This window comes from Oncorhynchus tshawytscha, linkage group LG07 (assembly GCF_018296145.1).
Source record: "Oncorhynchus tshawytscha isolate Ot180627B linkage group LG07, Otsh_v2.0, whole genome shotgun sequence".
NCBI classification, from domain to species: Eukaryota; Metazoa; Chordata; class Actinopteri; order Salmoniformes; family Salmonidae; genus Oncorhynchus; species Oncorhynchus tshawytscha.
In genome coordinates this window covers 16,110,724-16,182,812 of record NC_056435.1, presented here as the reverse complement: position 1 = coordinate 16,182,812, position 72,089 = coordinate 16,110,724, and the positions used below count along the sequence as shown (strand labels likewise).

General features: G+C 41.7%; 3 protein-coding genes across 8 annotated transcripts in view; all 3 read left to right on the top strand.

Moving 5' to 3' along the window:
- lnpk (lunapark, ER junction formation factor) overlaps window positions 1-9,092 on the top strand; it is a 19,865-nt gene extending 10,773 nt beyond the window's left edge. Inside the window, exons 10-14 of one of the 4 annotated variants that reach the window (XM_024381867.2) lie at window positions 4,047-4,137; window positions 4,392-4,462; window positions 6,129-6,296; window positions 7,363-7,482; window positions 8,228-9,092. In XM_024381867.2, coding sequence (XP_024237635.1) covers window positions 4,047-4,137; window positions 4,392-4,462; window positions 6,129-6,296; window positions 7,363-7,482; window positions 8,228-8,409 — 632 coding nt within the window. In that variant the 3' untranslated portion in view covers window positions 8,410-9,092. Of the gene's footprint in view, window positions 1-4,031; window positions 4,138-4,391; window positions 4,463-6,128; window positions 6,297-7,362; window positions 7,483-8,227 lie in introns of all 4 variants that reach the window. The other 3 variants (XM_024381865.2, XM_024381869.2, XM_024381868.2) reach the window with 3 other exon arrangements.
- A 22,640-nt stretch (window positions 9,093-31,732) lies between these two features.
- Window positions 31,733-34,505, top strand: atp5mc3b (ATP synthase membrane subunit c locus 3b). Of its 2 annotated transcripts, none has more exons than XM_024381872.2 (5): window positions 31,733-31,846; window positions 32,065-32,155; window positions 33,022-33,099; window positions 33,391-33,581; window positions 33,964-34,505. In XM_024381872.2, exons 2-5 carry the CDS (start codon window positions 32,117-32,119, stop codon window positions 34,076-34,078), a joined length of 423 nt encoding a protein of 140 aa, XP_024237640.1. In that variant the 5' UTR covers window positions 31,733-31,846; window positions 32,065-32,116; the 3' UTR covers window positions 34,079-34,505. The 2 variants fall into 2 exon arrangements, with proteins under 2 accessions (XP_024237640.1, XP_024237641.1); XM_024381873.2 differs by having other exon boundaries at window positions 31,769-31,846; window positions 32,073-32,155.
- Window positions 34,506-36,083: 1,578 nt separating this feature from the next.
- On the top strand, window positions 36,084-67,025 carry LOC112220182 (N-chimaerin-like). Of its 2 annotated transcripts, none has more exons than XM_024381871.2 (14): window positions 36,084-36,268; window positions 36,477-36,548; window positions 37,895-37,933; window positions 38,016-38,071; window positions 43,046-43,077; window positions 43,187-43,300; window positions 48,546-48,834; window positions 58,234-58,311; window positions 59,299-59,383; window positions 61,484-61,657; window positions 61,871-61,948; window positions 62,285-62,422; window positions 62,539-62,644; window positions 66,144-67,025. In XM_024381871.2, exons 2-14 carry the CDS (start codon window positions 36,530-36,532, stop codon window positions 66,313-66,315), a joined length of 1,380 nt encoding a protein of 459 aa, XP_024237639.1. In that variant the 5' UTR covers window positions 36,084-36,268; window positions 36,477-36,529; the 3' UTR covers window positions 66,316-67,025. The 2 variants fall into 2 exon arrangements, with proteins under 2 accessions (XP_024237639.1, XP_024237638.1); XM_024381870.2 differs by having other exon boundaries at window positions 36,084-36,319.
- The last annotated feature ends 5,064 nt before the right edge of the window (window positions 67,026-72,089 follow it).

Here is a 72,089-nt window from a genome sequence, read left to right as displayed (position 1 = left end):
AGGTCTGACTTTGCTGATGAGGAAAATGTACTTGATATGTGGTATATGGTCATCCCAACCACGGCTATGGCGGTCATTATATTTTGTCAGCCAGTGATTGTCTAGCAAATATCTGCCGGTCTCACGATAATTGACTGTTAATTAACATAAATACATTTAGCATCTTCTGGCTTCAACGCATAGCCTACAAGCATCTGATGCAGACCTTTTGGAACATCTACATTTTAAGAAGTGTAATATACCTTCACAAATCCATTATTTATTTTAGACCGGTCTAAAGAAACATTTATGAAGAAAATGTAATCTATTTCATAAGGACAACTGTCCTTCTGTTAGGCCCTGATCTGGCTGTCGGCTACAGTAGTTAATTTAGCAGACAAGATTTGCTTAGAATTCTGTGGCATTATTTTATAGTGTGAAGAAGACAATTGAACATGCATGCATTAGGAAAGTTTTCAAACCGCTTCACTTTGTCCACATTTTGTTACGTTACAGCCTTATTCTAACATGGATTTAAAATTTTAAAAATCATCAATCTACACACAATACCACATAATGACAAAGCAGAAACAGGATATTAGACATTTTAGCAAATTTATTACAAATAAACTAAATCACATTTACGTAAGTATTCAGACCTTTTACTCAGTACTTTGTTGAAGCACCTTTGGAAACGATTCCAGCCTCGAGTCTTCTTGAGTATGACGCTATAAGCTTGGAACACCTGTATTTGGGAAGTTTCTCCCATTATTCTCTGCAGATCCACTCAAGCTCTGTCAGGTTGGATGTGGAGCGTCTCTGCGCAGCTATCTTCACGTCTCTCCAGAGATTTTCGGTCGGGGTCAAGTCCAGGCTCTGGCTTATTTACATAAGAATTCAGACCCTTTGCTATGAGACTTGAAATTGAGCTCATGTGCATCCTGTTTCCATTGACCATCCTTGAGATGTTTCTTCAACTTGATTGGAGTCCACCTGTAGTAGATTTAATTGATTGGACATGATTTGGAAAGGCACACACCTTTCTATATAAGGTCCCACGGTTAACAATGGATGTCAGAGCAAAAACCAAGCCATGGGGTCGAAGGTATTGTCCGTAGAGCTCCGAGACAGGATTGTGTCGAGGCACAGATCTGGGGAAGAGTACCAAAACATTTCAGCTGCATTGAAGCTCCCCAAGAACACAAAGCATTCCATCATTCTTAAATTGAAGAAGTTTGGAACCACCAATACTCTTCCTAGAGCTGGCTGCCCGGCCAAACCAAGCAATTTGGGGCAAAGGGCCTTGGTCAGAGATTTGGAAAAAGTCAAGGGGTCTGAATACTTTCCGAATCTCCAAGCGATTTGAGGGAGTGCGCACATGCAGCTATAGAAACAGGTACTCCTAAATGCTTAATTTAGAATTATTTATGTAACTTTAGTTGTGATACAAACGTATATTTGTTTATTTTAATACCAACTACGGTTGCATGATGTGACTACTGATGATTTGAAAAAAATTGCATGGAAGGCATGAGCTCTGCTTTGTTTTTTGCTCAGGCTGCAAACACTTCATCACTCTTAACCACTTGATAATGGCCGTTATGCCCCTTGGCTGAATATACTAGATATAATTCCCTTCCCCCGGCTGCGTGCTCTGAAGCACCTCTCACATAGACCCAATCACGTGACGGAAAGCTTTCTCACCGGCTAGGAGTGAAGGTAGATACACAGGGGACGCAAGTGTGTGCGTCCTTATCCAATTCCAACGCGGTAGGCAATACTGCTGTTGTAAAGAGAAGCAATGTGCTTAAGACGTGGAAAGTTGAGGAATAAATATAGTAGGCCTAGCCTACAGGAAGCTGATGGGAACCTCTTTTTAATAGAGGCCATCACTCTGTTTTCTCAAGCAATTGCATAGCCTATAGAAATGTTTTGCAACATTTGCATTGATGTCAGAGTGATTTAGAGGGACAATAGAGTGCTGAGTACCAGGCAGTTAGCAAGTTTGGTAGGCTACTAATGATTATCAGCAGCATCAGAGCTTAAATAAGCCTATTTACCGTGGCTAAACAGTCACGTGGAATTTGACTGCCGTCGTGACTCATGACCGCCAGGGTGGCGGTAATACGGTCACCGTAACAGCTCTAGTCCCACTTAGCTATCTTAAGATTAATGCACTAACTGTAAGTCGCTCTGGATAAGAGCGTCGGCTAAATGACTGCAAATTTAGGAGATTCATTTAAATGAAACCATAATTTCACCTTTATTTAACCAGGTAGGCTAGTTGAGAACAAGTTCTCATTTGCAACTGCGACCTGGCCAAGATAAAGTGTAGCAATTCGACACATACAACAACACATGGAATAAACAAAACATACAGTCAATAATACAGTAGAACAAAAGAAAACAAAAAGTATATATACAGTGAGTGCAACTGAGGTAAGTTAAGGAAATAAATAGGCCATGGTGGCGAAGTAATTACAATATAGCAATTAAACACTGGAATGGTAGATTGGCAGAAGATGAATGTGCAGGTAGAGATACTGGGGTGCAAAGGAGCAAAATAAATAAATACCAGTATGGGGATGAGGTAGGTAGATGGGCTGTTTACAGATGGGCTATGTACAGGTGCAGTGATCTGTAAGCTGCACTGACAGCTGGTGCTTAAAGCTAGGGAGGGAGATGTGAGTCTCCAGCTTCAGAGATTTTTGCAATTCGTTCCAGTCATGGGCAGCAGAGAACTGCAAGGAAAGACGACCAAAGGAGGAATTGGCTTTGGGGGTGACCAGTGAGAGAGATCTGCTGGAGCGCGTGCTAGATATATCATAAAGAAGTCTTGATTGTGAAGGTCTTTAAACCCCTTGCTGTGGCACATCTAAATATGTTCAGAATGTAATATGTTCATACAAAATCAAAAATGTTGGGGGATGAGGTCCATTTGTTTGCAAAAGTAGTGGTTCTCATGATTTAAGAACAACTTAACCACTAGGTGGCCTAACGGTTAAGAGCTTTGGGCCACTAACTGAAAAGGTTGGTGGTTTGAATCCCAAGCCGATTGAGCAAGGTACTTAACCCTAATTGCTCCTGTAAGTCGCTCTGAATAAGAGCGTCTGCTAAATTACATTTTTAAAAATTTTAAAATTCCCCTGTCTCTGCAAGGTCACTTCAATTTGATAATGAGTGTCAAACAATTATTCAACCTCAGAGCTGCTTTTAAAGCATGTCTGGGATACATTTTCAGACCGGTATAGATCAGGGGAGGTTAAAATAATAATTGCGACAACGCTGTTACTGCAAGACTGTTTGCCATGTTGTCTTGCAGTATTACACAAATTAACTTTTTGGCCTATATTAACATCTTCAGGTTTGGGTCAAATCCAGTACAACACATCACTGAGCGAAACCCTTTGTATTTTCCAGTATTGTGGTGGAAGAATCATGTTTAAAATTATTATTATTTTTTACATTTAACCTTTAACTAGGCAAGTCAGTTATGAACAATTTTTATTTGCAATGAAGGCCTACACCGGCCAAACCAAGACGATGCTGGGCCAATTGTGTGGTCCAGTCTCAGTCTTGTCTTAAATCTGCTTGATAATCAGAGACAAGGTTTGAATATCACTGTACATCAATGGTTACCCTAAGAGTTGTACAAACTTGGTAGAATCTTGTTCAAAATTATTTACAGCTGACAAATGTCATCCTTTTTTTTTTTTTATATTTGAAGACAGCAAAATGTGAAAACTGCAAGACATGTAGACTTTCACTTAGCACTGTATGTAGCCCTCTAAGCTGCTTATGGGTTGTTAATGGATTCCAGTGTAGATTATTAAAATACTTGAGCTTATTTTCCATGGCCTATACTTTTATGTATCCCAAATCTAAATGCCATATTATGCACTAAACAATGGTGATTTACATTCTTACCTTTCAAGAGGAACCTGTTAAAAACTAGCCTGTGTAGTTTTTTTTAAGGCTGTAGTATTAAAATGTGTAGAAACTAAACTAAGCACTAATTGTCACTGTGTTCCTATGATGTGCTATAATGTTAGGTATGCACCCCCCAGGCCCACCCCTGGCTAGACCCGTCTTACCTCGAGACCGAGGTGCTGTGGACAGAGTCATCGAATACCTTGTGGGAGATGGCCCTCAGAACAGGTCTGTACTTCCGTCCAAAGCATTTCCAATGACCTCATTACTGATGTGCTTCGTAGAGTACTATGCCTACAGTGAGCAGAGGATCGTATTCTCTGTTTGGCATCACTATTTTGTGCTCATCAGTTGTGACGATCACTGTAACATATAGCTTTAAATGGTAGACCTTTACTGGAGTTCTTCTTTTAACAGTTTTGCATCTAGGCAACTTCAAGGTTGATCTCTTCTCGCTGTTATGTATGCTCTTTTATCCCCAGATATGCCCTTATATGCCAGCAGTGCTTCTCCCATAATGGTATGGCATTAAAAGAGGAATTTGAATATATTGGTAAGATTTTGAGAAATACTGCTTCCTGTCACTACCCTTCAAACAATGCATTAACTTTGTCCTTTGGTGCTTGGCTGCCAGCTTTGTATTTTGTATTTATTATGGATCTCCATTAGCTGCAGACAAGGCAGCAGGTCCGGCAAAATTGAGGCAGTTATACAATTAAAAAAACATTACAATATATTCACAACACACTTTGTGCCCTCAGGCCCCTACTCCACTACCACATATCTACAACACAAAATCCATGTGTACGTGTGTGTATAGTGCGTATGTTATCATGTGTGTGTATGCATGTGTCTACGCCTATGTTTGTGTTGCTTCACAGTCCCCGCTGTTCCATAAGGTGTAATTTTATCATTTAAAACAAATCTGATTCTACTGCTTGCATCAGTTACCTGATGTGGCATAAAGTTCCATGTAGTCATGGCTCTATGTAGTACTGTGTGCCTCCCATAGTCTGTTCTGGACTTGGACTGTGAAGAGACCTCTTGTGGCATGTCTTGTGGGGTATGCATGGGTGTCTGAGCTGTTTGCTAGTTTAAACAGACAGCTCGGTGCTTTCAACATATCAATACCTCTCACAAAAACAAGTCCATATCTCCTCCATTTTAAGCCAGGAGAATTTGAAATGCATATTATTAATTTTAGCTCTCTGTACATCCGTGCTGCCCTGTTCTGAGCCAATTGCAAAGTCCCTCTTTATGGCCCCTGACCACACGAGTGAACAGTAGTCAAGGTGCGATTAACGAGAGCCTGTAGGACCTGCCTTGTTGTTAGTGCTGTTAACAAGCCTAGTGCTTTTTTTATGGACAGACTTCTTCCCATCCTAGCTACTGTTGTATCAACATGTTTTGACCATGGCAGTGTACAATCCACAGTTACTGGATTGCAGCTTCGTCATCTCAACTTGCTCAATTTCCACATGACTTATTACAAGATTTAGTTGAGGTTTAGTGAATGATTTGTCCCAAATGTAATGCTTTTAGTTTTTGAATTATTTAGGACAAACTTATTCCTTGCCACCCATGTTAAGTGTTGCAGTCATTTCAGTCGCTGTAGATGCTGGTGATTTATGATTTGATTTGATTTGTAGTAGCTGACATGTATAGTGTTGAGTCATCCGCATACATAGACACAATGGCTTTACTCAAAACCAGTGGCATGTCGTTAGTAAAGATTGAAAAAAGGGGTCTAGACAGCTGCCTTGTGGAATTCCTGAATCTACCTCGATTATGTTGGAGAGGCTTCCATTAAAGAACACCTTCTGTGTTCTGTTAGACAGGTAACTCTTTAGCCACAATATAGCAGGGATGTAAAGCCATAACACATATGTTTTTCCAACAGTAGACTATGATCAATCATGTCAAAAGTTGCACTGAAGTCTAATAAAATAGCCTCCACAATCTTTTTATAATTTCTCTCAGCCAATCATCAGTAATTTGTGAAAGTGCTGTGCTTGTTGAATGTCCTTGGGTTATGTTTTTTTCTAATATGCTGGTGCAACCAACCTTTTGTAACCAAAGTAGCTCAAGCTATGACATCGAAATAAGGTTAATCCATTGAGCAGATGCAGTTATGCATCTTCAACATGTCTTTAAAAAATTGTGGGGCAATTGTTGAAGCTTGCCTTTGAAATAATGTTACTTACATTATGACCGTTTAGCTTTCAGGTGTGCTTACTGTTACGTCCTGAACCATGCAAGGAAGACCCGACCTCAAGCTCCAAGACTCCCAGAATTTAGCTTTGAGCGGAGAATGCGCTCGGAATCACCCACCCCAGAAAAATCTGCAGCATCAGAGGCCACTGATGAGAGCACACACCCCTCTGGAGGTATAGTAACTAGAGTTACCTTTGGAAATGAACTAAGTATATATGTAGCACTTGGCCAAATCCAAGGGTCAAAAGATCAGAGGAGTTAAGTGGACCCAAATGTGTTGACATTAAGGTTAAAAAAAAGTTGTTTATTTTATTCGGGGCTCTAAATGAACAGGTTGTAAATTAACAGCACTGGTGCTCCCAACTTTTAAAATGATGTTTACATTTAAGAGGAACCAGAAAATATGATTTTTTTTAATCGATTGAGATATATCCAATATGAATTCTAGCTACTTCTGAAGCACATGTTGTGCCCCAGAAAGTCATGTAACCCTGTTGATATAAATACCTGTCATTGTAATTAGTCATTTGTGTCTCTGTAAAACATTTGTAATTTATCAGATGCTCATCCAGAGCCTAAATTAGTAAAAATGTGCTTAATAAACATAATACATTGCATGGACTCACTCTGTATGCAATAATAGTGTTTAACATGATTTTTGAATGACTACCTCATCTCTGTACCCCACACACACAATTATATAAGGTCCCTCTGTCAAGCAGTGAATGTCAAACACAGATTCAACCACAAAGACCAGGGAGCAAAGACCATGTCTCGCAAAGAAGGGCACCTATTGGTAGATGGGTATAAAAAATAAAAAAGCAAGCATTGAATATCCCTTTGAGCATGGTGAAGTTGTTAATTGCATTTTAGATGCTTTATCAATACACCCAGTTACTACAAAGATATAGGCATCCTTCCTAAACTCATTTGCCAGGGAGGAAGGAAACTGCTCAGGGATTTCACCATGAGTCCAGTGGTGATTTTAAAACGGTTACAGAGTTGAATGGCTGTGATGGGAGAAAACAACTGAGGATGGGTCAACAACGTTCTAAATGACAGTGACCAACTTGGTTAGTCATGAATTCATAATCTTCAGGTCATTAAAACCACATGGTAAATGTAGCATAGTGTTTGTTGCTATAACAAACTCAATGATCAATTTAGCATTGTCGTCGTTTTGTGCATGTTTGTTTAATCCTAATATTTACCATTGCTTTATACTTTGTCTTTGAATAGCTGATCAAAGTGAAGACAGTGGTCCCAGTCATGTGGCTACCAGGGCGCCCACTGTATCTTTAGCAACTGCTTCATGGAGTTCAGTGCACAGTTTCACCATTGTCCACCATCACCACAAAGGTCCCATCTTACCACAGCCTGGTGCTTTGCAGCCCCTTACAAATAATGATTTTAGTCCCACCAATCACTTACCCTGATTAAAGGCTATTTAAATGGACTTCTTGTGGCATCTGGCCCCATAATCATATCACATTCTTAATATGATCAAGCAACTAACAATCAGATTTGGGGTCAATTTATTTTTGATTCAGGAATTGAACTGAAATTTCTGTTTTACCCATCTGTCTATCACAGCTACACAAGCTATTGCATGGCATCACACAATGATGTTGATGCATTATTTCACGTTGGACCATCAAATGTCCATTGTACTGATCCCACTCTTTTGACCCTGAAAGTTGTTGATAATTAACTTATTTCTGGAGTAATGTAAAGCTTCAGTGTTCACAGATCAAGTCATTGTATATAATATTAGCAGGCTGGGCATGCTGCAAATTATTATTGTAGTGTAATTACACAAAGTTAGTGATTTAATGGTTTGACTGTTAAAATGATTTAACCCTGTCACTCTCTCACTCACTCACCCCCCTTCTTTCTCTGATATTTTTGTGAATGTTTGATAATAGGCTGCTCTGACAGTTTGACAGTAATACTTTACAGTAAATATATTATAGTGGCTTATGAATGTGTGATTTGTACAAAGTGGCTCAGAGGCAGAGGGAACGAGTCCTGTTATCAGAAACAAACAAGTGGTAGATATGTATGGTTAATGTAAGCTTTATAAATGTCTGTCTTCTGGTTGTAGAAGAGAATGAGCTGGAGGCCCCTTCTGATGAAGTGGAGCCTGAAGTTGAAAAGGCCCAGTCTACAGAGGAGACCTCAGACGCCAACGTAGAAAACCCAGAGGCTGCAGAGACGGTACACACAGAAGAGGAGCCTGAGAGACCAGGAGAAAAGCAAGAAGTCCCCCAATTGGAAACAGAGTAGAAAACATTGAATTCCTACCCTCCCCTCTGTATATCAGCTGACATGGTGCAGTGTTTGTTTAAAAATCATGTGGTACCCAGCTCCTGGATTTACATAAGATGCTTGTAATGCACAATATTCTTTGGAAGTGAAGTAATAATCTAGAATTTACCACTTTTTTTTCTCTCACTTAAACCATAACTTGGCAGGTGTGAAAGAGCATTTCTTACATTGACTTTGATTACATACTTGCCAAATCCACCTTTTCTTTTGAAAAGATACATTTGCCAAATGCACTGGTCCGGTCTGTCTTTCATGATTTGCTCTGATTGTGTTATTCATTAGGCTACACAATAAATAGTTAAGACATGTTTTACATTTATTTACAGCAGTTCTGGAAATATTGAAACTTATTCAATCGTAAGCCTAGTCTGGCAAAACTTTTGTTTACAGAGTGAAAGTAGAATGAATATTATTTATATTATTTATTCTGGCCAAGAAGCAGTTCCACATCTTCTTTCAAGCCTGTGTTATGTTCAGCCATGAAGTAAATAAAAATATATATATTTTGTGTTGGAGCTTAATTTGTATGTCAGGTTTTTGGCACACCAAATCTTTGCAAATGCCTGTTTTTATTAATATGTAGATGGCATGCCAAATAATGGTTGTTTTTTTAATAAAATAAAAGACATGTTCTCAATCAATTCATGGTAGACTATTGTAACAAGACAAAGGGTGCTTCTACTTCATATTACTCCAGGTTAGACTGCAGTGCTTTGCAGGCAGCGCCATAGTGGGCAATTCCATACAAAATAAGCCCAAAGATTTATTATGTTTTGGTTCTTACTGACATGAAATTCGTGGGAAGGATGTTTGGCATACCTTTGATTTATGCAAAATGTTTATTGAGAACTAATGAGTTGGGGAATTTGTGACATTTAGGCCTTACCCAGGCTTAAGACACTACAAAGATGAGTAAAATTGTGCTTAAGTCATAAGTTGCATGGACTCTGCAATAGACTGTATCTGCTGTAAAGACTGTTCTCATTGTGTAGAAACCAGGGTCTGGACCCCAAAACAAAGTTCCTCTCATCATTATCCATACCGGAGCCATCTCCATCCTGGTACCTCCCAGCACACAAACACCAACTCACGCTATGGAATGCAGTCTTGTTAGGTTTATCACTGAAGAATTTGTAAATCTTCTGTCAGCATTAAGCCTCCAGAGGCCCAATCTAAGTTCACAAAGACAATATAATTCTAAGAACCCCCTATTCTATTGCATAAAACAACCATTTGATGCAATAACAGCATTTATAACATAATCTTGTAATTTTGCTCTCATAAACAAGATTTTTGAATGACTATCTCAACTCTGTAGACCACACATACAATTTAATTGCAAGGTCCCTCAGTCGAGCAGTGAATTTCAACCACAAAGACCAGGAAGGTTTTACAATTCCTCGCAAAGAAAGGCACCCATTGGTAGATGGGTAAAAATTAAAAAGCTGACTTTGAATATCCCTGTGAGCATGGTGAAGCTATTAATTACACTTTGGATGGTGTGTAAATACACCCAGTCACTAAAATAATACAGGCATCCATCCTAACTCAGTTGCTGGAGAGGCGAATGGTGACTTTAAAACATTTAGAGTTTAATGGCTGTGTTAGGAGAAAAGTGAGGATAGATCAACATTGCAGTTACCTCAAAACACGAACCTGGCGGATTGAAAAGGAGGAAGGCTGTACAGAATAAAATATTCCAAAACATGCATCCTGTTTGCAAAAAGGCACTAAAGTAAAACTGACAGAAATGTGGCAAATACATTTACTTTATGGCCTGAATACAAAGCATTATGTTTGGGCAAATCCAACGCATCACTGAGTACCACTCTTCATATTATCTATCATGGTGGTGGCTGAATCATGTTATGGGCATACTTGTCATCTGCAAGGACTAGGGAGTATTTTTTAGGATAAAAAGAAATGGAATAGAGCAAAGCACAGGCAAAATCCTAGAGGAAAACCTGGTTCAGTCTGCTTTCCAACAGAAACTGACGAGGGTACCTCACATCTCAAAATAGGGCTACTTAATGTTAGATCTCTTACTTCAAAGGCAATAATAGTCAATGAACTGATCATAATCTTGATGTGATTGGCGTGACTGAAACATGGCTTAAGCCTGATGAATTTACTGTGTTAAATGAGGCCTCACCTCCTGGCTACACTAGTGACCATATCCCCCATGCATCCCGCAAATGCGGAGGTGTTGCTAACATTTACGATAGCAAATTTCAATTTTGAGCTTCTAGTCATGAAATCTATGCAGCCTACTCAATCACTTTTTATAGGTACTGTTTACAGGCCTCCTGGGCCATATACAGCGTTCCTCATTGAGTTCCCTGAATTCCTATCGGACCTTGTAGTCATAGCAGATAATATTCACATTTTTGGTGACTTTAATATTCACATGGAAAAGTCCACAGACCCACTCCAAAAGGCTTTCGGAACCATCATCGACTCAGTGGGTTTTGTCCAACATGTCTCTGGACCTACTCACTGTCACAGTCATATTCTGGACCTAGTTTTGTCCCATGGAATAAATGTTGTGAATCTTAATGTTTTTCCTCATAATCCTGGACTATCGGACCACTATCGGCTCAGACCCCAACCAAGGAACATCACAAGTCGTGCTATAAATTCACAGACAACATAAAGATTCCTTGATGTCCTTCCAGACTCCCTCTGTCTACCCAAGGACGTCAGAGGACAAAATCAGTTAACCACCTAACTGAGGAACTCAATTTAACCTTGCGCAATACCCTAGATGCAGTTTCACCCCTAAAAACTAAAAACATTTCTCATAAGAAACTAGCTCCCTGGTATACAGAAAATACCCGAGCTCTGAAGCAAGCTTCCAGAAAATTGGAACGGAAATGGCGCCACACCAAACTGGAAGTCTTCTGACTAGCTTGGAAAGACAGTACCGTGCAGTATCGAAGAGCCCTTACTGCTGCTCGATCATCCTATTTTTCCAACTTAAATTGAGGAAAATAAGAACAATCCGAAATTTATTTTTGATACTGTCGCAAAGCTAACTAAAAAGCAGCATTCCCCAAGAGAGGATGGCTTTCACTTCAGCAGTAATAAAATCACAAACTTCTTTGAGGAAAAGATCATGATTATTAGAAAGCAAATTACGGACTCCTCTTTAAATCTGCGTATTCCTTCAAAGCTCAGTTGTCCTGAGTCTGCACAACTTTGCCAGGACCTAGGATCAAGAGAGACGCTCAAGTGTTTTAGTACTATATCTCTTGACACAATGATGAAAATAATCATGGCCTCTAAACCTTCAAGCTGCATACTGGACCCTATTCCAACTAAATTACTGAAAGAGCTGCTTCCTGTGCTTGGCCCTCCTATGTTGAACATAATAAATGGCTCTCTATCCACCGGATGTGTACCAAACTCACTAAAAGTGGCAGTAATAAAGCCTCTCTTGAAAAAGCCAAACCTTGACCCAGAAAATATAAAAAACTATCGGCCTATATCGACTCTTCCATTCGTCTCAAAATTTTTAGAAAAGGCTGTTGCGCAGCAACTCACTGTCTTCCTGAAGACAAACAATGTATACGAAATGCTTCAATCTGGTTTTAAACCCCATCATAGCACTGAGACTTCACTTGTAAAGGTGGTACATTACCTTTTAATGGTGTCAGACCGAGACTCTGCATCTGTCCTCGTGCTCCTAGACCTTAGTGCTGCTTCTGATACCATCGATCACCACATTCTTTTGGAGAGATTGGAAACCCAAATTGGTCTACACGGACAAGTTCTGGCCTGGTTTAGATCTTATCTGTCGGAAAGATATCAGTTTGTCTCTGTGAATGGTTTGTCCTCTGACAAATCAACTGTAAATGTCGGTGTTCCTCAAGGTTCCATTTTAGGACCACTATTGTTTTCACTATATATTTTACCTCTTGGGGATGTCATTCGAAAACATAATCTTAACCTTCACTGCTATACGGATGACACACAGATGTACATTTCAATGAAACATGGTGAAGCCCCAAAATTGCCCCCGCTAGAAGCCTGTGTTTCAGACATAAGGAAGTGGATGGCTGCAAACTTTCTACTTTTAAACTCGGACAAAACAGAGATGCTTGTTCTAGGTCCCAAGAAACAAAGAGATCTTCTGTTGAATCGGACAATTAATCTTAATGGTTGAACTGTCGTCTCAAATAAAACTGTGAAGGACCTCGGCGTTACTCTGAACCCTGATCTCTCTTTTGACGAACATATCAAGACTGTTTCAAGGACAGCTTATTTCCATCTACGTAACATTGCAAAAATCAGAAACTTTCTGTCCAAAAATGATGCAGAAAAACTTCTTGGTTAGACTACTTCTTGGTTAGACTACTGCAATGCTCTACTTTCCGGCTACCTGGATAAAGCACTAAATAAACTTCAGTTAGTACTAAATACGGCTGCTAGAATCCTGACTACAACCCAAAAATTTTATCATATTACTCCAGAGCTAGCCTCCCTACACAGGCTTCCTGTCAATGCAAGGGCTGATTTGAAGGTTTTCCTGCTAACCTACAAAGCATTACTTGGGCTTGCTCCTACCTATCTCTCTGATTTGGTCCTGCCGTACATAACTACACGTACGCTACGGTCAGAAGATGCAGGCCTCCTAATTATCCCTAGAATTTCTAAGCAAACAGCTGGAAGCAGGACTTTCTCCTATTGAGCTCAATTTTTATAGAATGGTCTGCCTACCCATGTGAGAGACGTAAACTCGGTCTCAACCTTTAAGTCTTAACTGAAGACTCATCTCTTCAGTGGGTCAAATGATTGAGTGTAGTCTGGCCCAGGAGTGTGAAGGTGAACGGAAAGGCTCTGGAGCAACGAACCGCCCTTGCTGTCTCTGCCTGGCCGGTTCCCCTCTTTCCACTGGGATTCTCTGCCTCTAACCCTATTACAGGGGCTGAGTCATTGGTTTACTGGTGCTCTTTCATGCCAGTCCCTAGGAGGGGTGCGTCACTTGAGTGGGTTGAGTCACTGATGTGATCTTGCTGTCTGGGTTGGCGCCCCCCCTTGGGTTGTGCCGTGGCGGAGATCTTTGTGGGTTATACTCGGCCTTGTCTCAGGATGGTAAGTTGGTGGTTGAAGATATCCCTCTAGTGGTGTGGGGGCTGTGCTTTGGCAAAGTGGGTGGGGTTATATCCTTCCTGTTTGGCCCTGTCCGTGGGTATCATCGGATGGGGCCCCAGTGTCTCCTGACCCCTCCTGTCTCGGCCTCCAGTATTTATGCTGCAGTAGTTTATGTGTCGGGGGCTAGGGTCAGTTTGTTATATCTGGAGTACTTCTCCTGTCTTATCCGGTGTCCTGTGTGAATTTAAGTATGCTCTCTCTAATTCTCTCTTTCTCTCTCTCTGAGGACCTGAGCCCTAGGACCATGCCTCACGACTACCTGGCATGATGACTCCTTGCTATCCCCAGTCCACCTGTCCGTGCTGCTGCTCCAGTTTCAACTGTTCTGCCTGTGATTATTATTATTTGACCATGCTGCATTTATGCATTTATGAACATTTGAACATCTTGGCCATGTTTTGCTGTAATCTCCACCCAGCACAGCCAGAAGAGGACTGGCCACCCCTCATAGCCTGGTTCCTCTCTAGGTTTCTTCATAGGTTTTGGCCTTTCTAGGGAGTTTTTCCTAGCCACCGTGCTTCTACACCTGCATTGCTTGCTGTTTGGGGTTTTAGGCTGGGTTTCTGTACAGCACTTTGAGATATCAGCTGATGTACGAAAGGCTATATAAATTGATTTGATGTGATTTGATACCGGAGCGCCAAGTCTAGGTTCAAGAGGCTTCTAAACAAGCCATAAGAGTCCTGAAAACCTAATCAAATGGCTACCCAGACCCCCCTTCTTTTACAACTATGCTACTATCTGTTGTTATCATCTATGCATAGTCACTTTAATAACTCTACCTACATGTACATACAGTTGAAGTTGGAACTTTACATACTGTGGTGGTTAATTTCTGTATTATCAAATGAGGAGAGACAAACTTATCACACAAGTTAGAGTTATACTTAAACTGAATCTTAATTAGTTAGAGCTTTGCAATAGCAATGGCTGGTCGACAAATTACCGAATTAGCCCCGAGACAAAAGTACAAAGGTCTTTTATAGCCAAGATACACCCCTTTCAACATACATGATGAAGAACAGATATATAGAATTGGTCACAAGGTTAAGATTCGTATGAAAGATACCTATAATGCATAGCAGACAGTATCTGCTGTGTCAACAGTTTTCATTGTATAGAGACCAGTTTCTGGCCCTCCGACTCCAAACTGGAACCATATCTCCCTGGTACGGTATAGAAGAGAAACATTAACTCATGCTCTGGATTGCTCTTTGGGTTTTATCAAACAAAGATATTCCTTCCTCTGCCTGTTGAACGAGTGAATTACTCAAATCGATGGCGCCAACTAAACAGACTTTTTGGGATATAAAGAAGGATTTTATATAAAAAAAACGGCACTACATGTTATAGCTGGGACCCTTTGGATGACAAATCAGAGGAAGATTTTCAAAAAGTAAGTGAATATTTAATCGCTACTTGTGAATTTATGAAACCTGTGCCGGTGGAAAAATGTTTTGATGTTGGGCGCCGTCCTCAAAAAATCGCATTGGCATGCTTTTGCTGTAATGGCTACTGTAAATCAGACAGTGCAGTTAGATTAACAAGAATTTAAGCTTCAACTGATATAAAACACTTCTATGTACCTAAATGTTTTATATGCATAATTTTTTAAAATTATTTATTTGATTTGCTCGCCCTCCAATTTCACTGGAAGTTGTCTCGCTAGCGGGATGCCTAGCCCTAAGCAGTTTTAACACATTTTGTTTCCATTTAATTTAGAGTGAGTGAGAGAAAGGCAATTCTTGAACATGGGGTGAGACATTATCACTAATTTGTAAATAAATCCAGTTTGTTATTTAGAATTATTTATTTCTGGAGAAACCTAACTTGATTACAGAATAAAAAACAGTACATCCTGCCAGCACTCCCACAAGTGAGCATCTCAGGTGGAGAATGACACATGGAAGAGAGCGAGGAACGAGATGGCAGTAACAATCCAGGATCATTTGCTCTGAGACTGGCAAAACAATGTAATGAAACAAGCAAGGAGCAGGTTCTGAACCCTCAACATTTTAGCCCGAAGTCTAGCACGCGAAGTCCGAAGACTGTGCCCAAATGTATTCATTGGGGTTGGGGCTGATTGTGGCTAAAAACACTTTATCATTTGGAATCTTTAACATGTGGAAAGGGGAAAAAGTATTAGTATTGGTTTTTCACAGGCATAGCAGGATGGGCTTTTAGATGAACTGTAGACTATTCAACCTTTACAAAAGAAATGACTAATAGCCGAGCTAGGTGTGAACCCCCCCAAGCCCCAACTTGAGCTAGGTTTGACCCCCCCAACTTGCAAAAAATAATTTGTATCTATCTTTCCACATCTAGCTACACACGTATCTACCTACACACGGTTGATATTCTGAAAAAACAATATATACAGTTGAAGTCGGACGTTTACATACACTTAGGTTGGAGTCATTAAAACTTGTTTTTCAACCACTCCACAAATTTCTTGTTAACAAACTATAGTTTTGGCAAGCCGGTTAGGACATCTTTCAAATTGGTCAGAAGTTTACATACACTAAGTTGAATGTGCCTTTAAAAAGCTTGGAAAATTCCAGAAAATGTTGTCATGGCTTTAGAAGCTTCTGATAGGCTAATTGACATCATTCTAGTCAATTGGAGGTTTACCTGTGGATGTATTTCAAGGCCTACCTTCAAACTCAGTGCCTCTTTGCTTGATATCAGGGGAAAATGTAAAGAAATCAGCCAAGACCTCAGAAATAAAATGTATACCTCCACAAGTCTGGTTCATCCTTGGGACCAATTTCCAAACGTCTGAAGGTACCACGTTCATCTGTACAAACAAAAGTACGCAAGTATAAACACCATGGGACCACGCAGCCATCATACCGCTCAGGAAGGAGACGTGTGTTGTCTCCTAGAGATGAATGTACTTTGGTGCGAAAAGTGCAAATCAATCCCTGAACAACAGCAAAGAACCTTGTGAAGATGCTGGAGGAAACGAGTCCTATATCGACATACACTTAAATGCAGCTTGTTAAAGGAATTTGATTCCTATATGTTTATTAACCAATTCAATTAATACACTGGATGTATTTCACCCATTTCGAAGAATTTGTAAGATACTTATTTGCATAAAATGAACAGAGACCAGTCTCAAAATCAATCAATAGCGTTTAATCTCGAGAGTACTGATCATGGTACAATTTACAAGAGGTTATAAACTAAAAATGACGTCATAGGTTTTAAACTGTCCCTCATCCACTCCGATACAATGGCAGTATAGTTCACAAGCCTTCCCACATCGTCCACCACCTGTTAGATAGTTTACTACCAGCCCAAGGTCTCTCCTCTCCCGGTGTAGATAAGATGTCCCGTAAGGAACACAGCATTCTAGCCAGTCTGACAATAGCTTCATTCGTTTCTACCAAGGAACAGACAGTCTTTGTTCTAATTCTTGATTATAGTTACACACATTATATTCAGTATTATGATTATAATAATATTCATACATCCATACAGTAATGTAATAGTATTCTGTTTAGTCATAGTTCTGATTCTGAAATGTTGACCATGACCAAATATATATATATATATAGCCATGACCAAATATATATATATATATATAGACCCACTATGGTCATGGCTCCCAAGTGGCGCAGCGGTCTATGGCACTGCATCTCGGTGCAAGAGCATTTACTATAGTCCCTGGTTCGAATTCAGGCTGTATCACATCCGACCGTGATTGGGAGTGCCATAGGGCGACACACAACTGGCTCTGCGTCGTCATCCATGTTTGGCCGGGGTAGAAGTGAGAAGCACTCCCTGTCCTCCCCCAAGATTAGGGATGCCGTGAGAAATACTCCCTGCCCTCTCCCAAATCTCTCAGTGGCCCCCAGCCAACACAGTCTGTGTTTAAGATACTATAGATATTTTGTACTTTCAGCCGATAAAAAACACATATATGTACCGACATTTTTTGTTTCTCTACAATCTGCGATCTTGACACAAGGCACTGCATGATTTACAACTGTCCAGTTGATGGGACGCCAATCCCTAAGAAGATTTATTAATGATGGTGTTGAAGTTGTGCTTGGCCATGCAGTCATGGGTGAACAGGGAGTACAGAAGGGGACTGAGCATGAACGCCTGAGGGACCCCGTGTTGAGGATCAGTGTGGCAGATGTGTTGTTACCTACCCCTACCACCTGGGGCGGCCCGTCAGGATGTCCATGATCCAGTTGCAGTGTTTAGTCCCAGGGTCCTTAGCTTCGTGATGAGCTTTGAGGGCAATATGGTGTTGAACGCTGAGCTGTAGTCAACGAATAGCATTGTCACGTAGGTGTTCCTTTTGTCCAGGTGGGAAAGGGCAGTGTGGAGTGCAATAGAGATTGCGTCATCTGTGGATCTGTTGGGGCGGTATGCAAGTGGGTCTAGGGTTTCTGGGATAATGGTGTTGATGTGAGCCATGACCAGCCTTTCAAAGCGCTTCATGGTTACAGACGTGAGTTCTAGGCATTTAGGCAGGTTACCTAGCTGTTCTTGGGCACAGGGACTATGGTGGTCTGCTTGAAACATGTTGGTATTACAGACTCGGTCAGGGAGAGGTTGAAAATGTCAGTAAAGACACTTGCTCGTTTGTCAGCGCGTACTTGGTGTACTGGTAATCTGACAGGCCCTGTGGCTATGTGAATGTTGACCTGTTTGAAGGTCATACTCACATCAGCTATGGAGAGCGTGATTACACAGCCGTCAGGAACAGCTGGTGCTCTCATGCATGCTTCAGTGTTACTTGCCTCGATGCGCGCATAGAAGTCATTTAGTTCATCTGGTAGGCTTATGTTTCCCTGCATTGAAGTTCCCAGCTCTGGATGAGCATTTTCTTGCTTGGTTATGGCCTAATCAGGAGTAGGCCTAGTGGTATTCTATAAATGCATGTAGCAATGGTAACCACACTGATAGAAAATAGAACGTAAGGGGTACATACACCATTTCTCACTAATCCAAACTAACAGTAGAGCTGTAGGCTAGCAAACAACACTGTGACTTAAGGTATCTTAACATATCTTAAATCTGCAAAATTTGGATTTTCTGAAATTGAGGCCACAAATGCTCAAATCAAATCTTTAATAATATCACTGTAGTAAATTATTTGTAATAATTTTTTCACAATGTTATTTCCCTTCATTTAAACTGACTAACACCTTGTGGTACTTCGGATTTAGATTCACCAAACTATTAATGGAATCCTCAAATGTATGACATACTAAAAGGGTGAGATTAGCTAATAATTTTCTTTAATATAGACCCCTCCCCCGATAAGTTTCCCACTGGGGAGAATGCTCAAGGTCCTTGTATGCCTTTGTAATCAGTTATTTTTAAGGTGGTAACACCAATTGCATAAAACTGAGACATACATTATACTACTAAAATGTTTTGTATTTTAATAGCCTTTGAAGTATATATGGTATAGATCAATAGAAACAATCAATCACCTAACCAAACCTACATGTAAATATTACCTTAATCAATCACCCCAACTACCTTGTACCCCAGTACACTGTACTCCTTGTATATAGCCTGATTATAGCCTCATTATTGTTATTTTATTGTGTTACTATTTTCTTTTTTATCTATTTAATTTTTTTACTTTTTAACTCCGTTATTGGGAAAGGGATCGTAAGTAAGCGCTTCACAGTAAAGTCTACACTTGTTGCATTCGGTGCATGTGACAAATACAATTTTATTTGATTTTGTTTTGATAGGCTGGGTTGATTGAAAAGCAATTTATGTAAGAATGCCTTTTTATCAAAAACGAAAAATGTAAAGTATTCCTGCAAAATTATTTTCTATCTACAAATGGAACTTTCTGGAATTTGCTGGTGCAGACATACTGCAGCCCACAGGACCTCCATCAGTGTGACTTTATTGCTCTCCTCTGAGTCAGACTTAGGGTGTAGCTGCAGACTGAACCAGTAAAAGCATCCAATTACAATCACTGTCACATAAGACAAATATAATACATGTTTAAAAACCAAGCAACCTCATTTCCATGAATGTACAAAATGAAATTAGTGATTTATCAAATCACTGTTATAGATTCCTTACAAATCATCGTAGAGTATGATGAAGGTCCTAAATCCTCCCATTTACAGTTGATCTCCAAACAGACGTTGGCACCTCCCCATCTGTCTGTTTATGAAATATGTGCAATACCAGTCACAAGTTTGGACACACTTACTCATTCAAGGGTTTTTTCTTTATTTTTTAAAACAAATTTCTACATTGTCGAATAATAGTGATGACATCAAAACTATGAAATAACACAAATGGAATCATGTAGTAACCAAAGAAGTGTGAAACAAATCAAAATATATTTTATATCCTTCAAAGTAGCCACCCTTTACCTCATATGTTATTGTGTGTGTGTGTGTGTGTGTGTGTTTGTGCCAATGTTTGTGTTGCTTCACAGTCCCCGCTGTTCCATAAGGTGTTTTTAAAATGTTTTTTAAATCAAATTTTACTGCTTGTGTCAGTTACTTGATGTGAAACAGAGTTCCATGTAGTTATGGCTCTATGTAGTACTGTGTGCCTCCCATAGTCTGTTCTGGACTTGGGAACTGTGAAGAGACCTCTGGTGGCATGTCTTGTGGGGTATGCATGGGTGTCCGAGCTGTGTGCCAGTAGTTTAGACAGACAGCTCAGTACATTCAACATGTCAATACCTCTCATAGATAAAAGTAGTGATGAAGTCAATCTCTCCTCCACATTCAGCCAGGAGAGATTGACATGTATATTATTAATATTAGCTCTCTGTGTACATCCAAGGGCCAGCCGTGCTGCCCTGTTCTGAGCCAATTGCAATTTTCCTCAGTCCTTTTTTATGGCATCGACATGACTGAACAGTAGTCAGGGTGAGCCAAAACTAAGGCCTGTAGGACCTGCCTTGTTGATAATGTTGTTAAGAAGGAAGAGCATCGCTTTATAATAGACAGACTTCTTCCCATCTCAGCTACTACTGCATCAATATGTTTTGACCATGACAGTTTACAATCTAGGGTTACTCCAAGTAGTTTAGTCATCTCAACATGCTCAATTTACACATGATTTATTACAAGATTTAGTTGATGTTAAGGTTTTAGTGGGTGTTTTGTTCAAAATACAATGCTTTTAGTTTTAGAAATATTTAGGGCTAACTTATTCCTTGCCACCCACTCTGAAACTAACTGCAGCTCCTTGTTGAGTGTTGCAGTCATTTCAGTCGCAGTAGTAGCTGACTTGTATAGTGTTGAGTCATCCGCATACATACAGTTGAAGTTGGACGTTTCCATACACCTTAGACAAACACATTTAAACACAGTTTTTCACAATTCCTGACATTTAATCCTCGTAAAAATTCCCTGTTTTAGGTCAGTTAGGATCACCACTTTATTTTAAGATAGTGAAATGTCAGAATAATATCAAATCAAATCAAATTTATTTATATAGCCCTTCGTACATCAGCTGATATCTCAAAGTGCTGTACAGAAACCAAGCCTAAAACCCAAAACAGCAAGCAATGCAGGTGTAGAAGCACGGTGGCTAGGAAAAACTCCCTAGAAAGGCCAAAACCTAGGAAGAAACCTAGAGAGGAACCAGGCTATGTGGGGTGGCCAGTCCTCTTCTGGCTGTGCCGGGTGGAGATTATAACAGAACATGGCAAAAATGTTCAAATGTTCATAAATGACCAGCATGGTCAAATAATAATAATCACAGGCAGAACAGTTGAAACTGGAGCAGCAGCACGGCCAGGTGGACTAGGGACAGCAAGGAGTCATCATGTCAGGTAGTCCTGAGGCATGGTCCTAGGGCTCAGGTCCTCCGAGAGAGAGAAAGAAAGAGAGAAAGAGAGAGAGAATTAGAGAGAGCATACTTAAATTCACACAGGACACCGGATAGGACAGGAGAAGTACTCCAGATATAACAAACTGACCCTAGATCCCCCCCGACACATAAACTTCTGCAGCATAAATACTGGAGGCTGAGACAGGAGGGGTCTAATATTAATAATAGTAGAGAGATGTCACGCCCTGACCATAGAGAGCCTGTTATTCTCTATGTTGGTTAGGTCAGAGTGTGACTAGGGTGGGTCATCTAGATAATTATATATCTATGTTGGCCTGGTATGATTCCCAATCAGAGGCAGCTGTTTATCGTTGTCTCAGATTGGGGAACATATTTAGGCAGCCATTTACCCTTTTTGTGCTTTGTGGGATCTTGACTATGTTTGTGTGTAGTTGCTTGCACTGCATGTAGCTTCACGTTTCGTTTATTTGCTTTACTGTTTTTGTGCTTTAAGTTTCTCTTCTAAGTCAAAGGATGGAAACATACCACGCTGCATCTTGGTCCACTCATTTCAACGAGCGTGACAGAAGATCCCACCACAAACGGACCAAGCAGCGTGGCCAGGAGGAGAAGACATCCTGGACATGGGAGGAGATATTGGCAGGAGACGAAAGCCTTTCATGGAAGCAGATGCAGGAGGCAGCAAAGGAGGATCAACCGCGACTCCGAAGTTCACGACCACGACGGAAGCCTGAGAGGCAACCTCAGAATGCTTTTGGGAGGGAGCACACGGGTTGGTCGGCAAAGCCGAGGTGCGAGTCTGAAAGCGAAGAGGAATATTGGGATAGACTGAGCGAGGAGTATTGTGAGAGAGCTGAGGGGAGTGATGAGGTAGAGTGGATGTTTTGGTGTCTAGAGCAAGACAGTCGCCGTGAGGAGCGTGGGACCGGCACCATGTTTTGCGGAGATACGCAATGTGTCTCCAGTGCGCATCCACAGCCCGGTGCATTCTGTGCCAGCTCCTCGCACTTGCCGTGCGAAAGTGAGCATCCAGCCAGGATGGGTGGTGCCGTCTCAGCGTTCCTGGTCTCCAGTACGCCTCCTCGGTCCAGGATATCCTGCGCTGGCTCTACGCAATGTGTCGCCAGTGCGCCTTCACAGCCCAGTACGTCCTGTGCCAGCGCCCCGCACTTGCCGGGACGCGTTGTGCCAGCTCTACGCTCCAGACCTCCAGTGCGCCTCCACGGCCCAGTATATCCTGCGCCGGCCATGCATACTGTGTCTCCAGCGCACCTTCACAGCCTAGTGCGTCCTGTGCTACTCCCCACACTCGCCCTGAGGTGCGTGTCATCGGCCCGGTGCCACCTGTTCCGGTCCCACGCATCAGGCCTCCAGTGTGTCTCCACAGTCCAGTACGTCCTGTGACTCCTCCCCGCACTCCTTCTGAGGTGCATGTCATCAGCCCGGTACCACCTGTACCGGTCCCACGCATCAGGCCTCCAGTACGCCTCCACAGTCCAGAGCTTCCGGTGACAGTTCCTAGTACAAAACTTCCGGCGACAGTTCCCAGTCCAGAGCTTCCGGCGACAGTTCCCAGTCCAGAGCTTCCGGCGACATTTCACAGTCCCGAACCTCCAATAACGGTCCGCGGTCCAGAACCTCTAATGACGGTCCGCGTTCCGGAACCTCCTGAGATGGTCCGTGGTCCGGAACCTCCTGAGGCGGTCTGGATGCTCCAGCGACGGTCCGCGGTCCGGAGCCCCCAGCGACGGTCGGCGGTCCGGAACATCCTGAGAGGGACCGCGGTCCAGAGCTTCCAGCGACGGTCGGCGTTCCGGAGTCTCCAGCAACGGTATGCGGTCCGGAGCCTCCAGCTGTTGTTTTGGATTGATTTACACTTCTCGCACCAAAGGATGTTCATCTCTAGGAGACAGAACACGTCTCCTTCCTGAGCGGTATGATGGCTGCGTGGTCCCATGGTGTTTATACTTGTGTACTATTGTTTGTATAGATGACCTTCAGGCATTTGGAAATTGCTCCCAAGGATGAACCAGACTTGTGGAGGTATACCATTTTTTTCTGAGGTCTTGGCTGATTCCTTTTGATTTTCCCATGATGTCAAGCAAATAGGCACTGAGTTTGAAGGTAGGCCTTGAAATACATCCACAGGTACACCTCCAATTGACTCAAATTATGTCAATTAGCCTATCAGAAGCTTCTAAAGCCATGACATCATATTCTGGAATTTTCCAAGCTGTTTAAAGCACAGTCAACTTAGTGTATGTAAACTTCTGACCCACTGGAATTGTGATACAGTGAATTGTAAGTGAAATAATCTGTCTGCAAACAACTGTTGGAAAAATTACTTGTCTCATGCACAAAGTAAATGTCCTAACTGACTTGTCAAAACTATAGTTTGTTAACAACAAAGTTGTGGAGTTGTTGAAAAATGAGTTTTAATGACTCCAACCTAAGTCTATGTAAACTTCCTACTCCAACTGTAGACACTCACGCTTTACTCAAAGCCAGTGTCATGTCGTTCATAAAACATTTTAAAAGCAAGGGGCCTAAATAGCTACCTAGGGATTTCTTAATTTTAACTGGATTATATTTGATAGGCTTCTACCCTCTGTGTTCTGTTAGACAAATAACTCTTTATCCACATTATAGCAGTGGGTGTAAATCCATAACAAGTATGTTTTTCCAGCAGCAGACTATGATCTACAGTGAGTTGTCATAATGCTGCATCAAATGTACATTTTCCTTGTGGCGTTTGCGGACACTATGTAATTTATGTCCCCCTAATTGCCCTGAATAACTCTGTTGATCCTGCTACTATTGTATGCAGTAATCAGGAGCATATGAATCAGAGTTACACCATTAGCAATGAGGTGGCGTGCCCTAGTAGGAAGAGCACTTTGTGCATTTCACCCTGCACTATCAGCTCCAATATAAATAGCATGAGCAAGACTACTTCTGATAAGCTTCCCAGTAAAGCATTAAAAACAATCAAGAGTCCCAGAATAGTGCTAAAATAGCCCATATTAACATATGCGGCCTGAGAAACAAAGTCCATGAAGTCAATAACTTGCTTGTAACAGATTACTTCCATATTCTGACAATCTTTGAAATTCACTTAGATAATACCTTTGATGATACAGTGGTAGCAGTACATGGTTATACATGGCAAAACATGGTTTATATAAAGAACCACATTCCTTTAAAGCTTAGAGACGATCTAATGTTAAATACTATTTAGGTAATATGGCTACAGCTTAATCTGCCTCACCTAAAGCCCCTTCTTTTGGGAAGCTGCTATAGACCACCAAGTGCTAACAGTCAGTATCTGGATAATATGTATGAAATGCTTGATCATGTATGTGATATCAACAGAGAAGTATATTTTCTGGGTGATTTAAATATTGACTGGGTGTCATCAAGCTGCCCACTCAAGAAAGAATGTCAAACTGTAACCAGTGCCTGCAACCTGGTTCAGGTTTTAGATCAACCAGGGTAGTTACAAACAGCACAGGAAGGAAATCATCAATATGTATTGATCACATCTTTACTAATGCTGCAGAAATTTGCTTTAAAGCATTATCCAAATCCATTGGATGTAGTGATCACAATATAATTGCCATATCTAGGAAAACCTAGCTTCCAAGGGCTGGGCCTAATATAATGTATAAGAGGTCATACAATAAATTTGGTAGTGATTCATATGTAAATAGTATTTGCTGGTCTGTGGTGTGTAATGAGGAGCAACCAGACGCTACACTTGACTCATTTATGAAATTGCTTATTCCAGTTACTAATAAGCACTCACCCATTAAGAAAATTACTGTAAAAACTGTTAAATCCCCTTGGATTGATGAGGAATTGAAAAATTGTATGGTTGAGAGGGATGAGGCAAAAGGTATGGCACATAAGTCTGGCAGACCAATTGATTGGCAAATGTACTGCAAATTAAGAAATCATGTGACTAAGCTAAATAAAAACAAAAAGAAACTATACTATGAAACAAAGATAAATTATATAAAGAATGATAGTAAAGAGCTTTGGCGCACCTTAAATTAAATTTTTGGAAAAATGTCATCTCGGCTCCATCATTCATTGAATCAGATGATGGCTCATTTGTCACAAAACAAATTGATATTGCCAGCTACTTTAATTACTTTTTCATTGGCAAGTTTAGCAAATTTAGGGATGACATGCCAGCAACAAACGCTGACACTACACATCCAAGTGTATCTGACCAAATGATGAAAGAAAAGAATTGTAGTTATGAATTCTGTAAAGTCAGTGTGGAAGAGGTGAAAAAATTATTGTTGTCTATCAAAACACAGGGGTGACAGAGGATAATAGCAGGTGATATTGCCACTCCTTTTTGCCACATCTTAAATTTAAGCCAACTAGAAAGTGTATGCCCTCAGGCCTGGAAGGAAGCTAAAGTCATTCCTCTACCCAAGAATAGTAAAGCCCCCTTTACTGGCTCAAACAGCCAATCAATCAGTCTGTTATCAACCCAAAAAATGGTGTTTGACCAGATAGAATGCTATTTAACAGAAAACAAATTGACAACAGACTTTCAGCACGCATGTAGGAAAGGATACTCAACAAGCACATCACTTACACAAATGATTGATGATTGGCTGAGCGAAATTTATGATAAAATTATTGTGGGGGCTGTCTTGTAGACTTCAGTGCAGCTTTTGACATTATCGATCATAGTCTACTGCTGGAAAAACTTGATGTGTTATGGCTTTACATGCCCTGCTATAATGTGGATAAAGAGTTACTTGTCTAACAGAACTCAGAGGGTGTTCTTTAATGGAATCATCTCAAACATAATCCAGGTAGAATCAGGAATTCCCCAGGGTAGCTTTTTAGGCCCCTTGCTTTTTTCAATGTTTACTAACGACATTTCACTGTCTTTGAGCAAGGCCAGTGTGTCTATGTATGCGGATGACTCAACACTATACACGTCAGCTACTATACCGACTGAAATGACTGCAACACTTGACAAAGAGCTGTAGTTGGTTTCGGGATAGGTAGCAAAGAATAAGTTAGTCCTAAATATTTCCAAAACTAAAAGCATTGTATTTGGGACAAATCATTCACTAAACCCTAAACCTCAACTACATCTCGTAATGAATAATGTGGAAATTGAGCAAGTTGAGGTGACTAAACTGCCTGGAGTAACCCTGGATTGTAAAACTATCATGGTCAAAACATATTGATACAACAGTAGCTAAGATGGGGTGAAGTCTGTCCATAATAAAGTGCTGCTCTGCCTTCTTAACAACACTATCAACTAGGCAGGTCCTACAGGTCCTAATTTTGTCACACCTAGACTACTGTTCAGTCGTGTGGTCAAGTGCCACAAAGAGGGACTTGGGAAAATTACAATTGGCTCAGAACAGGGCAGCATGGCTGGCCCTTAAAAGTACACGGAGAGCTAACATTAATGCCATGCATGTCAATCTCTCATGGCTCAAAGTGGAAGAGAGATTGACTTCATCATTACTTGTTTTTGTAAGAGGTGTTGACAAGCTGAATGTACTGAGCTGTCTGTTTAAAATACTAGCACACAGCTTGGACACACATGCATGCCCATCAAGACATGCCACCATTGGTCTCTTCACAGTTCCAAAGTCCAGAACAAACTATGGGAGGCTCACAGTACTACATAGAGCCATGACTACATGGAACTCTATTCCACACCAGGTAACTGATGCAAGCAGTAGAATCAGAGTTAAAAAGCAGGTAAAAATACACCTTAAGGAAGAGTGGGGACTGTGAAGCAACACACACATAGGCACAGACACATGCATACACACACATGATAACATACATACACACATGTACACATGGATTTTGCATTGCAAGATATGTGGTATTGGAGTAGGGGCCTGAGGGCACACACTTATTGTGTTGTGAATTCTGTAATTAATGTAGAGTAATGTTTTTAAAATTGTATAACTGCCTTAATTTTGAAGGACCCCAGGAAAATGAATGGGGACCCATAATAAATGCAAATACAATTACTGTATGTTGTCCACATTTGTGAATTTCCAAGCATGTGTTTAGATATTTAAATGTCATATTGATGTGAAGAAAAGGTCAAGCACAATACATTAATGATACATCTCTCCAAGCCTTTTAATCAGCTTCAGACTGCTGTTATTTAAGAACCTTGGCGATGCAGTATAATATCTTCATTTAAATGTTTCACTCAACCTTTATTTTACCTGGTAAGTTGACTGAGAACACATTCTGATTTACAGCAATGACCCAGGGAACAGTTACAGGGGAGAGGAAGGGGGATGAATGAGCCAATTGGAAGCTGGGGATGATTAGGTGGCCATGATGGTATGAGGGTCAGATTGGGAATTTAGCTAGGCTACATCTACATGTCCTTGAAGACATAGGTAGAGACCCTGTCTATGAACCAATCATTGCATGTCTGTTCGCCCCTGTCATTCCCTCACATACCCAGACAAACACACAAAGACAGATCGTTGAGGGAGGTAGGGCATGAAAATAGTAGTTCATCATTATTTTGCTCTTATCTCTAAAATACCATTCATTTAATGGACAAGGAATGTTAATCCAACTCTTTTTTTAAGCTGGTCATTTGTTTTTGTGTATGTACAGTATATGTGTGTGTGTGTGTGTGTGTGTGTGTGTGTGTGTGTGTGTGTGTGTGTGTGTGTGTGTGTGTGTGTGTGTGTGTGTGTGTGTGCGTGTGCGTGTGTTTGTGTGTGCGTGTGCATGTGCGTGTGTGCGTGCGTGCATGTGTGCATGTGTGTGTGTGTGTGCCTACACAGTGGCCCAATCTCAATTTTAATCATAAGACCCTACGGCCTTTAAAATCAACTCTGGACCTCGAAGCCAGTTCGACTGCATTTTTCCATTGTTCCCCTCTAATCAGGGACTGATGTAGACCTGGGACACTAGGTGTGTGCAATTAATTATCAGGTATAACAGAAAACAAGCAGGCTCCGGACCTCGTAGTGTAAGAGTTGAATACTATGCATTGCTACCACTGCCCTACTCCCTGTGCAGATTGGAGATCTGAAAGGACATGGCATAGATATGGTAATAGCTCCACCTAGGCTTCAGATAGGCTAGTTGGATTTAATGCCATATTGCTAACACCTGTCAAACCTTCTCAGATCACTGAAGTGCCCAGGGCGTTAAGGTTGAGGGTTGACATTGGGATTGGGTCAGTATAGCTGGAATGATACCTTGCCTAGCTGCCACTACATCACACAGGGGGCCTGGGACACCTAGTGTCCCAGGCCCCGCCCCCCTTTCGGAAAAGCTGACCACGACTCCATTTTGTTGATCCCTGCCTACAGACAGAAACTAAAACAAGAGGCTCCCACGCTGAGGTCTGTCCAACGCTGGTCTGACCAAGCTGACTCCACACTCCAAAACCGCTTCCATCACGTGGACTGGGATATGTTTCGTATTGCGTCAGATAACAATATTGACGAATACGCTGATTCGGTGTGCGAGTTCATTAGAACGTGCGTTGAAGATGTCGTTCCCATAGCAACGATTAAAACATTCCCTAACCAGAAACCGTGGATTGATGGCAGCATTCGCGCGAACCACTGCTTTTAATCAGTGCAAGGTGTCTGGTAACATGACCGAATACAAACAGTGCAGCTGTTCCCTCCGCAAGGCTATCAAACAAGCTAAGCGTCAGTACAGAGACAAAGTAGAATCTCAATTCAACGGCTCAGACACAAGAGGCATGTGGCAGGGTCTACAGTTAATCACGGACTACAGGAAGAAATCCAGCCCAGTCACGGACCAGGATGTCTTGCTCCCAGGTAGACTAAATAACTTTTTTGCCCGCTTTGAGGACAATACAGTGCCACTGACACGGCCTGCAACGAAAACATGCGGTCTCTCCTTCACTGCAGCCGAGGTGAGTAAGACATTTAAACGTGTTAACCCTCGCAAGGCTGCAGGCCCAGACGGCATCCCCAGCCGCGCCCTCAGAGCATGCGCAGACCAGCTGGCCGGTGTGTTTACGGACATATTCAATCAATCCCTATACCAGTCTGCTGTTCCCACATGCTTCAAGGGGGCCACCATTGTTCCTGTTCCCAAGAAAGCTAAGGTAACTGAGCTAAACGACTACCGCCCGTAGCACTCACTTCCGTCATCATGAAGTGCTTTGAGAGACTAGTCAAGGACCATATCACCTCCACCCTACCTGACACCCTAGACCCACTCCAATTTGCTTACCGCCCAAATAGGTCCACAGACGATGCAATCTCAACCACACTGCACACTGCCCTAACCCATCTGGACAAGTGGAATACCTATGTGAGAATGCTGTTCATTGACTACAGCTCGGCATTCAACACCATAGTACCCTCCAAGCTCGTCATCAAGCTCGAGACCCTGGGTCTCGACCATGCCCTGTGCAACTGGGTACTGGACTTCCTGACGGGCCGCCCCCAGGTGGTGAGGGTAGGCAACAATATCTCCTCCCCGCTGATCCTCAACACTGGGGCCCCACAAGGGTGCGTTCTGAGCCCTCTCCTGTACTCCCTGTTCACCCACGACTGAGTGGCCATGCACGCCTCCAACTCAATCATCAAGTTTGCGGACGACACAACAGTGGTAGGCTTGATTACCAACAACGACGAGACGGCCTACAGGGAGGAGGTGAGGGCCCTCGGAGTGTGGTGTCAGGAAAATAACCTCACACTCAATGTCAACAAAACTAAGGAGATGATTGTGGACTTCAGGAAACAGCAGAGGGAACACCCCCCTATCCACATCGATGGAACAGTAGTGGAGAGGGTAGCAAGTTTTAAGTTCCTCGGCATACACATCACAGACAAACTGAATTGGTCCACTCACACAGACAGCATCGTGAAGAAGGCGCAGCAGCGCCTCTTCAACCTCAGGAGGCTGAAGAAATTTGGCTTGTCACGAAAAGCACTCACAAACTTCTACAGATGCACAATCGAGAGCATCCTGGCGGGCTGTATCACCGCCTGGTACGGCAACTGCTCCGCCCTCAACCGTAAGGCTCTCCAGAGGGTAGTGAGGTCTGCACAACACATCACCGGGGGCAAACTACCTGCCCTCCAGGACACCTACACCACCCGATGTTACAGGAAGGCCATAAAGATCATCAAGGACATCAACCACCCGAGCCACTGCCTGTTCACCCCGCTATCATCCAGAAGGCGAGGTCAGTACAGGTGCATCAAAGCTGGGACCGAGAGACTGAAAAACAGCTTCTATCTCAAGGTCATCAGACTGTTAAATAGCCACCACTAACATTGAGTGGCTTCTGCCAACACACTGACACTGACTCAACTCCAGCCACTTTAATAATGGGAATTGATGGGAAATGATGTAAATATATCACTAGCCACTTTAAACAATGCTACCTTATATAATGTTACTTACCCTACATTATTCATCTCATATGCATACGTATATACTGTACTCTATATCATCGACTGTATCCTTATGTAATACATGTATCACTAGCCACTTTAACTATGCCACTTTGTTTACATACTCATCTCATATGTATATACTGTACTCGATACCATCTACTGTATCTTGCCTATGCTGCTCTGTACCATCACTCATTCATATATCCTTATGTACATATTCTCTTATCCCCTTACACTGTTTATAAGACTGTAGTTTTGGAATTGTTAGTTAGATTACTTGTTGGTTATTACTGCATTGTCGGAACTAGAAGCACAAGCATTTCGCTACACTCGCATTAACATCTGCTAACCATGTGTACGTGACAAATAAAATTTGATTTGATTTGTTTACACCACATCCCCCTCTGCTGGAGATGGATCATGTTGTATATGATCTGCTATAGTGCAAAACCAAACTCAATAAATAAATTAATGGTTTTATATATTTAAAAAAAATGTAATATACAAGAGAACATTTGAAAAGGATGACACTGTCCATATATGAATACAACAAAAGGCTAAAGAACAGGAAAACTAGAATTCAAAATTATTTTGGGGTTAAAACAAATATGTGGGGTAAAACTGATACATACATTCACAGAGAATTTAAAAATAGCAGTTCAACATCACTGGTGAACAGTGTGGCACTCACACAAGTAGAAAGAAACCCTTTTGAGTGTGCCCTACTATCACCCTGCGTTTATGAGTTTATTATCACTAGTAGCATGATTAAAATACGTCACATTGTCATTGAAACGAATACAATAGATATTTGATTGATAAATAGAAACATAGATGGTTGATAGGAACAATATTGAATACGCTGTGATTGTACTATTTTTCTTTCCAATATTCTAACAAAGGTGCTAGCTAAGGAATGAGGTCTGATGTCGTAAACCCGTCATCCGGGAATATGATTAAATACGGTTTCGGGCATGCGCAGTTGTTCCTCAGCGCTTCGACCTCTGCAGCCGGTAAGTGAAGGGGAGGCAAATGGGGATCTACGCTGAAACATTTTAACAATCCATTTTCATCTTCTATCTAAAGTCTTTTTGATCCCACACCGACACATAATTTATGTGAATACAGTTGTTTTGCACATAACGTTAATCGTTTTCATGGATTCGCTGTATCTTTGAATTTGTAGTGAAATTATCATTGACCTTAGCGACTGTTCTCTCTTTTTTTTGAGACAACCAGGTGACTCGTCTAGTTGATTTGATCAGTCAACACATTAAACTAATATGTACGCCTGTGCGAAGTTCGTTTCTACGCCTGCACTGGTGAGTTGTGAAAGTAATGATGCATATAAGTTGTCATAGCATAATGTTAACTAGGCAAGTTAGATGGGCCTGCTGAATTTATACTTATTTGTGACATAGGAACGAACTGCTGTAACGTTTCAGTGCATGCAATTGTGCACACTGAATTGTAAGTAACTTGGCTTGAAATGTAATTGAAATCAACGTAGCTAGCTAACCTTTAAAAATAATTATAATAATTGTTAAACCTGCTCTTAGGAAATAACGTTACCTCTTGTCACCTAAGCTAGGTTGCCAGCTTTAGCTATGCTTACGTTAGGTTGCTAACCATCGCTCGTTAGCTTTCGAATGAGCCAATGAGACTTTGTAATTTCAAGGTCATGCAGAAATAAAGCAGCAAAGACTGATTTCATTTGGCTATGTGCATTTGCTACTAGTAATGTCAATCCTAGTTGTGCCCTTTGCCAGTTTGGCGTTTGTGTATTTTGGACCATGGCACTCCATATTGATCCACTCCATAATGCCCTCTGAGTTGGTCGTCTAGGACATCTGCAAGGGCTGGTTCAGTAGAGGCAGATATTTGGAACTAAACACTGCAGTGCTTCCATGCATTTGTCATGTTTAACAGCACATTCTCCTCAGTGTGTGTGGGAGGGGGGCTCTGTAGCTTGCTAGTAGTATGTAGCAAGCTACTAGTTACTTGTTGTACTGCCCACATCTGACTTGTACAGTTGGTCAGTGGTGATGTACATATGATTTGGCCATGTGTCCCCTTGCGACTGTTAACAAATGTTATTTCTTTTTGTAGTGGTGTGTTTATAATCAAGTTACAATAATGTTATGGAAGTTGCATCACTTAACGTATACCATTTTATAAAAATGTGCAGGTCCGTGCTGGATCCAGGGCATTATACAGACCTCTCTCTGCGTCTGTGCTTTCCCGACCGGATGTCAGAACAGGAGAGGTGAGTGTCTACCTGCCCCTTTTACCCCTTAGCGCCTTTACCCTGAGGAACAACAAACTTCTATGGACAACTGATGCTACCTTTTAGTCTAGATTTTTTTTCCTTAGGTAAAATGTTGCTGATAGAAATGATAAGGAAACAGCCCTCTGTTCTCTTCCAAATTTTATTGGACCCCTCTGCAATGATTTAAGTGTTGTCTTAATCATAAATGATTGTAATATTTATCTTCAAGCTGTTTTTATGATCAATTGGTTCATTATTTTTTTGTGACTTTTTATTTGTTGCTCCCAGGCTAGCACTGACTTTGTGCCACAGAGTGCCTTTTCTCAGGTAGCACTGCGGGGTTTCCAGACTAGTGCTGTGAGCAGAGACATTGACACAGCAGCCAAGTTCATCGGCGCTGGAGCTGCCACAGTTGGAGTGGCTGGTTCTGGTGCTGGAATCGGGACTGTGTTCGGCAGCCTTATCATCGGCTATGCAAGGTAATTATTGCCATTAGTAGATATTGGGGCGGCAGGGTAGCCTAGTGGTTAGACTTGGACTAGTAACCGGAAGGTTCAAATCCCCGAGCCGACAAGGTACAAATCTGTTGTTCTGCAACCTGAACAGGCAGTTAACCCACTGTTCCTAGGCCGTCATTGAAAATAAGAATTTGTTCTTAACTGACTTGCCTAGTTAAATAAAGGTACATTTTTTTTTATAAATATGGTGCCCTACTTTATGCCCTTTATGTGAATCTTTGTTGATTTTTGTCATTTGTTTTACAATGTTTGTGAAAATGGTAAACAATCGCTATGGCTGCAAGTCTCTCCCACAGTTTTGATTCATGGCACTAGCAATTATTATTATTTTTTTTCTCCCCAGGAACCCTTCCCTAAAGCAGCAGCTTTTCTCCTATGCTATCCTGGGATTTGCCCTGTCTGAAGCCATGGGTCTGTTCTGCTTGATGGTTGCTTTCCTGATCCTGTTTGCCATGTAAATAGGTCTACTGCAGATGGTGATCATGATTTTGAAACCACAGCTGTGGCTACCTATTTTACTCGAGCAACCCAAATTGTTCAGTGTTGGTCATAGAATTGTACATTTTCCAAGTTTTTGTTGAAGGCTGACAAAAGAAAAGGCATGTATTGTAAAAATGTAACCAATTACAGAATTAAATGCATGTATTTCACTTTAAAATTGTTTAGTTATTTTGTGTGTAGCCCCACTTCCCTGCAAAACATTTAAAGGAACACCAGATTTTGGATTAACAAATGCATTTCTCTAGTGTGTGCCCTTCAGCTCAAAACAAAGCATATAGGTATGTTAAGGTTGATTGCAATCAAGTGAGTTTAAGTACATTTTTACTGTACTTTTGGTTATCATATGCTTTTCTTAATTGTAATAAATACTGAAGTCATCTTTCACTGGTGTAATACAATGTCCTCTTCTGCTATTCCATGAAAAATGATCAACTTGACTCTGCTTTGCATTTATTTTTTTAGAACAGCCATTTAATATATGTTAAAGTTGCCAATAGATGCTGATATTGGGTCAGTTTTGCGTTGGGATTGGGGAAGCTGATCTGAGCTCTTTACCTAGGGCAAACTTCACCCCAAAGCCATACATTTCGCGTGATCTTGAAGATATTTTAGATTTGGTGAGTTTTAGTTCAGCTGTTGGATTACAATTGAATAGACACTTCCAATCTCTTGCATTTTGAGATTATAAACTTCATAGCGCTAAGTAAACATTTTGGTTGTCATGAGCAGATATTATTTATGGATACCGGTAGTTAAAACATTCATAGCAGAGATGATCTAACATTGGCTGTTTAATTTTATCTGCATGCTAAATTGAAACAGTTTGGGTCCATTGAATTTCACTTTCTATATTGAATACAAAACATGGAGTTTGGATCCTGTGCAGTGCCTGGGCTTTTGAATTGACCCTCCATTATTTCTCACACTATGCATTGCTTTGTAATAGTGGGATAGCCTTTGTTGGAGCATAGTTGACTTGGTGCTAATGCTAGGAGGATGCTTTAAGAGGGGGGAGGGAATAATGCAACTGGTTGTATGTGAGTGGACAGTGCAGTGTGCTGCTAATGGCTTTGGACCTGTCTGATTCTGACCAATAACCCCCCTTGCTGTGACCTTAATTCTTCATTCCTGTGAATGCTGCCTCCTGCTGCTCAGCCCATTGACACTACCAAAAACAAACTGCTTCTGCCCCCATCCTGATTTTTAACTGTTTAATTACTTATGTGCTATGTATGTAATTACGCTATAGCTGCCAAGTACAGCCTACATGTGTAATAAATTACTATTATGGTGCCTGGCACAAGGCCTGTGCTCCTTCTCATGACCCTACAAGATCAAGTTGGTAGCACACACACCTTCCATGATAGAATAGGTATTTTGTATTTCTATTTATTATAAATCCCCATTAGCTGCTGCCAAGGAAGCAGCTACTCTTCCTGGGGTCCAGCAAAATTAAGGCAGTTGTAAAAAATAAACATAATACATTCACAACATATTAGGTATGGGCCATCAGGCCCCTACTCTACTACCACATATCTACAACACACAATCCATGTGTACGTGTGTTTGACTGGTGGCACAAGTAGTGGTCTTACCTTTGGACTGCAGGATTTATGAATCGTTAGCTCAAACATTGCCTGTACTAGGCCTACTTGCAGAGCCGAATTTGCAGTTAAGATTTCCATTTAGGATGTCCCAAAAAAACGAGAACGAAATTACAAGGACATCTCAACGGTATATTAATCTAATCAGATGTATGGATTCTGTCATCCTTCTAACATGGTGATTTAACTGGATTGCTGCTGCACCGGTCCATGCTTTCCGGGATCCTTGGGACTTCCCAAATTGAAATGTAAAATAGTTACGGGTAGGGACATCCTAAGGATCCCAGATAGCACCAACCCTGCCCCATCCTTTTCTGAGCAGCTTCACATGGTAACCATGGTAAAACTACGGCCTAAAATTGAGGCTGATGGTCACGTGATATCACAAGATGGCGACTTCGTTATAGAATATAGATACGGTGTTTGTTGGGATCAATTATATTAGCTATATGCATGCATATGCAACCGGATACATTACATATAGGCTTTACCCTCACTGTAGATAAATGCATGTTTGCATCTACGCCTGTTCCCATTCCTTAGGTTTGTTTATTTTTGTCATGAAGTCGGCGGTACTACTAGCGGTGACTCAGTGTGAGCAAACGCGTTAACTTAAGTGTCCAACGCTATCTAGCCTGGACTGGCTCTGTTATTGTAGTATAAACACTTTGATACAGTTTTCAATTTTTTTTCCTAGTTGCTGAATGTTTTCTCGCAAAATAATATTTATTCACTGTATTCCCCTTATCAGCTTTCTAACGGCGGTGGAAATAGTCATATTGCGCATCAGTTATCGCACCAAGAATGGCTCTAAATGTATTTGGTAAGTTAACTAACGTTAGCTAGTTAACTGTTCCTTTCTGTCAGTTTGATACCTCGCTAGTTCCAATACCAGCTCTAACGCCAGCTTCCTAGTAATGCATGTGACAGATATGCAAATGTTTTGCTATAGAAATGTGATCTGTGTTTGTCCATCTGGCCAGCATTTTTTTTGGCCTTGTCGGGAGGCCTGTAGAGTTCTTTCGCACAGTATAGAAACACCGTATTTTGCGTCATCAGATTTGTAGATACGATGTTCGATAGCTAACGCTAGCTAACTAACAGTTTATTTAAGTCGTTGTCAACGTTCATGTATTATAGCGTTTTAAGCCATGTTAAAACCCCTTCATCACCAAAGGGTATCACAAGACTTTTCATGAGGTGGAATAGTAGACTACAGTCTTGCCTTTTTTGTTGTTGCATTAAACAAAAAAACATTGACATATCAGTAACATTTGAACTAGGAGAGGGAGAGAAAATACATACAGAACGGTTAGGGGGCTGGAAATTACGTGCATTTCAAGTTTAAGATCGAGCTAACTTCCAGGCTGTGGGGGATGAGACTGGAAGCGCTGTGCTTTGGGACAGATATCCAGTGTATTCTGTCAGAACACACATGCCATAGTCCTTTCATGGTGTGATTGAAAGCACAGTCTGCAGTCCTATGTAGTGCAATAGCTATTTGAGGGTCAGAACATCCTTGTAGTAGCCTAATTGAAATATTTGTCAGTAGTAAGTAGTAGCTCTCTTTAAAGCTATCCTACACAATGGTGTCGACCCAAACTGCATGTGCTACGGTAGTGGTATGGTTCAGTATAGAACAGTGGTATTTTTTTATAAGGATATGTTGCTACGAGTGGAGACAGCGACCATACCAACAATGGCGGATGTGTGAAAAGTAAAGCCCTCATAAAACAGTTTGGCTTGGCACCATAATGTATAAATGTTTTAATTTATTGATGAACTTACTTCTCAAGTACAATAAGCCTAAGCTAATATCAATGTTAGATTTATTCTGAATTTGCATAAAATGCTAATTTTCCCACAGCATTAGTTTGGTATTGTTGATTAGGCTAGTTGCATAGTATCTTGCGTCTAGCCTAAAATGAGTGACCCTGTATTGTGCTGAAGGCCTGCTAATGTAATCATTTGTTTGGGGTCAAAAATATCTTGTCTGTTACTGAATCTGTAGAAAATCTAATTTGTCAGGGTGGCTTAATCAACACAGTTTAAGTGTAGTGTGATAGAATGACCACCTGGAGGCACTGTCAATCAGGAAATAAAAGATTTTTGGTAGTGTGTCAATGTTAAAGTTTTTTAAGACTTGAAATTATGTTCTTCTTTCCTCAGACCATGATGAATACAGGCCGCCAGTGTGGAAATCTTACCGTGAGTATAAATGTATTCTAATGATGAAAATATTGTAGGGAGCACTGTAATCATGTTTTACTGTGTTCTGTTTTTGCACAAGTGTATCAGCTCCAGCAGGAGGCACCACATCCACGGCGACTGACCTGCACCTCTGAGGTAATTGACTTGCTTTCAATAATAGCCTTGCTTTCAATTTCTCATTGACTTGCTTTCAAAGAGAATAACAAATCTATATCTCACATTTCTATGTGAATTTGTTCTGGTCACAAAAGTTACATATTGCAGCTTTAGGTGCTAAATAAGTTGGGTGAATTTTGGCCCATTCCTCCTTGACAGAGCTGGTGTAACTGAGTCAGGTTTGTAGGCCTCCTTGCTCGCACACACCTTTTGAATTCTGCCCATACGTTTTCTATAGGATTGAGGTCAGGGCTTTGTGTTTGCCACTCCAATACCTCAACTTTGTTGTCCTTAAGCCATTTTGTCACAAGTTTGGAAATATGCTTGGGGTCATTGTCCATTTGGAAGACCCATTTGCAACCAAGCTTAAACTTCCTGACTGATGTCTTGAGATGTTGCTTCAAAATATCCACATAATTTTCCTGCCTCATGATGCCATCTATTTTGTGAAATGCACCAGTCTCTCCTGTAGCAAAGCACCCCCACAACATGATGCTGCCACCCCCGTGCTTCATGGTTGGGATGGTGTTCTTCGGCTTCTAAGCCTCACCCTTTTTCCTCTAAACATAACGATGGTCATTATGGCCAAACAGTTCTATTTTCGTTTCATCATTCCAGAGGACATTTCTTCAAAAAGTACAATCTCTGTCCCCATGTGCAGTTGCAAACCGTGGTCTTGCTTTTTTTATGGCGGTTTTGGAGCAGTGGCTTCTTCCTTGCTGAGTGGCCTTTCAGGTTATGTCGATATAGTACTGTGGATATAGATACTTTTGTATCTGTGTCCTCCAGCATCTTCACAAGGTCCTTTGCTGCTGTTCTGGGATTGATTTGCACTTTTCTCACCAAAGTACTCTCATCTCTAGGAGACAGAACGCGTCTCTTTCCTGAGCGGTATGACGGCTGCGTGGTCCCATGGTGTTTATACCTGTGTACAATTGTTTGCACAGATGAACGTGGTACCTTCAGGCGTTTGGAAATTGCTCCCAAGGATGAACCAGACTTGTGGAGGACTACAATTTTTTTTCTGAGGTCTTTGCTGATTTCTTTTGATTTTCCCATGATGTCAAGCAAAGAGGCACGGAGTCTGAAGGTAGGCCTTGAAATACATCCACAGGTACACTTCCAATTGACTCAAATTAGGTCAATTAGCCTGTCAAAGCTATGACATTCTTTTCTGGAATTTTCCAAGCTTTTTAAAGGCACAGTCAACTTAGTGTATGTAAACTTCTGACCCACTGGAATTGTGATATAGTGAATTATAAGTGAAATAATCTGTCCGTAAACAATTGTTGGAAAAATTACTTGTGTCATGCACAAAGTAGATGTTCTAGCCGACTTGCCAAAACTACAGTTTGCTAACAAGAAACTTGTGGAGTGGTTGAACGAGTTTTAATGACTCCAACCTAAGTGTATGTAAACGTCAGACCTCAACTGTGTGTGTGTGTGTGTGTATATCTATCTATCTATCGATCGATCGAAAAAAAAAAGTATTTGATCCCCTGCTGATTTTGTACGTTCGCCCACTGTCAAAGAAATTATCAGTCTAATTTTAATCGTAGGTTTATTTTGAACAGTGAGAGACAGAATAACAACAAAAAAATCCAGAAAAATGCATGTCAAAAATGTTGTAAATTGATTTGCATTTTAATGAGGGAAATAAGTATTAGGACCCCTCTGCAAAACATGACTTAGTACTTGGTGGCAAAACCCTTGTTGGCAATCACACATGTCAGACGTTTCTTGCAGTTGGCCACCAGGTTTGCACACATCTCAGGAGGGATTTTGTCCCACTCCTCTGTGCAGATCTTCTCCAAGTCATTAAGGTTTCGAGGCTGATGTTTGGCAACTCGAACCTTCAGCTCCCGCCACAGATCTATGGGACTAAGGTCTGGAGACTGGCTTTGCCACTCCAGGACTGTGCTTCTTCTTGTGCCACTCCTTTGTTTCCTTGGCTGTGTGTTTTGGGTCATTGTCATGCTGGAATACCTATCCATGACCCATTTTCAATGCCCTGGCTGAGGGAAGGAGGTTCTCACCCAAGATTTGACGGTACGTGGCCCCGTCCATCGTCCCTTTGATGCAGTGAAGTTGTCCTGTCCCCTTAGCAGAAAAACACCCCCAAACATGTTTCCACCTCCATGTTTGACGGTGGGGATGGTGTTCTTCGCGTCATAGGCAGTATTCCTCTTCCTTCAAACACGGTGAGTTGAGTTGATGCCAAAGAGCTCTATTTTGGTCTCATCTGACCACAACACTTTCACCCAGTTGTCCTCTGAATCATTCAGATGTTCATTGGCATTGTTCATGTTCATTGGCCATGGTGGAGAGTTTGGAATCTGATTGCTTCTGTGGACAGGTGTATTTTACACAGGTAACAAACTGAGATTAGTAGCACTCCCTTTAAGAGTTTGCTCCTAATCTCAGCTCCTTACCTGTATAAAGGACACCTGGGAGACAGAAATCTTTCTGATTTGAGAGGGGTCAAATACTTATTTCCCTCATTAAAATGCAAATCAATTTATAACATTTTTGACATGCGTTTTTCTGGATTTTTGTTGTTATTCTGTCTCTCACTGTTCAAATAAACCTACCATTAAAATTATAGACTGATCATTTCTTTGTCAGTGGGCAAATGTACAAAATCAGCAGGGGATCAAATACTTTTTTCCATATATATAATTTTTTCTTTAATATATTCAACTGGCTATGAAGTGAAATTAATATCTCTGCGGGGTCTCAACGTTTCTATGGGAATGTGACAACACTAACAGTGTGGTCAATGCCACAGAGAATCCAGTGCAGTTGTCCAGGCCTACACTACCGGAAATATCTACTAGAAATTCACATATCAACATTTATTACTGTTGTGTTGCAGTTAGGGTTGGGAGGTATTCCTATTTTCAGAACATTTCTGTACAATACCAGGATATATGGTTTTACCGAATGTGCACACAAGGGGCGGCATGCATACATATATATATATATTATATACAGTGGGGCAAAAAAGTATTTAGTCAGCCACCAATTGTGCAAGTTCTACCACTTAAAAAGATGAGAGAGGCCTGTAATTTTCATCATATGTACACTTCAACTATGACAGACAAAATGAGAAAGAAAATCACATTGTAGGATTTTTAATGAATTTATTTGCAAATTATGGTGGAAAATAAGTATTTGGTCACCTACAAACAAGCAAGATTTCTAGCTTCTTCTTTAAGAGGCTCCTCTGTCCTCCACTTGTTACCTGTATTAATGGCACCTGTTTGAACTTATCAGTATAAAAGACACCTGTACACAACCTCAAACAGTTACACTCCAAAATCCACTATGGCCAAGACCAAAGAGCTGTCAAAGGACACCAGAAACAAAATTGTAGACCTGCACCAGGCTGGGAAGACTGACTCTGCAATAGGTAAGCAGCTTGGTTTGAAGAAATCAACTGTGGGAGCAATTATTAGGAAATGGAAGACATACAAGACCACTGATAATCTCCCTCGATCTGGGGCTCCACGCAAGATCTCACCCCGTGGGGTCAAAATGATCACAAGAACGGTGAAAATCCCAGAACCACACGGGGGGACCTAGTGAATGACCTGCAGAGAGCTGGGACCAAAGTAACAAAGCCTACCATCAGTAACACACACTCAAATCCTGCAGTGCCAGACGTGTCCCCCTGCTTAAGCCAGTACATGTCCAGGCCCATCTGAAGTTTGCTAGAGAGCATTTGGATGATCCAGAAGAAGATTGGGAGAATATCATATGGTCAGATGAAACCAAAATATAACTTTTTGGTAAAAACTCAACTTGTCGTGTTTGGAGGACAAAGAATGCTGAGTTGCATCCAAAGAACACCATACCTACTGTGAAGCATGGGGGTGGAAACATCATGCTTTGGGGCTGTTTTTCTGCAAAGGGACCAGGACGACTGATCCGTGGAAAGGAAAGAATGAATGGGCCATGTATCGTGAGATTTTGAGTGAAAACCTCCTTCCAAGGGTATTGAAGATGAAACGTGGCTGGATCTTTCAGCATGACAATGATCCCAAACACACCGCCCGGGCAATGAAGGAGTGGCTTCATAAGAAGAAAATCTTTGGAGGGAGTTGAAAGTCCGTGTTGCCCAGCAACAGCCCCAAAACATCACTGCTCTAGAGGAGATCTGCATGGAGGAATGGGCCAAAATACCAGCAACAGTGTGAAAACCTTGTGAAGACTTACAGAAAACGTTTGACCTCTGTCATTGCCAACAAAGGGTATATAACAAAGTATTGAGAAACTTTTGTTATTGACCATATACTTAAATTCATTAAAAATCCTACAATGTGATTTTCTGGGATTTTTTTTCTCATTTTGTCTGTCATAGTTGAAGTGTACCTATGATGACAATTACAGGCCTCTCATCTTTTTAAGTGGGAGAACTTGCACAATTGGTGGCTGACTAAATACTTTTTTGCCCCACTGTGTGTGTGTGTGTATGTGTGTGCCGCCATTTCACTTCATAGCCAGTTGAATATATTAAAGAAAAGCTTGCAAGAGTGTGATAAGGGATGCAAAAAATAATAATTATAGCTGTCTCACGAAGTATTATTACATTCTGGCTTGGCCAGCCCCTTGATGGACACCTGTGCATCCTAGCATTGTCTCTGACCATGGTGCTTATCCAGTGACCTTTCTCGGAAACACCTAGATGGTGGGCATTAGATCCTATTTAAGTTTGCTATATGTCTTAACAGTAGTCAAGTCGCGTAGCATACGGTGGATAATTCTTTATTATCTTCCATGATGTTGTGTTGTGTCCTACGGAATGCATCCCAGTGGTATAGCTGATGCAAGTAAAGTACTATTGCGGTGACTTAGTTCTCCCCTGGTTAACCTTCCAACCTTCACAATCCGAAAACCAGAAGTCTATTTTTCTTGATTTACTTATCAATGGAATATTTTATTTGCTTTCAGGTGGATAACCGGCCCAAATACTATGGGAGAGAGTAAGTTGGATTATTTCAATGTAGAATTTATATACAAAACTAGTCATTGCTGTAGTTAAAAAAAAATCCAGTCTGCATCTGTATTTCCAATCTTCTGTCTTCTCCCCAGGTACCATGGGATGATCTCCAGAGAGGAGGCTGACCAGCTGCTGAGTGTGGCAGAGGGGAGTTACCTCATCAGAGAGAGCCAGAGGCAGCCTGGGACCTATACACTGGCCCTACGGTTAGGCACACGCACACCTTTTCTACAGATAGATTTTCCAAACAGTGTGATGCATGACTTCTTTTGATTAGTTTATCATTTTTTGTACTTACACCCCATTTTCCTCCCCAATTTTGAGATTTACATTTGGTAGTTATTCTTGTTCCATCACTTCAACTCCTCTACGGACTCGGGAGAGTTGAAGGTCGAGAGCCATGCGTCCTCAGAAACACGATCCTGCCAAGCCGCACTGCTTCTTCACACACTGCTGGCTTAACCCGGAAGCCAGCCGCACCAATGTGTCTGAGGAAGAAACACCTTTCAGCTGGTGACCTCAACATCTAAGCCATTATTGTGAGTGGAAACGTCTAGGAGCAACAACGGCTCAGCTGTGAAAAGGTAGGCCACACACGCTCACAGAACGTGAAACCACCTGTCCTCGGTTGCAAAGCTCACAACTGAGTTCCAAACTGACTCTGGATGCAACTCCAGCACAAGAACTGTTCGTCGGGAGCTTCATGAAATGGGTTTCCGTGGCCAAGCAGCTGCACACCACCAGCTTAAGATCACCATGCACAATGCCAAGCGTCGGCTGGTGTGCTGTAAAGCTTGCCGCCATTTGACTCTGGAGCAGTGGAAACGGGCTCTGGAGTGATGAATCAAGCTTCACCATCTGGCAGTCCGACAGACAAATCTGAGTTTGGCGGATGCCAGGAGAATGCTACCGACCCGAATGCATAGTGCCAACTGTAAAGTTTGGTGGATGAGGATTAATGGTCTGTGGCTGTTTTTCATGGTTTGTTTTAGGCCCCTTAGTTCCAGTGAAGAGAGATCCTAAAGCTATGGCATACAATGACATTCTAGACAATACTGTGCTTCCAACCTTGTGGCAATAGTTTGGTGAAGGCCCTTTCCTGTTTCATCATGACAATGCCCTCGTGCACGAAGGGAGGACCACACAGAAATGGTTTGATCTGTGTGGAAGAACTTGTATGGCCTGCACAGAGCCTTGACCTCAACCCTATCAAACACCTTTGGGTTGGAATTGGAACACCGACTGTGAGCCAGGCCTAATCACCCTAAATCAGTGCCCGACCTCACTAATGCTCTTGTGGCTGAATGGAAGCAAGTCCCCGCAGCAATGTTCCAACATCTAGTAGAAAGCCTTCCCAGAAGAGTGGAAGCTGTTATAGCAGTAAAGGGGGGGACCAACTCCATATTAAAATGATTTTGGAATTAGATGTTTGAGTACGTCCACACTGTTGGTCATGTAGTGTATTATTGAATATTGCATTCACAAATGTGAAAGACGGCTCAGACTCGTGTGACGCCAAGGCTTGCTGAGTCTTGCACACATACACACACCGCCTACATATCAAGTCAAACTTTATTTGTCACATGCGCCAAGTACAACAGGTGAAATGCTTACTTACTACAAGCCCTTAACCAACAATGTAGTCCAAGAAAGAGTTAAGAAAATATTTGCCAAGTAGAAAATAATAAAAAGTAACACTATAATAACAATAGCGAGGCTATATACAGGGGGTACCCAGTCAATGTGTGGGGGTACAAGTTAGTCGAGGTAATTTGTACATGTAGGTAGGGGTAAAGTGACTATGCATAGATAATACATAGCGAGTAGCAGCAGTGTAATATGAATTTGGGGCGAGGGAGTGGGCATCAATGTAAATAGTGCGGGTGGCCATTTGATTAATTGTTCAGCAGTCTTATGTCTTGGGGGTAGAAATTGTTAAGGAGCCTTTTGGTCCTAGATTTGGCGTTCCGGTACTGCTTGCCGTGTGGTAGCAGAGAGAAGTGTCAATGACTTGGGTGGTTGGAGTCTTTGACAATTTTTTGGCCTTTTCTCTGATACATACCGCCTAGTATATAGATCCTGGATGGCAGGAAGTTTGTCCCCTGTGATTTACTGGGCCGTACACACTACCCTCTGTAGCACCCTAATGTAGCTTCAGATGCCAAGCAGTTGCCATACCAGGCGGTGATGCAACCACTCAGGATGCTCTCGATGGTGCAGCTGTAGAGCTTTTTGAGGATCTGGGGACCCATGCCAAATATTTTCTCCTGATGGGGAAAAGGTGTTGCCGTGCCCTCTTCCCAACTGTCTTGGTGTGTTTGGACCATGATAGTTCATTGGTGATGTGGATATGACATTTGTTTTCTACATCTCCCCACTGACCACTTCCCACATTGTTGTGTTAGAAATATTGTTTCATTATCACTTTTTGGATGTTAGAGTTTTGGGTGGGCAAAAGTTTCTGTGAACAAAGACATTCCTTTGGTTGATACTAAAGAGCATGTGAGAGAGTTCTCCTGTTTAAGTTTATGACCGGGTGTTCGCTGTCAATCCGGCAGTTGGTTGTCAGCCCTTGCCAAGCTTGCCAAACAACTACCTCTTTCCCTACTGTATTTATTTTGCTCCTTTGCACCCCATTATTTTTATTTCTACTTTGCACATTCTTTCACTGCAAATCTACCATTCCAGTGTTTTACTTGCTATATTGTATTTACTTTGCCACCATGGCCTTTTTTTGCCTTTACCTCCCTTATCTCACCTCATTTGCTCACATCGTATATAGACTTGTTTATACTGTATTATTGACTGTATGTTTGTTTTACTCAATGTGTAACTCTGTCATTGTATGTGTCGAACTGCTTTGCTTTATCTTGGCCAGGTCGAAATTGTAAATGATAACTTTTTCTCAACTTGCCTACCTGGTTAAATAAAGGTTAAATAAAAAATAAATAAATAAACACTGGAATGATGCTGTTGATGTGAGCCATGACCAGCCTTTCAAAGCACTTCATGGCTTCCGACATGAGTGCTATGGGGCGGTAATCACTTAGGCAGGTTACCTTCGCTTCCTTGGGCACAGGGACTATGGTGGTCTGCTTGAAACATGTAGGTATTACAGACTATGTCAGGGAGAGGTTGAAAATGTCAGTGAAGACACTTGCCAGTTGCTCTGCACATGCTTTGAGTATATGTCCTGGTAATCGGTCTGACCCTGTGGCTTTGTGAGTGTTGACCTGTTTAAAGGTCTTGCTCACATTGTCTACCCAGACAGTCGTCTGGAACAGCTGGTGCTCTTATGCATGCTTCAGTGTTGCTTGCCTTGATGCAAGCATGAAAGGCATTCAGCTCGTCTGGTAGGTTCGCGTCACTGGGCAGCTCACGGCTGTGTTTCCCTTTGTAGTCTGTAATAGTTTTCAAGCCCTGCCACATCATCTGATGAACGTCAGAACCAGTCTAGTAGAATTCAATCTTAATCCACTCTGCCTGTTTGATGGTTCGTCTAAGGGCGTAGCGGGATTTCTTATAATAGTCCAGATTAGTGTCCCACTCCTTGAGGCGGCAGCTCTAGCCTTTAGCTCGATGCAGCTGTTGCCTGTAATACATGGCTTCTGGTTGGGATATTTACGTACGGTCACTGTGGGGATGATGTCGTCGAGACACTTATTGATGAAGCCGGTGACTGAGGTGATATATTCCTCAATGTCATTGGATGAATCCCGAAACATATTCCTGTCTGTGCTAGCAAAACAGTTCTGTAGCGTATTGAGCGAGTCACTGGTACTTCCTGCTTCTTCAGTTTTTGCTTGTAAGCAGGACTCAGGAGGAAAGAATGGTCAGATTTTCCAAATGGAGAGCGAGGGAGAGCTTTATGTGTCTCTGTTACAGCCCATAAACAGCAAACTAAAACTACATCAAACTCCGTAGATGGCTTTAAAGAGCTCACACACATTAACGCCATATTCTTACTTTGGTCATTAAGAACATTAGGAAGGAAGAGTCAGTTTCTGTCCTACACTGATGATATGAATCACCAGGAAAATAAACATTGAATGATGTAGGGGAGTTTTCTAAAACAGAATGTTCTAAAAAGTGTGTGTGTTCTTTATCTTGAAAGTTCAAATGTAATTCCATTCAGGGAACATAGGTTGTATGAGCAGCATTGATCAGCTGTCAAGTGCTGTATTGCCTATGCACTGGGGCCTGACTAAATGTAATTATTTATCCAGGTCATTTTCCTTGAAGCTGCTGTGATGAAAATGTTGATTTCTTGTATTTATTGAGGTCAGCCAAGTTGTGCTTCTAGTGTCAACCTGCCACTCTGTGCATTGCTTCGCTTATGTGTTTGCCTCTGCGACAGAGGAGTATACCTTCCTCTGTCGCAGATGTCGTTAGCGTGGTAAATCTAATGCACAGTGTATTCCCAGGTCTGGGCTCTGTCCTTGAAGCCAGTGAGAGGGCTGCCAAGTGTTTATTTTTTTCATAATCCCCCAGTCTGAGGCTTCCCTCAAACCGTTTCTGTCCCATATCTCATTTGGTCTCGTTAAAGCAGATCGGCAGAGGTGATGAATGTTTTTGGCTCTGGTTTTGTGTTTTTAAAACTAGGCCAGCGTTTTGAAATTCTCATGTGAAAATTCATTGTTTTCCAAACAAGCAATGAGGTTTTGAAATGCAAATAAACTGCATTTCTTCCTCCTGTATATCTGAGAGAAGTATTTATTTTCTCTGCTTAAGTGTCTCACCTCTGCTGATTCTTTGCTATAATTTCTTTCCATAAATATAATCACCTTTGTAAGGATGGCTGGAAAATGGTTGTCTAACAATGGGCATCCTTGGATCTCAATTTGGAAGGGTTAGGTAATGAACTTTGCGTCTGGTTAGTATTGGTGTAAGGATTCTTAGCTAGTTAGTTTAGGATGTCTCCTGTGTTATTTGTGCTGGTTTGTGTTTTTCTTTTCACACAGGAACACTTTCTTCTCTTCGCCAACTATCTCCCTTTATTTCTCATTGACAGATGAGGTTGAAATATTGGTCTCTTGCATCTACCCAATGATGAAGAATTCCTTGCATTGTTCTGGCTCATGTTGTGCACAGTGATTGGATTTGCTGTCCGTACAGAGTGTAATGGTTGGCGCTTTTGCAGCATGCACATCTGAGAGGCCTTTTTCCTGTGAGATGCGGAATTTTGTTAGCATTCACTATACACTTAATGTATTGATCAGCTCTAATAAAGGTCACCATTATTTATAACCACTATGTGCAGGGAAGAAATTATTTGATCTAGCAGTCATTACTGGATATAAAAACCTTTTTTTAGCACTTTTGCGAAATTTTTTAAATTTGGTTTTCCACTGATCCAGGGTACGAGGACACTCTCCTACCCATAGAAACTGATTCTCACTGATTTCCCTCCCCCTTCCCTTTTCCTCTTTCCCCCCTATATCCTGAACCCAGCTTTGGAAATCAAACCAGGAACTTCCGCCTCTACCGTGATGGGAAACACTTTGTTGGGGAGAAGCGCTTTGAGTCCATCCACGACCTTGTGACAGATGGGCTGATCACGCTCTACATCGAGACCAAGGCAGCAGAGTACATCGCTAAGATGACCATCAACCCAATCTATGAGCACATTGGCTACACAACACTCAACAAGGAGCCCACGCTGAAGAAACACTTGCCTGTGTGCCAGGAGGTTCCTGATGGGCCTGCGCCACAGGGAGAGCTGGGTGACGAGGAGAAAGGGGTAAGGAACACTCTCTCACTGTCCTAAAAATGTCAGCCTTTTACTGTACTGGAAAAGGAAACAAATGGAGCAGATGCTGAAATGAATGCAATGTGAAAACCAGGCAGAAGTGAATGTTTTCCATGTCAAGAAATTCCAGCTCTACTATTCTAATGTGCAGAAAGTTGGTAGCACTGCTCTTGTTGCTCACCAAAAGAAGATAAAAAATTCTGTCTATTAGATGCATCCTGAGATCCGTTTTTAACACTTCATACTATTGAACTGAACTTTGTCGTTTTGTGATTCATGGAACCTGGATTTGCTGGCGTGTACAGTGCGTTCTGAGAGTATTCAGACCCCTTGACTTTTTCCACATTTTGTTACTTTACAGCCTTATTCTAAAATTGATTAAATCATTTTTTCCCCTCATCAATCTACACACAATACCACAATATGAAAATGTAAAAACAGGTTTTTATTTTATTTATTTATTTATTTGCAAATGTGTTAATATTTAAATAAACATACCTTTTTACATAAGTATTCAGACACTTTGCGATGAGACTCGAAATTGAGTTAAGGTGCATCCTGTTTCCATTCATCATCCTTGATGTTTCTACAACTTGGAGTCCACCTGTAGATACATTCAACTGGTTACATTATTTGGAAAGGATCACCCCGGTCTAAATAAGGTCCCACAGTTGACCGTGCATGTCAGAGCAAAAACCAAGCCATGAGGTCGAAGTAATTGTCCGTAGGGCACCGAGACAGGATTGTGTCGAGGCACAGATCTGGGGAAGAGTATCAAAAAATGTCTACAACATTGAAGGTCCCCAAGAACACATTGGCCTCCTTTATGCTTAAATGGAATAAGTTTGGAACCATTAAGACACTTCCTAGAGCTGGCCAAACGGAGCAATTGGGGGAGAAGGGCCTTGGTCAGGTGACCAAGAACCAGATGGTCACTCTGACTGTGCTCCAGAATTCTTCCGTGGAGATGGAACCTTTCAGAATGACAACCATCTCTGCAGCACTCCACGAGTCAGTCCTTTATGGTAGTGCCCAGACAGAAGCCACTCCTTAGTAAAAGGCACATGACCGCCACTTGGAGTTTGCCAAAAGGCACCTAAAGGACTCTCAAAACTCCGTTGGAGTTTTTAAAATAAATTAGCAAAAATGTTTCAACCTTTTTTTGCTTTGTCATTATGGGGTATTGTGTGTAGATTGAGGAAAAAACAACTAATCAATTTTAGAATAAGGCTAACGTAACGAGATGTGGAAAAAGTTAAGGTGTCTGAATACTTTCCGAATGCACTGCATGTACACACAAACTGAACAAAAATATAAATGCAATTCTCGTCCAAAAAATTGACTACATTTTGCTAAAAAAGCACCTGGATGATCATCAAAACTCTTGGAAGAATGTTCTATGGACAGGAGTCAAAAGTGGTGAAACGGGCCCTATTTATCCTTGGCGCAAACCAACACTGCATTCCACAGTAAGAATCTTATACAAACGGTCAAGCATGGTTGTGGTAGTGTGACAGTTTGGGGTTGCTTTGCTGCCTCAGCACTTGGACGACTTGCCTTAATAGAAGACATCATGAATTATCCTCTGTATCAGAGAATTCTGCAGGAGAATGTTAACTGAAGCTGAAGCACAGCTGGGTCATGCAACAAGGAAATGATCCAAAACATACAATCAAGTCTACATGAACATGGTTAAAAGTAACACATTTTAAGTTTTGGAATGGCATAGTCAAAGTGGAGATCTAATCCCAATTGCGATATTGTGGCAGGACTTGAAACGAGCAGTTCATCATTGAAAACCCACAAATGTCGCTGAGTTAAAGCAGTCCTGGATGCAGGAGTTGGCCAAAATTCTTCCAAAGTGATGTGAGAGACTGATCAGCTCCTACAGGAAGGATTTGGTTAGTCATTGTTGCTATAGGTGGCACAATCAGTTGAGTGTAAGGGGGCAATTATACTGAACAAAAATATAAATGCAACAATTTCAGTTTTACAGTTCATATAAGGAGATAATTCAAATAAATTAGTCAAATCAAATCAAATTTATTTATATAGCCCTTCGTACATCAGCTTCACAAAATAGATGGCTTCATCAAGGAAAATTATGTGGATATAATTGAAGCAATATCATCAGTCAGGAAGTTAAAGCTTGTTTTCCAAATGGACAATGACCCCAAGCATACTTCCAAAGCTGTGGAAAAATGGCTTAAGGACGACAAAGTCAAGGTGGCCATCACAAAGCCCTGACCGCAATCCTATAGAACATTTGTGGGCAGAACTGAAAAAAAACGTGTGCAAGCAAGGAGGCCTACAAACTTGACTCCGTTACACCAGCTATGTGAGGAAGAATGGGCCAAAATTCACCCAACATATTGTGGGATGCTTGTGGAAGGCTACCCAAAACGTTTGACCCAAGTTAAACAATTTTAAGGCATTGCTACCAAATACTAATTGAGTGTATGTAGTAAACTTCTGACCCACTGGGAATGTGGTGAAAGTAATTAAAGCTGAAATTAAAGCTCTTTGCTATTATTCTGACATTTTCACATTCTTAAAATATAGTGACTTCAGACAGGTGTTTTTAAAAAAAAAATTTTTAATTTTTTTTAAACAAATCTCATGCAGCTGTTACAAGTTTGAACACTGGAATGTGTGATGTAATCTACACCTCATTTAGGCTGATATAAATCCATATTTAGTTTTAATGATTTTACATTTGAATGTTATTATTCCAATAGCCCACACTTTCTTGTCCTGAACTTCTAAAGCAGGTGGGATATAAGCATGGGTGTGGACAAAATGGAAACAGCATATTCCGAGGTGTGTGTACTCAGCCCCCTTCTGTACTCCGTGACTTTCACAAAATACATTTAAGGACATTAGGACATATGCAAACTAAACGGTGGATAGATGGCACCATTCCCACAAAACTGAAAGTGTGAACCACCGCATTTAACCACGGTAAAGGGACTGGAAACAGAGGCGAATATAGACAGAGGCAGAAAGACGTTACAGGGACTAAGTGAAGTTGCAGTTCAACTGCTCTGACATGAGACTCATGTGGCTGGGACTTAAAACAATCACCGATTTGTAAAGGGAAAACCAGCCACGTTGCGGACACTGATGCCTCACTTCCAGACCCGTTAACACCTTTTTTGCCTGTTTCGAGGAAAACGACACTGACCAACTGACATATGCCTCCACTGCTTATGAGGACTGCGGGCTCCCAATCTCTGTAGGTGACGTGAGTAGGATCATCACGCATGTTAACACTCGCAATGCTGCTAGCCCAGATGGCATACCAAGCCGTGTCCTCAAAGCATGCACAGACCAACTGGCTGGAGTGTTAACAGACATTTTCAACCTCATCATCCCAGTCTATCATCTGCACTTCAACAGGGCCACCATTGTTCCTGTACCCAAGCAAGCCAAGGCAACTGCACTAAATTACTATCGCCCAGTAGCGCTCACTTTTGTCATCATGAAGTGCTTTGAAAGGCTAGTCAAGGACCATATCACCTCTACCTTACCCGACACCCTTGACAGACTACAATTTGCATACCGTCCCAGCATTTCTTAAGACGACGCAGTCGGCGTTGGACTGCACACTGCCCTATCCCACCTGGACAAGAAAAATACCTATGCTGTTTGGTGTTAAAAGCTGAGCAGTAGTCATAGTGCCCTAACTGAATTACAATTTTCTGGACCCCATGAAGAGTACACCAGCTTAATTAGGGATGTATATTAAATATAAATTCCCCCGCCCCAGGGGTGTGTGCTCAGCCCCCTCCTGTACTCCCGTTTTCACCCCTGACTGTGTGGCAACTCGATCATCAAGTTTGTTGACGACTTGACAGTGGTAGGCCTGATTACCAACTACCACGAGACAGCTTACAGGGAGGAAGTTAGAGCCCTGGTGGAGTGGTGCTAGGAAAATAACCTCTCCCTCAACAAAACAAAGGAGCTTTAGGTGGAATACGGGAGACGATGGAGCTGCAGTGGATAGGTTCAAAAGCTTCTAGTTAATTGGCGTGCAATTCATAGAGGACCTGAAATTGTCTCGCCACACCAACATTGTGGTGAAGGTGCAACAGCACTTCTAAAACCTCAGGTAGCTGAAGAAAATCTGCATGGCCCCCAAGTCCCTAACAAACTTCTGGAGAGGCAGCATTGAGAGCATTATGTCAGGCTGCATCACCGCCTTGTCCGGCAACTGCTCCGCCCTCAACTGCATGACTGTCCAAAGGGTAGGTGTGGACAGCCCTATGCATCACCGGGGCCATGCTGCCTGCCCTCCAGGACTACAGCACCCGGTGTCAAAGGAAGACCAAGAGGTTCATCAAGGGCCTCAGCCAGGTGAGCCACAGACTGTTCACTCGTATATTGTCAGACAGATGGAGACAGTACAGGTGCATTAAAACCGAGACTAAAAAACTGCTTCTATTACTTGGCCTTCAGATGGTTGAACAGTCATCGCCAGCAGTCAGCTAGTAATCTCACACACCTCATAATCACGTGCACTTACACATCACATCAAATTCCTATATTAAGCAAACTAGATGGCACAATTGTATTTTTTACTTACGTGCAGACAGGCACACTCCTTGGTCCATTTGACCAAATTCATATGCCCATGATTTTGGAATGAGATATTCGATGAGCAGGTGTCCTTTGAGCAGGCATTCTTTTGTTTTTCTAATATTTGTATCATTCACAACTAAAGTTGCTAAATAACTAACCTAGGGTATAGGACCAGTTTCAAATGAACATATGCACACTCTCGCTCCAGAATGGGGGAAATATCCTTTCTATTTTATTCAGCTAAGTTCAATTATATTCTTCTTACTATAAAATACTATAAAATAATGGCAGTAGGCTAAATGCCTACTGTTGGACCTGTTGGACTGTCGTGGTCTACATATGGATGCCTCATCTCATGATTCAGCCTCAAATGGATGTATGCAATACTTTTTTTTTGTTTTTTTGTTTTACACCACTGAAGTTATCTAATGGTCATTCACTCGCTGACCTCCCCCAGCCTTTTTCTCCCTCCTCCCACTCTTCTCTCTCTATGTAATTAAATGCCTATAATCATCCCAATGCAGGCTCTTTTTGAAGAGCCTGGACATAATCAACCCGGCAACCCCTCAATACAGACTGATAAGGTGGAGTCATGCGTCCTCCGAAACATGACCTGCCAGCCAGCTGCACCAAGGAGTCGCTAGAGCACGATGAGCCAATTAAAGCCCCACCGGACGATGCTGGGCCAATTATGCGCAGTCCAATGGGACTGCCGGCCACAGCATGAACCCGGGTCTGTAGTAAAGCCTCTAGCACTGCGATGCAGCGCCTTAGACCGCTGCGCCACTCGGGAGGCCTGAATTAAAGGTGATTTTATTGAGAATAATAACACAACTCACTCCTTGAGTTGCTATGGTATGTACTAGTGCCCTCTTTTCTGATACACGATCAATCTTGGCAGTATTTTTCTGTCTGTCCCATGGTAGCTTTAACAGGCTATGTATACAGAGAACACTATCAAGATCACTCTATCCTTTCTGCATTTTCCCTTCAGGAAAGACCGTCTAATCATGATTGTTAGTGCTTTTTATAGAGTGAGGTCAATGTATTTAGTGACTTTTTTTGGTGATTTTGACTCTGTACTCCAGCACTTTGGATTTTTTTTTATTATACAATGAAGGGTTAAAGTCAATACTGTCAACTTGAATTTGATGGTATTTTCATCCATATCATATTTTCATCCACTTTAAGTACGTGCCCACTCCCCACCTCCCCCATTTTAGGGAACCAAAAGTATTTGGACAAATTCACTTGTGTATTAAAGTATTCAAAAGTTTACTATTTTGTCCCATATTCCTAGCACACAATCAATCTTGTGACTCTTGTTGGATGCATTTGCAGTTTTTTTTGGGCTTGTTTTTAGGTTTTGTGCCCAATAGAAATGAATGCTAAATAATGTATTGTCATTTTGGAGTCACTTTTATTGTAAATAAGGAAAGAATGTTTCTGAACACTTCTGCGTTTTAATATAGATGCTACCATGATTACAGATAATCCTGAATGAATATTGATGAGTGAGCAAGTTGGAGGCATATATATCATTCCCCCCCAAAACTGCAAACCTCTCCTGTTGTTGGTAATGGCATTTCTTGGGGGTATGATATTTATGCCTCAAACTTTCTCAATCGTCATTTTTCACAATTCATTCAGGATTATCCGTAATCATGGTAGCATCCACATTAATGCATAAGTGTTCAGAAACATATTCTTTATTTACAATAAAAGTGATTCAAATGACACAGTACATAATTTACCATTAATTTCTCTTGGGCACAAAATAAACTGAAAAACAACCAAAACAAACTGCAAATGCATCCAAGAAGTTTGTAATGTCACAAGATGGTTTGTTATTGTCATTGCATGCTAGGAATTATGGGACCAAATATGAAGCTTTGGACTACTCAAAGAAGTGAATTTGTCCAAATACTTTTGGTTTCCTAAAATGGGCTATGTACCAAAAGTGCTGTAATTTATATTTCTATGTAATTTCTATGGATGAAAATTCCTTCGCCTTCACCTTATTAACCTCATAGTCATAGGATTTAAAATTATACAAAGTACTGGAGTACAGAGCCAAAACAACAACAAATGTCACTGCCCAAATACTTTTGGACCTCACCACCAAGAGAGTGCTACACACACAGAGGGTTCAAGATGGTGGTGGTGAGAGGGAGATGCAGAGAGTGTGAGGGTAAGATGCAATCGGGCAAATTTAGAAGTAAGGATAAAAGGTGAGTGGGAGAGGGAGAAATCTTTCCATTTCTCAGAGCCTCTGTGAACCTCAGGCAAGTCTGGGCCTGATTTGAAGTCCGATGGCTGCTGTTATCTATCCCTTTATGTTCTGTACATATTGTTAACAGTCCTGAGCTGCAGGCAGAGACCAGCTTCTACAATCATGATCTGTACCCCACTTTCTGCTACTTGGATCTATCCACAATCATGCACTCTTCCAGCTTACAGACCCATTCGGAAAGTATTCAGATTTTTACACTTTGTTACGTTACAGCATTTTGCAAATGTATTACAAATAAAAAAACGAAATACCTTCGTTACATAACTATTCAGACCCTTTGCTATGAGACTCAAAATTGAGCTAAGGTGCATCTTGTTTCCATTCATCATCCTTGATGTTTCTACAGCTTGATTAGAGTCCGCCTGTGGTAAATTCTATTGATTGGACATGATTTGGAAAGGCACACTTCTGTCTATATAAGGTCCCACAGTTGACCGTGCATGTCAGAGCAAAAACCAAGCCATGAGTTCGAAGGAATTCTCCGTCGAGCTCCGAGAAAGGATTGTGTCAAGGCACAGATCTGGGGAAGGGTACCAAAAACACAGTGGCCTCCATTATTCTTGAATTGAAGAAGTTTGGAACCACCTAGATTCTTCCTAGAGCTGGCTGGCTGGCCAAACTAAGCAACCAGGGGAGAAGGGCCTCTGTAGAGATGGGATAACCTTCCAGAAGGACAACCACCTCAGTAAAAGGCACATGACAGCCCGCTTGGAGTTTGCCAAAAGGCACCTAAAGGATGAAACCAAGATTGAATTCTTTGGCCTGAATGCCAAGTAACACATCTGGAGGAAACCAGGCACCAACACTACGGTGAAACATGGTGGTGGCAGCATCATGCTGTGGAGATGTTTTTCAGCGGAAGGTACTGGGAGACTAGTCAGGATCGAGGGAAAGATGAACGGAGGGGAATACAGAGATCCTTTATGAAGAGCGCTCAGAGCCTCCGACTGGGGCAAAGGTTCACCTTCCAACAGGTCAACGACGCTTAGCACCCAGCCAAGACAGCACATGAGTGGCTTCGGGACAAGTCTCTGAATGTCCTTGAGTGGCCTACCCAGAGCCTGGACTTGATCAAAGATCTCTGGAGAGACCTGAAAATAGGTGTTTAGTGACACTCCCCATCCAACCTGACAGAGCTTGAGAGGCTCTGCAGAGAAGAATGAGAGTAACTCCACAAATACAGGTGTGCCAAGCTTGTAACGTCACACCCAAGAAGACTTGAGGCTGTAATCGCTGCCAAAGGTGCTTCAACAAAGTAAAGGGTCTGAATACTTATGAAAATGTTATTAAAAAAAATATTTATTTTATTTTATGCATTTGCAAAAATGTCTATAATGTATGTAGATTGATGAGGGGGGAAAAAATGATTGAATCAATTTTATAATACGGTTGTAACATAACAAAATGTGGAAAAAGTCAAGGTCTGAATACTTTCCGAATGCACTGTATTTAACAAGTAATGTGTACTATAATTTTTGTAAATAGCTGTTTTGAAAACATGCAGATCCTATATAGTTTTTTTTTTACTCTGGAAGTTACAACCATGTAGGACTGAGTTGTCTGAAAGTGAAATCAATTGCTCCATATCCTAACATTTTGGGAATTGTAATGATTTTTTATTTTCTTCTGTATGTGGTAGATGTGTTTTTATGAGCATTAATCTGAAAGCTAGTCCCTCAACCCTGGAGCTACAGTGACATTAAACTGTATTGTAGGATTGAGCTCTCTCTGCCTGTGGGGTAATAGGAATATACTATAGCACTGTTGATAAAGCCGAGCCTGTTCTTTTCTCTGATTGGCTTATTCTCAATGTGACATTTAAATCCAGCAGTGACTACCCAATGCTCCACCTGCTTTCGCTCGCTCTCTCTCTTGCTTCCCCCCCATGGCTGTCTTCACTCTGGGTTTTGTCTGTGCACCAGTGACAGTATCCGTGTCGACATGGAGAGGATAAACTTAGCAACACACCTCATCTGCATCGATGCACACAGTCAAGCCAGATCTTTTGAGGAGGAATCTCGTTTAGACACCCTGATCAGCACAGGATTAAGGACACAATTCTGTGGCACTGTAATTTTAAAGGAATACTCTTAACTACTTTTTTTTTTTCATTTTTTCCCTTTCAGATCTTTGGATTCTTAGTGGATTTTATCTACTGCTTTCGTTGGGTTGTTTTGGTTTACCTGATGCGTTGATTTTAACGATACAAGCATCGGTGCTGAGTACAGGCTTGCGCTGAGCTGCTCCGAGTTGATCTCTGTGAGCTTTGTCAGTCTTCCACATAGGCATCACATTAGCTGTTCTGAGAACTGGGGGAATTTCCCTTTTATTACCCACCCATCATACCATCCAGGGAGTTGTCCATAGTCAGGGAAGGGAAGAAGTCTCTGGTACACGAGGCTAAGAAGGATGGGGGTGCAGAAGGACATTATGGCCACAGCCCTGGGTGTGAGGATAGGGTCAGGGACCCAGAAGCCACCTTCTGGCAACCTCTCAAACTGTTTGCCTATTCACAGCTCACCTCACTGGTCCGCCGAGCCACCCTGAAGGACAACGACCACGCGACCAAGTATGAGAAAGTCCATAATTTCAAGGTAAGACCTGAACCTGCCTGCTCAGCGCTTCTTACTTTTCCTCTTCTGCTCTTTCTTTTTCACTGCCTTTATGGTTGTTATATCACATTTGAGGTTGTTTGATTGGCATATTTTACATGTTTGGAATGACAGGGGGGAGAGAATTGCCTGTTTGTAAAAGATAAAAATCTATATTCTGATCGGCTTCTGACTAGTGAGCAGCATTTTAAGTAGTCATGAAGGAGGTGGGATTGTAGTAGTCCTCAGCAACTGATAGTGTAGTCTGACTGGCTACCGGACCTGTTGTGGGTAGCTCATATAAACTGGGAGAGGGAGATAGAACACAGCACTTAATCCCATTCTGTCCAGCCAGACGCTTGGGGACCCTCCAGCTGCATCTTGCCAACCACACCTCTTACCAGCCAAACATAGCAACCATCTTGTCCTAAAACAATCTCAGCCAGATATCATTTTACTAGAACATGTGAAAATAATACATTTTGTTTTGTGAGATTCTTTTTAATAACCAGACTGCTATAACACCAGTCATTTAGGTTTTCTCATTTTGTTGTTTGTCTTGTCATTTGCACAAGATGCCTATCCTCCACGTTCCCATTCCCAAAATAACAATCTAAAACAAGGGGTCTGAGTCCACCATGCTTTTCAAAGATAAATGTTGAGCATTTCTGATTGGTATAGCCATTATCTGGCAGAACTAGGCATTTGTTTGATGTTGTCCCTTTTTAGATATGTGATAATCCTGGCATTGTCAACCATGGTACACACACACACACACACACACACACACTCCCACCACCGCCACTCTCCAACCCCCATTAAGGCCTGCCAGTCTGCTTTCTAGTGCTGCTTATCTCTCTCAGGGATAATTCCCAATTGGCTCCTTCCATGTGCGCAGGCTGTGGAGATCCAGACTAGTATGTCCATCTATCCTTCCATCCAGTAAAAAAAGTGACCATGTTTTCCATCCTCTCTTCCTCGCCCCTGCAGGTGCACACCTTCCGGGGACCCCACTGGTGTGAATATTGTGCCAACTTCATGTGGGGCCTCATCGCTCAGGGAGTTAAATGTGCAGGTAAAGGGAGGGTGAGAAGCAAACCGTGGTCTCTGCTTTGTGTTTTGTCTTTTAACACAGCTAGTTTGAACCAGGTTTCGAGGAGATGTCATATACAGCACCATACCAGTGTCTACAGGGCGTTCGTAAATTCAATCTGGCAATCTACTCGAGTTCAGAGCGCTCTGGTTTGAGAGTGTCAGAGCAAAGAATAATTGATGAATTTAAGAACGACAAGTTGTGCCTGTTGATATGACAGGTGCCAGTAAATATTGGCTTAAAAAACCCGAATTGAAATGTTGCCATTAAGTTAGTCACAAACCCTCTTGATAACATGAAAATAGACTAACCAGCTCAGCAAAGGTGAGTAAAATTAGTCAGTGAGCTGTTCTCTCATTTTTGTCTTTAAAGTAGCTAGTCAATGTTAGCCAGTTAGCTTGGATGCTTGACTAATAATGGCAGACTTTTTTTAATTTAACCATTATTTTAGGGAAAACATTTGAAAACCTACAGTGCTTTTGGAAAGTATTCAGACCCCTTGACTTTTTCCACATTTTATTACGTTACATCCTTATTCTAAAATGGATTAAATTGTTTACCCCATAATGTCAAAGAAAAAAATGGTTATTAGAAATGTTTGCAAATGTATTAAATCAAAAACTGACATTTAAATAAGGGTAGGCAACAACACATCTGCCACGCTGATCCTCAACACAGGGGCCCCTTGGGTGCGTGCTTCGTCCCCTCCTGTACTCCCTGTTCACCCATGACTGCGTGGCCAAACACGACTCCAACACCATTTCATTTTGTTGACGACACAACAGTGGTAGGCCTGATTACTGTCAACGATGAGACCGCCTATAGGGATGAGGTCAGTGACCTGGCCGTGTGGTGCCAGGACAACAACCTCTCCCTTAATGTGAGCGAGACCAAGGATCTGATCATGGACTACAGGAAAAGGCGGGCTGAACAGGCCCCCGTGAACATCGAAGGGGCTGTAGTGGAGTGGGTCGAGAGTTTCAAGTTCCTTGGACCACTATCATGGTCCAAACACACCAAGACAGTTGTGAAGAGTGCACGACAACACCTTTTCCCCATCAGGAGACAAAGTATTTGGCATAGGTCCCCAGATTCTCAACGTTTTACAGCTGCACCATCGAAGCATCCTGACCGGTTACATCACCGCTCGGCATCTGTCCGAGGCCCAGTACATCACTGGGGCCAAGCTTCTTGCCATCCAGGACCTCTACCAGGCAGTGTCAGAGGAAGCCCCTAAAAATTGTCACTCCAGCCACCCTGTTCTCTCTGCTACCGCACTGCAAACGGTACTGGAGTGCCAAGTCTAGGTCCAAGAGGCTTCTAAACAGCTTCTACCCCCAAGCCATAAGACTCCTGAACATCTAATCAAATGGCTTCCCAGACTATTTGCTTTGCCCATCTCCCCCTCTTTTACACTGCTGCTACTCTCTGTTATCATCTATGCATAGTCACTTTAGTACCGGTGCCCTCGCACATCGACTCTACCTTTACCCCCCTGAATATAGTCTCGCTATTGTTATTTTACTGCTGCTCTTTAATTACTTCTGACTTTTATTTCTTATCCGTATTTTTTAAAACTGCGTTGTTGGTTAGGGGCTCGTAAGTAAGCTTGTTGTGTTCGGCGCATGTGACTAATACAATTTGATTTGCTCTATTTTTCAATGCCATTTTATGGGCAAATTGATCAGAGATCGCCACTGCAGACCTTAAGAAATGATGTGCATGATAGAGTGCGTTCTTACTATTGTATTTTTTTATTGATTTGAAGTAGTTGTCTAACTAATGTGTAATTGCTTTTTGCTCTTGTAGTACAGGGCTCCCTTGCAAACGAGGCTGGTCTCAATTGGACCCCCTGCCTAAATAAAGGTTACATAAAACATACACAATTCATCTCCAATTGGAAAAGCAATCAGATTGGCATAACACTGAGGATGCGTTTATGCGTTGTAACAGAAGAATAGTTTAGTGCTGCCTGCCATTTTAAATTGTGATAAGGACACTTTATTTAGGCAGGACTACCCTGCCTAAATAAAGGTTCAATTAAATGATACAGTATTATTGCTAATCTCTTTTTCTGCCCAGATTGCGGTTTGAATGTCCACAAACAGTGTTCCAAAATGGTGCCAAACGACTGTAAGCCTGACCTCAAGCATGTCAAGAAAGTATACAGTTGTGACCTTACGACCCTGGTAAAAGCCCACCATTCCAAGCGACCCATGGTGGTGGACATGTGCATACAAGAGATTGAGTCTAGAGGTGAGCGGTAGAAAATGACCCACTTGTGATGTTTTTTTTTGTTGCTATAGGGTTGTTATGGTTTCAGACATCCTCCAGTAACAATGTTCATGTTACTTTGTTCAGATTTCCTGACAAGTAATGGAGAGGTATGAATTTGTACTGGTGTTAGTTTGATTAAATGTAAAGCTGTTTAATTTGTCATTGTCTTTCTCTCCCGTTCTCTAACTGTAGGTGTTCAGTCTGAGGGCCTGTACAGAATCTCAGGCTTCAGTGACCTGATTGAAGATGTGAAGCTGGCTTTTGACAGAGGCAGGGCCCTTTTTCCTTTGCCACTGTATCGCATTCTGCTTTCTGGGTGGGGTAGTCAGTGGGTATCAATTGGACTTAGGCCAAGGACTATTGTTGATATTGCTGCAAGATTGCGGGGACTAGGTTGGACAAAAACAGATTTAATTGGTAATGGCAGTTACCAAGTAAGGCCAATCGAGTGCCAACTGAGTTTATAATCTCTAGACCGGCTGCAAAGCCACAAAACAATAGAATTCTAAGTTCTCTTTTTGGATGCGTGCAACCGTTGTGGCATCTTTTAATTAACTGCCCCGTCTATAGATAAGTTTTAAAATTCTCCCTCTTGTCTCCCAATAGATGGTGAAAAGGCGGACATTTCTGTGAATGTGTATGAAGACATCAATATAATCACTGGCGCACTGAAACTGTACTTCAGGGATTTACCTATTCCTCTTATCACGTATGAAGCCTACCCAAGGTTCATGGAGGCAGCAAGTTAGTCTTAACTTAGCCCGTTTAATGAATATTTGTATTTGGACTTTTATTGGGTGTGTGTTATGCTTCCTATCCTGCAGACACTGACTGTGTGTCCATTTTTTTTCGGATTCTAGAGATTACAGATCCAGACAAGCGGTTAGAGGCCCATCATGAAGCTCTGAAGCTGCTGCCACCTGCACACTGTGAATCACTGTGTTATCTCATGGCCCACTTAAAGAGGTGAGACCAGATATTGTAGTATATTATGGTAAAACAGGCGTACAGTGCCTAGTCATTGAGTAGAGACAATGATTAGATTTACAGTCTATTAAAACTTAGGGATCGGCGTTGCAAATCATGCAGTGCCTTGTGTCAAGATCGCAAATTCTTGTAAATATAACTGCACTGTCAATTTACAGTAGCTATTACTGCGAAAAAATATCATGCTATTGTTTGAGTCCCTAACAACCAAACACTTGTTTTTCACCGTGATAGGTTTCATAAATTCACCGCTGAAGGTGAAATGTTTACTTACATTCTGAATTTATCATCCAAAGGGTACCAGAGATAACATGAAGTGTCGTTTTGTTAGATAAAATCCTTTTTCATATCTTAGCATACACGATCGATTTTGTATTTCCGCTTGTTCAATTTTCAAAGAACAGAATCTGTGAAAATGTAACCCTAAATGTTGTTTCAACCAGTCAAATCACATTCGTATGTATTCCTCTGAGATCCTAGAACGTAACCAGACTTCACTATATCATTAGGGTTGGTCCGAGAGCGACGCCTTCATGGCACGCCAATGACAAGGGCGGTCTTCACTCGAACAACTTTGTCAAATAAGCACAATCGGGATCAAACAAAGCTAGCTAGATAGCCAATGAGCTGGGCTTTATGGGAGTATCTGTCGCAAAATGCAGCTGCTAACCTTGTGCGATAGCATGCCATTTCCTTTTGGTGGAAGCACCTTTGACAGCCATTAGGATGTTAAAATATTTTTTGGGCTACAATTAAAAATGTATATTTGTAATTCTCACACCACTTTGCAATGAGCTGGAGGCAGTATGCGTTTTTAAAACATACTATAGCTAATTAATTGTTTGAAACCTGAGCATTTTACTACATAGTATGAGGCATGTTTTACCTTGTTTCAACATAGCCAAGGCAAAATCTCACCATATCAGGAGGCAATTATTTTATACAGACATTGAAACTAGTAGCTTATTTCTCATTAAATTTTTATTTAAACTTTCTTTCATTTTCCATTCGCCAAATGCAAATTTGCGTGTGGCCTACTGCCTTGTGCGTATTGCTGCGCCAATAATGTTAAGAAATAGTTTATCAACAGTTTAAGCTAAACGGTCTTGATCTGTTGTATCAGATACATTTTTTCTTTTTAAAAGCAATGAATGTCACCTAGGCCTACTGATTTTATGAATGTGGTATCTATCCTCCCACAACTGAGACTGGGCTGTTTATTTCACGACAAGCTGACCAATAGAATAGTTAAACTTTTTTTCTACTACGGGTATAGTAGATTTCCCCAAGTAAATTGCTAAAATTATATAGCCGAATTAGCCTACTCCTGTCTATACAGAAATAAGTAAAATAATTCAAAATAGACTACTGAAGCATGATTTGGCCACAGAGGATCATTGGCTTCAGTCGGAAGGAAAGGCAGCGAGTGCTGCAAATACCAAATAGATTGTTGATTTGCCACTGTCACTGAAAAGTAGAGGCCCAGCCAGGCATATTACAATATTTCTAAATTCAATCGCAGGAAAACACCGTTTGGAAAGCAAATGGCTGTTGCTGTAAAGCGAAGACAATGAAAAGACTAATCTGTCTTTTAGATATCAAAATGTTCATCTTAATTGAGCAAAGAACAGTAGTCCTATAGCATACCTTATTGGCAGCAGTGGAGATCATCGGCCATATGAATATGCGCACAGCGCATATTCACACTCATTGTTGGGTCAATCCCACTTAAGTTAGTTTTTTGGACAATTTCCTCCTCCAGTTTAGATGGACATCGTATTTGTGCGTCCCCTTATCGTAGGCCTATTTATATGGACAACGTTGTTTTTATTAATCGTCAGTTTCAGCAGAGTAGGCTACCCTGTAATTTGTCTTATTAAAAAAGGTTCTGCTAATGTCTCCAGTCATATAAAGTGTAGTAGAATTGCATGAAATGTGTTTTTCACGTGCAAAGAAAGAAGAAATGTATCTGATATAGCCCAGGCCTCTACACTATACTCGCTCAGCCATGCATTGATTGGTATTTTTTGTTGTTGTTGCAAACAGTGATTGAGTCATAGCTTACTATTTGTATCTTACATCAGTCTTCAAATGTGATGATGAATGGTATTTTATATTATAAAGGTGCATTTTTACGGTGAAAATTTGCTTCCCCAAACTTATGGGACGGGTACATTTCTCAAATGTAATTTAAATGAAAATGCTGCCGGTCAAACGTGTGGTGCCACATTTTCCTTACGGTGTCCCTGGCATACACGTATTTTGCCGCTCTGTTCCAGTGGAATCTAACAGCATCTTTATCTCACGTTGAATAGTTGATTCCTGCCATGTCAATTGATATCTGCTGTTATAGTATTTATAATAATAAAAATGAAAAATATTACAATAAAAAATAACATTTTAAAATAACAATTTTCCATATGAATAACGAGTGAGAGGTTCCAAATTCTAATGCATCTCTGATAGTCTGTGCATCAATTCACTTTGTTTTTCTTGCCATTGTAAATTCAATCACCCCCTTCACCATCGTCATGATCATTATTCAGTTAATTCAAATTCAATCATGAAGTGAGGAAAGACACATCAGGTGTTGGTACCAATGCCATTTGTCTTGGCAATTAGGTTTCAAAAAACAGGCAAACCAGCCTAAAAACGATCTTGTTTTGTCTTTTAGAGGATTGTAAAATACAAATTCTTAAAAGTCTGAGAAAGAGGACGATGTTGCAGATTTATTTTCAAGGAGTGGCTGCAGTCCCGTCTTCTCTGCACCCCTCTTCCCGACGGCTAAAGGTCCGAAGCGTCTGCGCATGTGCTGGGTTCTCTACTTTGCACAGTCTCTGCTCTACTCGTTGAGCTGCCCAGAGAACATGCCACCCGGGCGAATGATACTTGTTTAATAAACTTAGATCAAAGCTGAATCAATGTCTACAAGATCACATAATGATAGTATTGTATAACATACTGTAAGACAAATAACATCACCTCATTTCTTATGAGATTTTCAGATGATTGTGCGAATGGTCACATTTTTCTCATGCGGCCAAAACTCTGCAGCGCTTGCCAAAGAATCACATGCACGATGTGATTCGGATCTTCAGTTCTGGGGAAAAGGGATCCATGGGGGTGGGATCCGCAGCCTCTGCCTTATTTGAATTACAAAATCAAATGCCCGTCGGCCAATGGCGGTTCTAGTGTTAAGATGTGTAAATACTTGTGAAGCAGCTTATTGTGTGACTTAAGAAATTCTTGCGGACAAATACTTATGCAATCAAGGCGGGCCTTTTTTTAAAGTTATTATTATTAATTGTAGAGTTCATATTTTTTACTTGGAATTATATGTTAACAATAACCAATAATTGGTTTTATGGTAGAAAACTAATTTGGACCTGAATGAGCATGTCAATGGCATCCAAAGGGGTTATTTTTTTGTTGCTGTTTCTCTCTCCTTGCCCTGACCCTTTCCTGTTCCTCTTTAAAGGGTAATCCAAAATGAGAAAGACAACCTGATGAATGCAGAAAACCTTGGCATTGTTTTTGGGCCCACCCTCATGCGTGCCCCAGACCTGGATGCGATGACGGCGCTCAATGACATCCGCTATCAGAGACAGGTGGTGGAGACGCTTATAAAGAACGAAGACATTCTGTTCTGAAAGGGGATGATTAACAATGAAGGAATCTTAAATCATGAATAAGCGATGTACTCATCATTTAGAAAGGAGGAAGTGACAATGTTTTTAATATTTTCCCTTTGTAAAACTAAGACTTGAATAATAATGCACCATTGTACATTCTCTTCCACTCCTAGTGAGCCCTGTCTGAAGAGATGTCTGTTTGAATCACGTACCTTAGACTTGTCTTTTGCATGTTCACCCCCCCCCCCATTTGTGTCGGGGGTAATTGATGGAACACACATTCCTTTGGATAGTTAGTATGCGTTTTTGTTTTCAGATATTGTGTTACACCAAAGGGAGAGAGGACTCAACTTTCTCTGACATTATAGTGTCTTTGACAGCATGGGCAGTGCCATTGATGCTACAACCCATAGGAATCCCCATCCAGTTGGCTACTTTTAACACTTTGAAATGGCGGAGGCATGGTGGATGCCCTCAATGGCAATGTCCATGCCAAAATGGGTTATATCCATGATGAGTCCTCTCTCTATGGGTCACAATCACTCATTAACTGCTCTCTCTGATCTTGTAGATGTGGCTCATTTGTTTCATGATGGGTTTATTATTCCTGTGAATCACTAATGTACCTGGATGTAACATACAATACTATCGGTTAAAAACCTTGTTTATTTTGTTTAATATTGTATGTTCTTTTACGTTCATTTAAAATAAATGCAATGGCATATTTATATAATTTCAGCCAGTAGTTCTAAAAGTAGCCTAGCAATCACATGCCATAACGGGTGCCTTAAATGTATTATGTTATATTAGCGGTGTGTCCCATGTACATCTGCACTTCATTTATATTATAATGGCGTGCCACACTATTGGCACTCACTGCCCCTATTGTCAGAGTATCCAATGTGATCAAGCCTCCCACTTTTACCTTGCAGCGTCATTGTATGTGATTGTGCCTTTCAACGGTCCTATCAACATTGTCCACCCGATTTGGTTGTTTGAAGTATCCCTTTATTCCTTGGTCAGACTATGGCACAAAACTTGTCTAGTTTAAAAAGTATAAATGGTACCAAATAGCTCAATGGATGCAAAGTTGAGTCAGTCTGGTTTAATTTGAACCTAACTAACCAGTTTTATTACAATGGGATGCCCATCCACAGTGGATGGCCCATTATCAGGAAATATATGCGAAGTATGCTAAGCCTGTGACAAGGTCTGAGAGAGGGTTTTGTGCAAGCAGGATCAGCCATGTACCACAATTTTGCAGAATCTTTGTCCCCAAGGATGAACCAGACTTATTTTCTGAGGTCTTGGCTGATTTATTTAGATTTTCCCCTGATGTCAAGCAAAGAGGCACTGAGTTTGAAGGTAGGCCTTGAAATACATCCACAGGTACACTTCCAATTGACTTCCAATTATGTCAAATAGCCTATCAAATCAAAATCAAATCAAGTGTATTTATATAGCCCTTCATACATCAGCTGATATCTCAAAGTGCTGTACAGACACCCAGCCTAAAACCCCAAACAGCAAGCAATGCAGGTGTAGCAAGCACGGTGGCTAGGAAAAACTCCCTAGAAAGGCCAAAACCTAGGAAGAAACATAGAGAGGAACCAGGCTATGAGGGGTGGCCAGTCCTCTTCTGACTGTGCCGGGTGGAGATAACAGAACATGGCCAAGCTGTTCAAATGTTCATAAATGACCAGCATGGTCAAATAATAATAATAATCACAGTAGTTGTTGAGGGTGCAGCAAGTCAGCACCTCAGGAGTAAAATGTCAGTTGGCTTTTCATAGCCAATCATTAAGAGCATCTCTACCACTCCTGCTGTCTCTAGAGTTAAAAACAGCAGGTCTGGGACAGGTAGCACGTCCGGTGAACAGGTCAGGATTCCATAGCCGCAGCCAGAACAGTTGAAACTGGAGCAGCAGCACGGCCAGGTGAACTGGGGACAGCAAGGAGTCATCATACCAGGTAGTCTTGAGGCATGGTCCTAGGGCTCAGGTCCTCCGAGAGAGAAAGAAAGAGAATTAGAGAGAGCATACTTAAATTCACACAGGACACCAGATAAGACAGGAGAAGTACTCCAGATATAACAGACTGACCCTAGCCCCTGACAAACTACTGCAGCATAAATACTGGAGGCTGAGACGGGAGGGGTCAGGCGACACTGGCCCCATCTTATGATACCCCCGGACAGGGCCAAACAGGAAGGATATAACCCCACCCACTTAGCCAAAGCACACTAGAGGGATATCTTCAACCACCAACTTACCATCCTGAGACCAGGCCGAGTATAGCCCACAAAGATCTCCGCCACGGCGCAACCCAGACAGGAAGATCACATCAGTGACTCAACCCACTCAAGTGACGCACCCCTCTTAGGGGACGGCATGAAAGAGCACCAGTAAGCCAGTGACTCAGCCCCTGTAATAGGGTTAGAGGCAGAGAATCCCAGTGGAAAGAGGGGAACCGGCCAGGCAGAGACAGCAAGGGCGGTTCGTTGCTCCAGAGCCTTTCCGTTCACCTTCACACTCCTGGGCCAGACTACACTCAATCATATGACCCACTGAAGAGTAACTTCTAAGTTGCCAACTTTGACACTAAAACAGGGGACCTTGCAAGCTTAGCTCTGGAACCAAATAAGATCGATTGCGTTTTTCCAAGATGCAGAGAAAGATTTATCAAAAAAATCTATTTGCTGATATTGGATAACTGCACTGAGTATTTCTTTCTTATGGGACACAAGTAGAGTCATCTGCATACAAAAACCATTGACAAGAGCAGGCTGATTTATGTTTAAAAAAAAACATTTAGGGTTGGGGTGACTGAAGGAAGGCATGTGTGACTGCTTGTATCTCTCAGTCTTGGGCTGTGGATAAGATGGCAGTTAGCTTGTCTTGTAAAGGGACCTTTAAAGAGGAAAACATCCAGGCAAAATGTATCTCTTTGCTCATGGAATGAGGGTAGTGATAATGAATTTAGTGCAGCCTTGTATCTGACATATGCTGTGCCAAGGATGATTTGCCAAATGTGGTTTTGGTTGCGCTCAAGCTGATCAGAGTGCCTGAGTTTAGGAGTCACTGCCAGGACCGGCAGGGGAAGTGGGCCCGGTTCCTTCCCTGGGCGGAGTATGCCCAGAATTCACTTTGTCACTCCTCCACTGGGCTGTCACCCTTCCAGTGCGTCCCAGGGTACCAACCGGCCCAGGCTCCATGGACCCCGAGCCAGAAGCTCCTGCAGAGGAGGTTTGGAACACTGCCCAGGTGAGGCTCCAATGCGCCATCTGCCGCCAGAAAGAGCAGACGGACCGCCACTGCAGGGAGGCTCCCGTGTTTCATCCCGGTGAACGCGTCTGCCTTCCGCCAGGAACCTCCCCCTCTGCCTGACCTACCGGAAGCTGAGCCCCCGGTTTGTGGGGCCATGCAAATTCCTCCAGAGGATCAATGAAATAACGTACAAATTACAGCTCCCCACTAGAACTACCTTATCTCACCCTCTTTTCATGTTTCCCTCATCAGCATGGGGGTTTCTGGTCTCCTGGCTTATGCCATCTCCCACGACACCTCTCCACCTCCCCTGGACATCGAAGGAAGCCCGTCAGATGACGTCAGATCCCTCCTGGACTCCCGACGTCATGGGGGTCACTTCCAGTATATGGTGGACTGGGAGGGGTATGGTCCAGAGGAGTGCTGTTGGGTTCCGGTGGATGACATTCTAGATCCCAACATCATCCGAGATTTCCACCTTCGCCGACCGGCCCGCTCCTCGCCTTCGGGGCCATCCTCCTGTGGCTGGAGCCACGCGTCGGTGGGGGTTCTATCACGTCTACTCCCGCTCTGGGGCTTGACGTTGCCGGTCTACTAACCACCAGTCCTGGCAAACTATCATTACGCACACCTAGCACCCATCATTACGTACACCTGCACCCCATTAGGCACACTTGGACTTCATCACTTCCACGATTACTTCCCCTTTAGCTGTTGTATCACCAACATGCAGTATTGTATGGTGGAATATTATATGTAGAGAGTGACAGAGACTTTGTCATTTCTTCAAACAATCATCTTTAGTCAATATTGATTAATTATTGCAATACTGAAACCGTCGACACAAAAGTCTTGACTGTTGGGCTGAGAGCCTACTCTTTACAGACAGTGCACAGTTTATATAGCTGATACCCAGAATGCTTGGTTCCACCTCTCCCATATACATTGGAGGTACTATAAGCCACTGGGGTTTCCTCTGGTCATCTGCCTCTCGTGCTGTTTCCCAGATGCCTGGATAATTAGGACTAGTGAGGCCTTTGTTCTGTTCCTCCTGGCCATCTCGGTGACACACACCACATCTGATCTATGGAATGCCAGCTGTGTTTTTTTTTTTATCACCAAGTTATCACTTAATCAGTTGCCAGCCCAAGCTCCATAAAGACTCATCTCAGTTAACTCTGAAAGGAGAGAGAGAGAGTCCTAAGAACCTTACTCTATTCAATAAAACAACCATTTGGTGCATAAATATAACAATCTTGTTATCCTGCTACCACAATTGTATCTGTGTTCCTGTTCAAAAACGCTACTCTTGTTCTTGCATTCTTTCTAAGTTCGTTCATATTAAACTCAGACTACACCTGCTTCCTGACTCCCTGCGTCTTCGTTACAGTCCATTTACCTTACAGCTAAAATTAAGTTAGTTTTAAGCTTCCTTAATGCAAAAGATTTCCAATAAACTAGTGTGAGTAGCCCTTTCCTGCAGTCATTGACCAATAGCGCCCCCTTTGGCCTCGGGTGTAATGTTATTCATGTTTTGTTTTTTTTACAATGAAAATCTGGGTGTTTGTCAAACAGTTTTGTTATATTTCAGTCTTCTGTGATGTGTGTGTATATAAAGTGTAATATTGGGATGCAAACTCAAAATGGAATACATTTCAACTCTCTTATCTAACATGGTACAGGTGTCTTATTTTTTTAAACCCATAACCATGTATGTGAGGTGTATACTTTTGTTTCAAAGTAGATTTGTTTAAAACTACCAAGAATCAATGTGTGACCCTGATTTAGCCCACTGCAGTAAAAGGTTAAACATTTGCTTTCCCTTTCTGTCAACATTAAACCAACACCACCATATGAAGCAACCAGTACATTTTTTTGACTTAACTCCACTCCCAATTGGTACAACAAATATATAATTGAAATCACGCCTTCCTTTCAATTCAATACATAGTCTACATAATTTCCATGCACACAAAAATATTATAGCCAACATGCCACTTTCATGCCATATAGCCATGACTTTGGAGCACTAAAACCCTACTGTACTATCACATACTGGAAAGACTGTAGCACACATAGTGACCATCACATTCAAAACAGAAGAGTAACATAATACATTTCCTGGGCCTGCAATGTCATTTCTATCAATCTGCAGGGAGTGGCGTACACACCAAAATGTGACCCACTCCAATGTTTACCACCAGTGGCAGCTGTCCAACTTCAACCTGTGCCTCCAGGAACATGGAACAGAAGATCCTACATACAGTACATATGCGACTGGCATATGGGAATTGCACACAGATGGTTCTTTGAGTTGGGAAGCTGCATAGTGAAGTGGGTGCAGACAAAGTTAACTCCACTTACCAAACCAGAGGTGATCAAGCTGATCATCTTCAGTGACATGTGGTTACTTTTCACAAAAGTTGAGCATAAGTGCATAGTCTTTGGCCATTATTTTCTGCCCTGTGATTGATCTTTTGCTACCATCAAGAAAAGGTGCACATTTATCAGTTCTTCATATTCCCA

Coding starts and splice junctions, on each gene's coding strand:
- LOC112220182 (XM_024381871.2), top strand. Junction 61,949..62,284: donor GAAGCTGGCTTTTGACAGAG/GCAGGGCCCTTT, acceptor GTCTCCCAATAG/ATGGTGAAAAGGCGGACATT. Junction 62,645..66,143: donor CTCATGGCCCACTTAAAGAG/GTGAGACCAGAT, acceptor TCCTCTTTAAAG/GGTAATCCAAAATGAGAAAG.
- atp5mc3b (XM_024381872.2), top strand. CDS start 32,117: ATGTACGCCTGTGCGAAGTTCGTTTCTACGCCTGCACTG. Junction 32,156..33,021: donor TCGTTTCTACGCCTGCACTG/GTGAGTTGTGAA, acceptor AAAAATGTGCAG/GTCCGTGCTGGATCCAGGGC. Junction 33,582..33,963: donor CTTATCATCGGCTATGCAAG/GTAATTATTGCC, acceptor TTTTCTCCCCAG/GAACCCTTCCCTAAAGCAGC.